The sequence below is a fragment of the Clupea harengus genome, chromosome 9 (genome assembly GCF_900700415.2).
Source record: "Clupea harengus chromosome 9, Ch_v2.0.2, whole genome shotgun sequence".
In the NCBI taxonomy this organism is placed as follows: domain Eukaryota; kingdom Metazoa; phylum Chordata; class Actinopteri; order Clupeiformes; family Clupeidae; genus Clupea; species Clupea harengus.
Window position 1 is genome coordinate 9,685,580 of NC_045160.1, and position 72,089 is coordinate 9,757,668.

Here is a 72,089-nt window from a genome sequence, read left to right on the forward strand (position 1 = left end):
AAAAAGTTTTGGTTCTGATTTGAAGATGCAAACTTTGTATCATGTAATAGTTGTTCCAGAATGACTGTTTTTTACAGCTGTATCAGTGTTAATGTAATTTGCAGTGGAACTTGTTTATGAATTGATAGATAGATAGATAGATGGAGACTTTATTAATCCCGAGGGAAATTTAGGTCATCCAGAAGCTTATACACATACACAAATACACTTATACACCTCACCGACATACATACATAAATCACATATACATACACATAGGGAGAACATATTCACACAGAGTGTTTCCAGGTACAGGAAAGGGTCTGACCCTATTGTACAGAGTGCAATGATTTTGACAGTGTCGGTGTCCAGGAGGAAAGTGAAAAGTGAAAAGTGATCTTGTGCTGCTGGTGTGGAGAGTGCAAAAAAATATATAATGTTCTTGTGCTTGTGAGGATGGGTAGTGCAAGATAGTGGTCTTGTGCTTGTGTGTGTGTGTGTGTGTGTTTGGAAAGTGCAAAGAGCAAAGTGATAGTGCAGAATATGTAGGTGGTAAAGTCTGTGCATGGGGCTGAGATGAGATGAGATGAGCAGGGGAGGGCAGACTGAGGTAGACTCATGCAGAGAAGTCCATCTCCCTCCCTCCCCTTCTGCACGGCGTTGAAAAGCTGAATGGCCCTGGGGACAAAGGACTTCCTCAGCCTGTCTGATGAGCATGACAGTGACAGGAGTCTGCCACTGAATATGCTCTTCTGTCTGTTGACAGTACTGTGTAGTGGGTGGTGGACATTGTCCAAGATAGTCAGCAACCTACTCAGGGTCCTTCTCTCCGCCACCGTTGTGAGGCAGTCCAGTTCGGTGCCCACAACAGCTCCCGCCTTCCTCACCAGCCTGTCCAGTCGCCCCGCATCCCTCTTCTTAATGCTGCCTCCCCAGCACACCACAGCATAAAAAAGGACGCTGGCAACCACCGACTGGTAAAACATGCGCAGGAGTTTGTTGCAGACATTGAAGGACCTCAGCCTCCTCAGGAAGTAGAGACGGCTCTGACCCTTCTTGTAGATTGCATCAATGTTGGCTGACCAGTCCAGTTTATTGTCCAGATGCACTCCTAGGTATTTGTAAGTGTTGACCACCTCCACACTGACCCCCTCGATGGAGACTGGTAGCAGAGGAGGCTGAGACCTCCTAAAGTCCACCACCATCTCCTTGGTCTTAGAGGTGTTCAACTGCAGGTGGTTGTGTCTGCACCACTGCACAAAGTTGTCCACCAGGATTATTCAAATGATGTATTTCAAGCATCAACTAATCATTTTAAGTTATCTCCAATTATCTATTTAAACATTTCCATGAAAGACTTAGCCATTAATGAGCTCAAACGTTTTCAGACACCTTGAGGTAGTTCCTTCAGAAAGCGCTAGGGGGCAGCATGACCACACACATGGAGACACTACTGGAGTGAACATGTAGGATATTCTTTTTGATTTAGAATACAAACACCCACTTACAAATATAGTGAATGACATGGAATTCACAGTCAGATATAAAATAGACAAGCCAGGAAACTTTGCCCCTAATATACATTAATAATCATAAGTTAAAAAACACTCTTTTGTCTGACATTCCCTAGATGACGCATTAGCGCCATCTATAAATGGTTCCTTGTTACTACAACCAGGCTAATACTCTGTATTCCAGTCAAGCAGACCGGACTGGCCATGCTGCCATGGCAACTCACAAAGGCGTTGGAGGGTGCTAGCACACAGGAGACCTTTGCACACTGCCTATGTGGCAGCGGTTGGAACAAGAGCCTATTTTCTCCAAAATCTTTGTCGTCTGACAAATTACAGTCTCTCTTTTTTTTGCCCCTCACATCTGAGGATGCAACTGACACACTGGATTTTTCAGACTTTTTTGTCAGCACCTAAGTCTGTATTCATATGTTGAGAATTTGACATCAGCAGTGTAACAATGCAGGATAGAAGTGTAATGTTTAAAATGTTTAAAATGTGCTGGCCACACATTCAAAGTAAAGTTCACGATGTTATCATAAACATTTTTTGATGGATGAGAGAGAACGATGTGCTTTGTGTGCAAAACACCCAGCAGGCCCAGAAATGTCAGGTTAGACGTCAGCAGGTCGGAGAGGCCAGGAGGAACAGGGCGGTTATTTTACAGCCTGCAAATCAAAGTGCTCTTTGTGCTGGCCAGGTTGGGAGTTAGGGGCCCCATTTGCAGGTTTGGAGCAGGTTGACTGAGTTCAGAGATCGTCCTCTGTGTGTGTGTGTGTGTGTGTGTGTGTGTGTGTGTTAGTGTGTGTGTGTGTGTGTGTGTGTGTGAGAGTGTGTGTTAGTGTGTGAGTGTGTGTGTGTGTGTGTGTGTGTGTGTGTGTGTGTGTGTGTGTGTGTGTGTGTGTGTGTGTGTGTGTCAGTAATACATTCCATATTTCCAGGAGTCAACAACTCCTTAAAGTTAAAAGTATTTCCTAGATATAGAGTAGCATAAAATACATTCTTGAGCTCTTTTGGAACTGTAGCTAAGAGAGTGTTCCTCCATGCTCTTATTAGTGTGAGGATCAAGCATAAGAGGGTAGATGGAGGATCTTCACCCCTCTATGGCATGGCAGAGGATGTGTGCTGCATGACCTGGGAGTCTGTTCAGATGGGAGTCTCCCCTGGCCTGGAAGTGAAACACGGCCACAGCCGTCTTGCCCACTGGTCCAGAGAGTGGAATGCGTGGAGGTTTGTGTGGGCGAGTGACGCTCCTGAAACACCTGGAGGTCATGAGGCACCCACCCACCCACTCCATCCAGCTGTGAGTCCTGCTCCTTCAACACCTCAACGGAGCTGACGGTATCTGTGTCATACTCACAGTTATTTCATTACAACCTCATGTCACCAAATGTCTGTTGTTTGAAAGTGATGTGCAGATTCTTTTATTTTAAGAATATATGTCCCCTTTGCTTTAATCGGTGTTAAAATAATGTTATTTCATCACAGGATTAATTGTCCTGAAAACCCACCAAGTCTGGAGGGATCACCCTACACACATACTATAATCATAGAGTACCGCGTCAGATCAGATTGTTTTCCAGTGAGTTATGAAATAGCATGTCACTCATTCATTGAAATATATAAGTTTGCTCTGCTCTAAGCTGTATGAGAAGCTTTCATTGAGATATCTCATTCACTTCCATCAACTCCTGAGTTCTACATGTGATGGACCCTTGGTACCCTGGGACTAGACAGCTGCCTCGGCCCCATTTAGACAGGTCTGTGAGAAAACAAAGCAGCCAAATGGAAACTGTTGATTGCCCAACACTGGACAAGAGGGGATTGGATGCCTGTTGGCGTCTGGGGCCAGGGGGTGGTGCCATGCTCTTTGGTCCTCGCTTCTGAATCCAGGGAATTTTGGAGGGTTATCCAAACACAAAACCTGACCTGGCACTTACAGAGGACACGGTGAAACTGGAGCACAAAAACAAATTAAACACACACATATACACACACACACACACACACACACACACACACACACACACACACAGCTGCCAGCTGCAGAACGCTTCGTCTGCATTCCAAACCATTTTGTTTTTGGATCTGGTGGTGCGTGATTATGTACTTGATTTAATGTTGGTCGGTGTATTGTAAATAAATGCATTACACCCTAATGAAGATCTACTCTCATGGCAAGGTCAGCCTGGTGCTGAGGGAGTGGGTATGGGGCTGCGGGCTGCCTGGTGAGAAAGGTATAAATCTCGCTAATAGGTATCTTCGCTGCAGGTAAGAATGGCGCTTTTGTTATGGTGTCTGGGCTCTGTCTGGCTGCCCTCCCCTCTCTCCTCCTTCCTCTCAGTCCCCTGTGGTTCAGGGAAAGGTGGGGGTTGGGGATTTGTGAGTATGTGTGTTGGGGGGAGTCGATGGTGGCAGGGTGGAGTGACCCGTTGCAGCACATTAGAATTCAGCTCTCGTTGTCTCCTTCCGATGCCTGGCTCTGGAGCAGGGTTCGTCGGGACGGACGGAGGCACGGGGGGAGGGGTGGGGGTTCGGGTGGGGGTGGGGGTGGGGGTTGTGACAGTGAGATGGATGATCATCTCCCCGGAGGACAACGCGACGAGGCAAAGCGCTGTCCGCATGCTGTTGGCCGCCTGCTCAAACTGCTGCATGTGTCGCAGCATGCACACACACACACAACATACACCTAGAGATATATACACAAACACACACTCACACACACACACACACACACACACACACACTCAACAACGTACACTTAGAGATATATACACACACACACACACACACACACACACAACAACATACACTTAGAGATATACACACACACACACACACACACACACACACTCAACAACATACACCTAGAGATATACACACACACACACACACACACACACACACACTCAACAACACACACCTAGAGACATATACACAAACACACACTCACACACACACACACACACACACACACACACATCAACAACATACACCTAGAGATATATACACAAACACACACTCACACAGACACACACACACAAGCCTATGTCCACACACAAACACAAGCACCTATTATGCATGCACACACAAGCACCATACAACACATACTGACAAGCTCACATCAATAAAACACACAGAAGCCTTCCACAGTAGACATCTGGACCGTTGCATTTTTCATAATCTCTTAAAAGAAAACACTTAGAAGTAAGGCCGGTTCAGTATCCAGGGTCTTTATTAAGAGAACAAAATACACAATTAGACAATCATTTTCAGTTGCCTGTGAGTGTGTGTAAACATGTGGTTGAATGAAAACATATTTAAACTTGGCTCAAAATAGAGGTGTACCTTTGCCACTTTCTGTGGATTCTATGAAATGGATATGGCAACAGCATATTCCGAGTCATTCCTATTGGACGATACCTGGCACGCTTCAGTTTTAACAACCAATAGGGCAGCGTGTCCTTCCCTGTTCACGGTGGAGACCAGTTTAACAGAGATGAAACACCACCAGTCTGGAAAGGAAACAGACAACTTTATGACAAGTCTAATCCATTGCAAAAGCATTACGGAGCTCGAGCATGCTCCCTTAAGTGTAAGTGTAATGGCATTACTGTTAAGAACAAAACGTTAAATGAGACACCTTGAGGATGAGCTACGTTTAACTAACTATGCTTGGATGAGACTAAGGTAGATGTGTGAGCAACACACAGTAGGGTGTACGTAAATGGCAGGACCTCATGATCTTGTCCTAGGTCCTGCTGGTGGCAAAGATGGGATATTTAAGAGGCCTATCCACGTCAGTTACCATGAAAATAAATCTGCAACACTCCTTCAAATGATCTGTTAAGGGTGGGTACTGGGAGGGGAACAATCCTAGACGTAGCTCAATGTCATGTAGAAAAAAAAGAAGCAGTTGCCATGGAGATTGGTTGGCAGCCATGCGGCAGGGCGAGGGGGCGCAGGGGGCGGGCGTCTACCTGGCCGGGGGGGGGGACACACACACACACACATTAGCAGGGGCAGGCGCTAGCACCCCTCAGCTTGGTTAGACCTCTCCTCTATCTCTATCACATGAAAGTCCATACATAGGTACAAACATACAGACAGTATATACATACATCCACATATACAGTACATACACACATACATACAGTACACACACACACACACACACACACACACACACACACACACACACACACACACACACACACACACACACACACACACACACACACACTTACAGATTATATAGATACATTACATATATCCACTTGGTTCAACTTATTAGCCATATCATTGGTCACAGTTTTCAGATGGTGCATATATCATATTCCTCATTTGTAATTGCTTGTAATCACACAAATGGAAAATAAAGAGCTCAAACCAAGTGTCCCACCTATTCTTAACAAAGTGTTTCGCCTACTGCAATCACCAGAGGAAACAATTGGACTTGAGTTGGAGGAAAGAGAGGGGAGAGGGGAGACAGAGAAAGGAAGAAGGGAAACATAGAAAGGAAGAAGGCAAACAGAGAAAGAAAGAAGGGAAACAGAAAGAAAGAAGGGAGACAGAGAAAGAAAGGGAGACAGAGAAAGAAAGAAGGGAGACAGAGAAAGGAAGAAGGGAGACAGATGCAAATTGAAAAGGGGAGAAAGTGCTCAGGTGACTGTCTGGTCCCCTGCCGCAGTGTCTGAAAACCCAGACATCAGCCACTTCTCTTCCCCCCTGTGTGTGTGTGTGTGTGTGTGTGTGTGTGTGTGTGTGTGTGTGTGTGTGTGTTCACGCGCATGTGCATACGTTTTCTATTAGCAAGCCTCAATCTGTTCCCTTATCTTTCTCAATGAGAGAGCTGCCAAATCCCTTATTGACAGCACATTCAATTACACATTTGAGATAATGAGCTCTTTTCTTCTGCACTGCATCAGACTTGCTGGCAGAGTCATCTGTCTAGATATTAAACAGATAGGCACCTTTTGTTACATTTGCCTTGATGGTTAAACACATGAAAGCATGCTGCCACAGATTAAACCCAAAATGTTGAAATGGAAACAGCTCTGTTAATTGGCCATGTTAGCATCCCTGTGCCGTTGTTTGAGAATGGTGCATTATATTACATGAATGGTGCATTATATTACATAAATCGCTATGGCAGGCTTTGCTTCATTTTACAGCTTATTATCAGATGATGTGAACAAGATGTGACAACATTGCCCACAAGTTCAACTTCTACATTGATGTATTGCAGGAAGAGAAATATGGAATTCTCCCCATTTTACTACTTAAACAAGTGCAGTTCTCTTATTGTGCTAACAAGACAAGAAGAGGGATCCAAGTGTAATTGGGACCGTTTTAGAACTTGATTTAAAACACTAGTCCTGCTTGTAATAATAAAATATATTCTTTGCAGTCGCAGGTCACCTAAAGTCGGTGAATGAGATTGGAGTGCAGCTCTGGATTAGCTGCTATCCTGATTGGCTTACGGGAGACGGCTCCAAGGCAGACCTGATACGTTTGTCATGTGTATCCCGCCTGGATCATCGTCTCATCACTCGCTCTGTTATGCCTGGATCATCGTCTCATCACTCGCTCTGTTATGCTTGACTCTTTTGCATTCATGGAGGATGGCTATTGCTTAACTGTTGCTGGGGGCTGTGGGAAACAACCCACTATTACCTGAAAACAGCCACCACTGAGAGTGAAGATTCAAAAGAAAGAAAGAGAGAAACTATGTGCAATGCATAAATACACAGTGTGAGCCAATGGGGCAAAAAAATCTATTTTGTTTAAGACTGCATTTTCTGTCACAGTTCCCTCTTTAGCACGGGTGAAAGTACCGAATCAGTTTGGGACAGGAAAAAGAATCAGGAACAATCATATTCATTTGGCTCATCTATTCTGACATTGAGATGAATTCTGTTCACTAAATGAATCCAAAATCAAAAATGCTTGAGAAAAATACAGTCAGAAATATACCGCCAGAAATGAAAGTCAGAACAGGAAATCAGGAAATATTCCAGCTTTATAATAGATGGAACATGGACTTCAAAGTTGTTTAATTTCAAAAAAGCAATATGACGTTTAGAAAGCTCTGTCTAAAATGTTTGGACTCTTTTGATTAGCAAACCTTTAGGCAAACATCTGGCTGGCAGACCTGTTTCATGTTAGAGTATCTCGATCATCTAGAACTTTTGCTCATTTTAGAGCATTCCAATACAAGCACTTTCTATTGTTTAAATAAGGGTTGTCTAAATATGAGGATTTTGATTCATTAATTGTAGAAAAATATGGCACCTCTCAGCGGCAGCCATATTGGGTGGATATAGTGGCCAGTCTGTGTTGCAGTAATAGTTTTGCATTTCTCCCACTGCAGGCGTTTGATGTGGAGCTAGCATCAATGTTTGGGCTGTATTGGTAGTTGGATGTTAGGTCTACAGCCTCATCTTGGATGATTCCAGAACTTCAGAATCGCTCTGAAAATCCCCCAAAGGTAATTTGTAAAATATTTGTAGCCATAATTGTAAGAACAAACTTTGCAAGTCAGCTAGATTGGATCAGTGCTTTAGTTGTCGGTGTAGCCTGAGGTTAATTAGCTCCCTAGGTTTAGACCAACTATGAGATGGGTTAATCAGGAATAAAGTAAATGTGTTCTTCACTAAATAAATTTCATAGAAGTAATGTTGTTTGCCATTAATGTGTGATGAACATCACACTGCCAAGGCCTGTTTATTTGGTCCACTTTACATCAATGGCAAGTCTGACAGCTTCTCACAGCAAATAACATGTTTTAATAGTTTTGACAGTCCTAGTTTAAATATATATTGTTGTTTGTTTTATTAGTTTGACAGTCCTAGTTTAAATACATATTGTTCTTTGTTTTCCACACAGGATACATCTTTTAAATGGCCGTGTTTCTTTCAGTACAAAAAATATAAATACAATGTGGAAAAAAGTTGATTTGCAAAAAAGAAAGGGAATACTTAAGGGATACAGTAACATCTAATTGGCTGCATCCAAACAAGCAGCAGGCGGCTTTGAAAGAAAACACAGATCTAACAAAACTGTTGAATCAGTTAACCATGGTCTAATAAGGGTTATGGCAACAGTGAAGCAGCTAAGGCTTTGCTGTTTCCAAAATACATCACTAAAATAGGAAAATAAACATCACCTTATGAAGTGATATAAGGACAGAATTTGAATGTAAACATCCCTTCAACACTGAGAAGTGTAAGGGTAGACATTGATTTGAATGTAAACATCCTTCAACACTGAGAAGTGTAAGGGTAGACATTGATTAGAATGTAAACATCCCTTCAACACTGAGAAGTGTAAGGGTAGACATTGATTTGAATGTAAACATCCCTTCAACACTGAGAAGTGTAAGGGTAGACATTGATTAGAATGTAAACATCCCTTCAACACTGAGAAGTGTAAGGGTAGACATTGATTTGAATGTAAACATCCCTTCAACACTGAGAAGTGTAAGGGTAGACATTGATTTCAGAGGGGATACGAGTGCTCTTAGTACAGAATACAGACATGTACTAATGTGCCTGGGCATGGCTTTTCATTCATATGAAAATGAAACATCAGACGTGAACGTGATAATTTGGAGAAGAAATGCTAATTGCATATAGGTTAACATTTAAATATTGATTAGGCGCTCCCCACAATTGACTAATTGAGTGCTAAAGATAAAGGTCTCCAACACTACTTTAATTACTGTACTGCTGACACGTTCTACACAAGTATCTGTGCTGTATTCTCTGTCTAACCCTGGCAATACAACACTAATGGCAACCAGATGCCTGGCAGCTAGCGAAGTGAATGTATTACATTCATATTACATTTGCTATAAATTCTTCTGGTGATACACTTTATAATGCATTCACCACGCATGTGAAACGCCTCGAGGAACACTTTTCAATTGAAAAAAGGTGTAGTATTTTATAAACATGTTCATTAGGTTTGTGTGTGTGTGTGTGTGTGTGTGTGTGTGTGTGTGTGTGTGTGTGTGTGTGTGTGTGTGTGTGTGTGTGTGTGTGTGTGTGTGTGTGTGTGTCAGAGACAGAAAGGGTGTGCGTGACTTTTAGAATGGGATATCTTACAGTATAATCAGATTTAATGTCTAATGGACTGACTGACTGATCTTTCAAAGTCAGAATGTTGTTTCTTTGTTCTTCTGAATACTATAATATAATTCTGATTGTCCTCTGTAGGCTAGAGACCATTCTTCATCCAAACTTTTAGTCCAGTAAAGAGTCAAATGCATCTTAAATGTCTCCTCTGAATAACTCCGTGATGGACTCCATATTTGCAGAATAAAGAGCGAACCTCTGTAGGTCATGAAGCCAATCTGCCAGGCCAAAACACAAGGAACGCAAAACCACATGAGCCAAGCCACACACGCACGGCGTGTTGTTGATCTGACGAGCTGCCGACTCTTCTCTGGTCAGGGGGGCTGGATGTGTCCAGAGCTGCTCATGCCCTCCACCCAGGTCCCAAGAGCCTGACCCGTGATCTTTTGTAGCCAACAACCTCACGAGTTAGGGTCTCAGGGAACGGAGGAGGGCGACCGCCGGCAGACGTCCAGACCCACACACACAAACACACACGCATACACCCACACACACACAGACATACATACTCACTACCCAGCTCCCGCAGAACTGAACGTGCGAGACAATGAGACAAGACTAACTTGGTCTGCCCCGTAGAAACACCACAGTGGAGATCAGCGGCTCTCGCTCTCGCTCTTTCTCTCGGAACCCGCAGCAGTGCGGCTTGCTCTGGGAGCCTGTGGCTGTGGCTGTGGCTGCCTGGTCGGTTGACATGGGCCACTCGCTGGCTCCGTCTCTGTCCCGGTCCTACCTCTCGCCCTGTGCACAGAGCGAGGGAGGGAGGAGAGGGAGGAGAGGGAGGAGAGGGAGGGAGGAGAGCGAGAGCGAGAGCGAGAGCGAGAGCGAGAGCGAGAAGCAGAAGAACAGCAAGTCTCTTGTCTCATTTCCCTCCTTTTATTTTCGAACGGCAAGGTAACTTCCCGACTGATCGTCGCCAGACTGGGGCCAGATGTGGGCCAGATGTGGGCCAGATGTGGGCCAGATGTGGGCCAGATGTGGTCCAGCGTCACCAGCTCTGTGGTGAGGCTCAGTCCCAGTCACACCCTGCGCTGCACGTGCTCAGACAGACAGCACACATCGCAGACGCAGCGCAGACACAGCGCAGCACAGCGCAGCACAGCACAGCACAGCGCAGCACAGCACAGCGCAGCACAGCACAGCACAGCGCCGCTTCAAATCACTGCGGACAATGATGCAAAAAAAGAGAAAGGAACCCGGAAAAAAATGGCAGGAGGGAGGAAAAGGACAAAGGGAAACGGAATGGTGATGATGAGGCTTAATAGCGGAGTCTTTCCAGACTTGTGATTTCTCCTCCTTTAAAGCGGCGCTGGAGAGGATGGAGCCTGGAGGAGAGACTGCATCGTGCTCGGCTGTATTACGGCTTTGTGTGCCTGGAGGAACAATCCAGCCCTCCCCACCACACCCTCTTCCACAAGCCAGACAGTCATTCCTTCCTCTTTGTCCGCACCGCAACATGCAGGTCATCAGTCCACATCTCTCACACACTCTCTGACCCTCACCTCCCCCAATACCCCACTGACCCCCCACCCCCCACCCTCACACCACACAAGATAAATAATGCCTTGCCAGTAGTTACAAGTTTCTATTTAATAATCCACCACAGCACTAACTAGTTCCCGGTTTTCTAACACAAGCAAACAGTGCTGACAATGAAAAAAAAGAGCCAACTTGGACAATCATTCAGCCAGACACGTTTTGACTTCATCTTGGAAGAATGCACTACCACCATGACTCCACCCCCTACAAACCAAACTCCCCATCTCCCTCCTCCTGCCAACACAGAAACACTGACCCGCATACTCCTCACAAAACACTGACATCCGCCCAAAAGTGAGTTGTCAATTGGAGGTGGATGAGACTGCTAGTATAGAGAGTACCATCTGCATGTAGATGTCATGCTAATACAGATATGTACATGTACAGACATGTGAAAACTCCTGAGGAATTTTCCTGAAAGTGGTATCCAGAGTGTATTATTATTCTTTAGGAAATGATAAGCCCCCTATGATGGAGAGCAAGTCCCTCTCCCCTCACTCCCATCCCCCCAGCATTAGCATGTCCAGACCTCCCAAGGCCCTCTGTGCTCCCCTGAGGGTTCAAGGTGGACTGAGGGGGTGGAGGGAGAGAAGAGGGACACAAATGAGTGGATACAATCCCAGACATGAGTAGACGATAGTCAGTGCGCTATCATATACCTCGGACTATTCCAAAAGCCCATATTAGTGCCATCACCACTGCCACCGCCATCTTGGTATCCATCTTAGAGAGAAAGGAAGTGGTGGGAGCTGAATCAAAGGGAGAGGTGGAGGAGGAGGAGGAACAGGGTGGAGGGGTATTAAAGGAATGAGGGGGCAGGTGGGATGAATGCAGGTAGTCCCCATTGGCTCTCCTTCCATGATTGGATCATCAACTGATCTCCATGGTAGCCACACATGGGCGTCTGGGGCGGGGCGGGGAGGGGAGGGGTTGACGACACTGCGTCACACCAGAAACGGAAAGTGCTGCCCCTCTGACACAAACAATGACGGTAAACAGAAATGAGTGGAATAGACAAACAAATGATTAATGAGAGAAAGAGAAGAAAGAATGCTCCTACCACGGAGGAGGGGGGAGTTCTTGTTAGTCAGTGTGAGCGCCCCAGTGAATGCTGCTGTAGTGAACGGAGGTTCAGACGGAGGAAGACAGCACTGCGGCACCCGCCCTCCACTCTTCACTCCTCCCTAACCTCACCTCACTTCGCTGCCCTCTTTCTCACTCTCTCCCCACCTCTCTTTTCCTTTCTCGCTCTCTCTCTCTCCGTGTCCACACAGCTCCCACTGACCCTTCGACAATCAATGGTTTCGTCTCACGAGGAGAACAAAGCTCCTTTGCCTCACTTGACGGAAGGCAGGGATAGTCACATGTCACAGGAGCACAGCTTGACTGTATATCCTTTGTTTACTTCCATCCCCGGCATTCTGCACAAACAATGCAAAAGATTTAGCAAAGCTGGGTCTAAGAGTTTTCAGCCTGATATCCCTGCCCATGAACACGAATAGAAGGAGAAAGAAAGAGAAGAGAGGGAAAGATGTGGTGCACATCTCAACATTTAATGTTGATATGACAGAGTGCTGATTTGGATGTATTTAGCTGTGTAATTACAATGTAACAAAACTCATTGTTACTAACAACTACTCATTGTTAGCCATACTAACTGTTTAATGATTGTCTCTGCAATGCTGTGTGATTAACCAATCATACTATTGCTCTTCTTAAATTGTATATTCCTTCCACCCATTTTTTTATGCTGATTCTGCCCCTAGCACTTTTGAGATATGGACACCGCTCCAACTCTGACACGTCTGATCCTGATCCAGTGTAGTGCTCTTGTCAAATTGGTTGCAACTGTTATTCTTTTGTTATTGTTGTTTTTCACCCATTGAAAAGAATGGGGTAATGTCCGCCTGGTGTGATGTCACTTGCTCTGCCAGCTGTAGTCTACAGTAGGTAGACCAATAGTAGCTGCCATAGCTGGCCAACAAAGATTATTAAGTGTACTTATCTAGCTATTATTATCAGAGATTTTCTAGGATGTGACATATCATGGTAATATGGTCATGATGCATAGTGTCTCTGCAAAATACCTGACCTTTACCTTTTTAACGGGACATCTTATTTATGGCGAGCATTATATGCAAACGATATGCTCATCTGCTGTCATTTTTAAATAAATGAAGATACCGCCACCAATGCGGATTAATAACAGTCTATATCTCAGCTGATGTTTTGCTCGTCTTAACTCAAAGTCACAAGATAGCTTAGTATCTACGATAACTGAGTTAACCACTCAACTAGCTCCAGCCGACAAGTAACGGGATAGCATAACTTGTGCCAGTAGCAACATAGGGCAGGTCATTTGATGTTTAAGGCTTACATTGCGCATTTGAACATTTAAACCCACTCCATGGACACTCATGTGCTTTTTTTTTTAAATAAATGAAGAATCCACCAATACTGGATTATTTACAGCCTACATTCCAGCTGATTGTTGGCTTGTGTAACATTCAATTCAAAGTGATGAGGTAATGTCTGCGATAACAAACCTCTCCCCAACTAGAAATGCATCTCTAAGTTTACAAATGCAATATCGTTTTAAGCATTACCAAATAAGCTAAACAAACTCAGCTGGCAGTAAGTCGATACATACAATTCTCTTGGATGCATTTTCATATCTACCTGAAATATACCTGAATCCTATCAGAGACATTTCTTTTTTCGATGCCAAATAAGGAGGAGTGATTTCTGCATGAGCTTGTGTTTCAAGTCCAAGTCCATTTGTGCTTGGGCGGCGAGCGAGCGAGAGGCTCGGGGAGCAGAGGAATATTAAAGCACATGAAATCAATAGAGGCCTTAAACTGGCGGCTGTAATCAATCAACTCTATTACCACCATGGCAGAGTCTGGGCTCTAGCTGCGATCCCCCTTCACCTCCAGACATTTGTATGCTGCTGCTTTCTTTTATTATATGTGTGGGTCCTCGTTCACCTTATGTGTCATCAGTGCACTTGTGTTCTATTAGAGAGTCTGTTGCACAGCTGCTGTTCACCAGAAGAAAAGTGGATAGGGATGCCACAGGACAATATAAATGTTTCCTCATTTTTGCATGACTATGATCTGAATGTTAGAAGAATCCATTTGCCAAACATATTGTGGCAGACAAAGCTGAGTAGGTAAAGCTACTTTTGACTAGCTGCTTTGATGAAAGATCATCATAAAAACAGTACAGATACCCACCATAGCTTCATATTCATGTTGAAATGAAGAGAAAAGAACTGAACAGATCTGAAACTAAACGAATATGTCATTTCCTCTGAATCTCACCGAACCCCAAAATGAGGTCTACATATGAGCACAGAAACAGTCTTCTAGGTCATCAGCAGCCTATCCAGACAGTGTCTGTGTGTAAGAGTATTAATAACCATCATCTTTTGTCACCCCAGACAACGGTCAAGGGCCATTTTGTTGATGCCGACCCCCCGTTCAATGTCATTGATTTCTCCAGCGGGGTCAGAGGTCGCGGCTGCATTGATTGGAGAAAGTGCCTGACACAGTGCAGGGATGACCAGATCCAGACCAATCAATGGCACCTCAGACCAGCACGTATATATTATCCTTATTTATTGGGCATAAAACAGCCTGCTGTTCGGCATTTAGTTACTTTCTCCCCCCACAGCAAAGGTAAAGCCTGAGGAGGTTGAAGATATGCACTGCTAGCAGGTCATGTGTGCATCCAAGTTGGTCCACTGGCCTGAGCTCCCAACCCAGTATTTACCTCCCTCCTAGGGAGCTGTCAGGTGGCAAGAGAGATGTGTCTGTGATGGGTGAAGGTCAATGACGCCCACACGGCTTTAAAAAGAGAAATGAGCTGATAAGGAACTGAATGCATTCTTTGGACCTTGCAGACAAATCCAGCAACATTTCCAAAACCAACAGCACTAGTAAAGACTTGAATGTATCTCCTAGGTAAGAGGTACGATTAGGTAGAGGGCCTCTGATCCACCCAGGCATGGTGGTGGATAAAGGGAAATAAAGTGAAAAATAAAGACTTTTATCCTATCAGTGAGATGCTAAAATATCAACCACATCTATGAATACAATTGAAAGAGCGATTTATATTTAAACATTTACAAATGTAAAAAAAAGAAACCTTTAGCTTTTGAGCCAGCCATAAAATAATGAAAACCTTTTATCATTAAAGGTTTTTACTTGGAAAACAATTTCCAAAAAAACAATTAGAAATGTGCACAGCACACCCCCAGCCCCAGGTTATACTACTGAGGTTGCATGGCCTCTTGAGCTAACAATGTCAACTGCAATTTAGAGTTAAGAAGTCTGCATAAAGGACAGAATCTATGTCTCTTATGCTTGTGTAGGATCATGACAGTTGGGCGAGGTGGCAAGACAGCTCCCATGGAGACTGAACTGGACACTGCATGTCTAGCTTCACAATACCAGAAGAGAAGAGAGCAAGAGATGGACATCCATGTCATGCTACATCATACTATCCCAGGTAAACTCAAAGGCGGGCTTTAAAAGTTCAGGACCGAGGCAGCCAGTGAGACTTCTAACACCTCCTCCTGAATCAGTACTCTGCTCCTCCTCCTCCTGAATCAGTACTCTGCTCCTCCTGAATCAGTACTCTGCTCCACCTCCTCCTGAATCAGTACTCTGCTCCTCCTGAATCAGTACTCTGCTCCACCTCCTCCTGAATCAGTACTCTGCTCCTCCTGAATCAGTACTCTACTCCTCCTGAATCAGTACTCTGCTCCACCTCCTCCTGAATCAGTACTCTGCTCCACCTCCTCCTGAATCAGTACTCTGCTCCTCCTCCTCCTGAATCAGTACTCTGCTCCCCCTCCTCCTGAATCAGTACTCTGCTCCTCCTGAATCAGTACTCTGCTCCACCTCCTCCTGAATCAGTACTCTGCTCCACCTCCTCCTGAATCAGTACTCTGCTCCTCCTGAATCAGTACTCTGCTCCACCTCCTCCTGAATCAGTACTCTGCTCCTCCTGAATCAGTACTCTGCTCCACCTCCTCCTGAATCAGTACTCTGCTCCTCCTGAATCAGTACTCTGCTCCTCCTCCTCCTGAATCAGTACTCTGCTCCTCCTGAATCAGTACTCTGCTCCACTTCTAACACCTGCTCCTGAATCCCACTAGAAGTAGCTGTACGTCAAAGTAGAAAACCATGCAAGTTGAAAAAGTCACCTCATGTGAAAATCAGTCAATCATCATTTGTATTTGAAATCTCCCTCATGTATACAACAGCTCCACCATGATGACAGCTGGTCCTGGACCAGATTTGACCCTGAGTCAGCTGTCATCATGGATACTGGTAACATAATCTTCTACAACAGACTAAAACAAAGACAGAGTCTTATATGTGGATTCAGTTGCTGAAATCACTCTCATACCGACTCCACTGAAGGAGGTGCATTAAAGTGAAATCACTCTCATACCCACTCTCCTGAAGGAGGAGCATTCAAGTGAAATCACTCTCATACCGACTCCACTGAAGGAGGTGCATTCAAGTGAAATCACTCTCATACCGACTCCACTGAAGGAGGTGCATTCAAGTGAAATCACTCTCATACCGACTCCACTGAAGGAGGTGCATTCAAGTGAAATCACTCTCATACCGACTCCACTGAAGGAGGTGCATTCAAGTGAAATCACTCTCATACCGACTCCACTGAAGGAGGTGCATTCAAGTGAAATTGACTTTTCAAGCGGCCTTTTCTGTGCCAGTGATTTCCTGTTACGCCTCTGCATCGGGGTCAAGGCCAATGAGAGGCCAATGCCTGTAGGGTGTGCACTGGATTTAATTGATCTTTGGGGTTGATTCATTTAAGCCATTACTTGGGTTGAGGGTTGTGTGTTTTGTGGTGTGAATGAGGTGGTAATTGGACAGCACCTCAATCAGAAGCTGCCTCGTAACACGAGAATGCCCCTCGTCCTAATTAACAGCTTCAATGAATTGATTAGATGCAAAGGAAGTGGTAAATCAGTGGACAGTGTGACAGTGCCTTGAGGAAACTGGGGCCACAGTCTCCTCAAAGGCAGCTATGAAGAGGCCCTCTGTGGCCCTCACATATGGTTGGGCTCATGTCTGGAACCGACAAATGAAACAAGCCTTGAATATCTTGCTGTTATTATGCATTTAATTTGCTTCCGTATTTAAATAACAGTAATTCTTGGGACCAAATTGCATTGCTGAGGGTTTCGTGTTCATTTCAGTAAAAGAACACAAAAGAAAATTACGAACTTGACCAAAATGAACCCCCACGGCCAAAATCCTTTTGAATTCCCAGTTGTATTGTTTAGCTGAGATCTTATCCTTGTTTGAACGTTGCTGGATGAGTTAGGTGAGTTCCAAGGAAAGCTAGAAGGTTGTACAGTTAACTCCCAGGGTGTAATTCTAAACCATACAACCTACTACCTCAACCCGGATACACACAATTTCTCATTATGATTGTGGTTTGTCTTGCTGTTGAAATATAGTTCATAGAAATTAAATAATTCCATGAAAACCCTCTGTCCTGGGAACATTTTCATTCAATGTTTTTTTTTAGAGATTGAGATTATACCTGCTCTATGAACAGAAGAATTCCTTGACCCTTGACCAGTGAACTTCCCTTAAATGCCTCTGAAAACTGTGTTCCAGGAAGACTGTGGAAAATGCTCCCTAACACTCTAATAAAGATGCCAAAAACAGACCTCTCGTGACTCCATCTACCTTGATGATATCACATTACCTCAAACTGCAAAGGTTCAAATGAGTTAGCAGTGGCCTGACAGAATCCCAGGTAGAGGCCACTGTAAAAAAGAGCTGCTTTTAGAAGAAGGTTTTATTGCCATCAAGGATGTATGACACACCACAGAGCCAGAGACCCAGAGACACGAGCTTGTGCTGTTCAAATGACCACAAGTTCGGATCTACGGGTTTATGACAAGTGGCTCATCCATGACATACTACACCACAGTGCCTCTGCTTCTACTGGTCCAAGCCTTTTTCTTTGAATTAGAGAAAGAATATCTTACCTAGAAACATGCCTTCTCCCTTTGGGTTTCATGTTTCAACTTGATGGAACTGGAACGATAAAAAGAAGAAAAAAAAACAGTACCATCAATCAGGTGAACAATGTTAAACAGGTTGCAGAGTCAAAAACATGAAGATGTCATATGCAATACCAAATATCATTTCAGTTATTCTTTCTTCATTCATATACAATACAAGTCTCACATTCTCAATCATTTCCCCTGATAAACATCTAAGACACCTACTTCATGTTCACGGTTTTTTTTCTACATAAATGTAGCATGTTTCTGAGTTCATTTTATATTCAACAAATCATGCTTCATATTTTCGGAGGAATTTGGAAAAGGCACACCTGTGGAAATAGCACAACGGATTGCCATTGCTACATGCTTTCAATATCGCAATGCTTTCAAAAAAGACCCCACCCACTCACTCGAGGAAAGTACGTTTAAAGGAGGCATTGTATTGAGTAGTATGGTGTTGCAAAGCCAGACAAATGAAAAAAAAAAAAAATCCAGAGTTTAACTGGAAATGTGGGTCTCCCCTAGTCTTCCTAACATGACAGCCACGCGGTCACACGCATTCTCAACCAACAAGTGTTCTCAACAGACCCCAGGCCTGCCTGCCTTCAGCTCGCTCGGAGGGGAGAGAAGATGGAAGAAGCAAAATAATGAATGAAATCAAGCAAGCATGCCACCTCAGGCGACTGAGGGTTGGACACTCTGGGAGCCATGGAAACATCCCTCTGGCCACCCGCCTGTTTCCCCTGGCCATCAGGACAGATGAAATTGCACTGGCTAATGTGGTGATGATCAGGAATGCCCACTGTATCCAAAGTCAATACGACGCTCATGTTGCATGCCTCCTCTGGCCTTGGAGACAGAGCTCCCTTTCATGTAGGGGTCATCAGGGGCAGGCCAAGCACACACTCCCAGAGCAGCTGACCCTCACCCAGTATGGGTCTCATCCAGACCACGGGCCACTGGGCTGCTATCAGTGGAACTGCCTCTCTCTCTCTCTCTCTCTCTCTCTCTCTCTCTCTCTCTCTCTCTCTCACACAATGCAATCCCAATAATGTACTGCAGAACTTTGGGCGAGGACAGATTTGAATGCCTGCAAGGAGGGCCGCATGGGGAAGCATTGCTGACATATTTGTTGGGCTCTCTCTCTCTCACACTCTCTCTTTCTCTCTCTCTCTCTCTCACTCTCTCTCTTGCGCTCTCTCTCTCTCTCACACTCTCTCTCTCCGAGTGTTCCCACTTCCATTAACTCTAATGACCAGCAAATTGTGATTGAAGTCATGCCAGATTTCAAAGCATAGCCAGGCTAAGGTTAAATGTTGGCCCGAGGGAGCGTCAGACATTCCAGAAGGGAGTAGGCAGCGCACTGAGGTAAATCAGGAGATGGATCAGTGGGTTCGCTTGCAAGGATATCTCAGCGCCTCATCTCAGTGTATGTTTGTGCATGCTGCACATCTAAACATGAAGGTGAACAGGCGGTCCCCTCATTCAAAGCATCAATTACCAAACTAGGTTTGGGTGAGTAATCTTAACAAACATCGGCAGAAAAGATACACTCAAGAAACAAAATCAACATGTTTATGAAGGAATAAAAGCCGCTGCTGTCATGGTATTGCGGGTGTGCTAAATCATTTAATTAAAACCTGTGTCTGCCTGGGCAGAGTGAGTCAAACTTCATGAGTACAGGAATACAGGATATGAGCTTCAGTTTCAGAACGCTAATATGGGGCAAGATCACAAGGTATTCTATAGTTTACAGGACAACAGAGGCATCCCCTCTATTCTATTCTTTATTTGATGCAAATTAGTGTCTGTTGCAAGCCACCACAGTTCATCAGAGAACATTATGGATGGAGTCCAAACCAGTTCACAGAAATTTCCAGCTACAGACATTCTAAACAAGAGTCACCTGGAACTTTGCAACCAAGAAAAAGTCTTTGACTTAGTCTGCCTGTGTTTGTCTACAGTCAAGAAAACAACCTTCTTATGCATGCTTTGGATAGCCACTCTTTGACTCTCACCTCTGAAACCCTGATGCAGAATGCATGATGGGATATTTAAACACTGGCAGCCAGTAGACCACATCAGCAGCAGTGAGCCACACTCTTCATGCTGCGTCACCATTTGACACCAAGGGGATTTTGACAGACTGCAAAGCCGAGGTGAACCATGTAGACAGTCTGCTCACATTTCACACACATGTGATAGTCAATAGAAACTCGATCATACAGTAAATGTACACAGAGCTGTAGAAACCACAACACACAGAGCCAGTGAAGGAGAGAGGAAAAATCAGATTACAGTATGCGTATGGAAATGTATTGTTTCAGATTACAGTATGCGTATGGAAATGTATATAAATCAGATTACAGTATGTGTATAAATCAGATACAGTATGTGTATGTATATGTGTATAAATCAGATTACAGTATGTGTATGTGTATGTGTATGTGTATAAATCAGATACAGTATGTATATGTGTATAAATCAGATACAGTATGCGTATGTATATAAATCAGATACAGTATGTGTATGTGTATGTATATAAATCAGATACTGTATGCGTATGTGTATGTATATAAATCAGATACTGTATGCGTATGTATATAAATCAGATACAGTATGTGTATGTGTATAAATCAGATACAGTATGTGTATGAATCAGATACTGTATGCGTATGTATATAAATCAGATACAGTATGTGTATGTGTATAAATCAGATACAGTATGTGTATGTGTATAAATCAGATACAGTATGTGTATGTGTATGGATATAAATCAGATACAGTATGTGTAAATATATAAATCAGATACAGTATGCGTATGTATATAAATCAGATACAGTATGTGTATGGATATGTATATAAATCAGATACAGTATGTGTATGGATATGTATTGTTTCTATCAACTAAGCTGAGTGGACAAGAACAGACAACAGAGCTTGGTGGTGGGTGGGAATAATGAGTGTGGTGGTTAGTGTGTCTGTCTGCTTATTTATATATGTGTGTGCTTAAGAGGAATGTGTCTGTCTGCTTATGTATGTGGGTGTGCTTAAGAGGAATGTGTCTGTCTGCTTATGTATATATGTGTGTGCTTAAGAGGAGTGTGTCTGTCTGCTTATTTATATATGTGTGTGCTTAAGAGGTAAAAAGAGAAAAAGGGACATGGGGATGGAGTGAAAGTGAGGACAATAAAGGGAGAGAGAGAGAGAAAGAGAGAGAAAGAGAAAAGAGCAAGCGGCAAATAGAGAGAGATAAAGTGAAAGAGACAGAGAAAGACAGAGAAAGAGGGAGAAAGAGACAAATTGAGAGAAAGTGTGTGAGTGTGAGAGAGAGAAAGAGAGACAGAGAGAGAGAGAGAGAGACAGAGAGAGAGAAAGAGACAGAGAGAGAAAGAGAGAGACAGAGAGACACAGACAGAGAAAGAGAGAGAAAAACAGAGAGAAAGAGATAGAGAGAGAGAGAGAGAGAGAGAGAGACAGAGAGAGAGAGAGAGAGAGAAAGAGAGAGAGAGAGAAAGAGACAGAGAGAGACAGAGAGAGAGAGAGACAGAGAGAGAGAGAGAGAGAGAGAGAGAAAGAGAGAGAGAGAGAGAGACAGAGAGAGAGCAGCAGTGCTCACGTGCCACAAGGCAGCATTATATGCATGGAGGGAGTCAGTCGGTTCATAGCAATTACTCAAACATATGACAGAACTCATGACTCACGCACAGGGCTGCATTTTGCCCTGCCAAAATAAGACTCCCAGTCTGAATTCTATTAAAGGCACACACACACACACACACACACACACACACACACACACACACACACACACACACACACACACACACACACACACACACACACACACACACACACACACACACACACACACACGCACACAACCCTTCTCCTTCTGACAGATGTGTTCCCCTCCTCCCAGCGTTCAGAGCCATGTTTATGTAACCAAACCTGCAAAATTCTTCGCCTCAGATGGTTCCCCTCCAAGAATAATGAAACATTAAAACGTGATCAGAATAACAATAACAACAACAACAACAACAACAATGATACTGATTGCAGCCAAATGCATTCATGGCATCTTCCTTCTGGCTGTCATTGTCTTTGAGTCAGAGTCAGAGAACACATCACTACCCTGTTGATTGCTTTCACTCCAACATGCCATGAATGGAATAATGCTCATCACTTTATTCCATTATAGAGTATGTGTTATCATAACAACGCTTGTAATAACAGAACTAATAGAGATGAGTGAGCACATGGTTTCTCCTAGTTTCACCTAAATGTTATTCTCAAGCTAGATGACGCTTTTAAACCCAATATTGTGAACAGAGCATCAGCACGAGGGGGCTGAAGTTATGAGATCGATCACACTTGCCCTTCCATCCACTGAATCCCAGCCCCCTTTTCCCACTGGATTTCATATCTAAGAGGCCAGCAGACTGGGGTCAAAGTTCACTAGAGCTTGAGCGAGACTGACCAAATGGAAAGGGTCCATTTGGTTACTGATGGGGCTGAGGGACCAGCCATCTGTGAGGTAATGACAAGAACTTCAAACCCATTGCAGAATCTCTTTAACAACACATATGCTAAGAAGTCTTGAAAGACATTAGGGCGTGCATCACAAAACCTGTATCAGAAACTAACTAACCACTAACGTATACACGACTTTAGCCTCCGAAAGGCTTCAGACATTTTGACACAGCTGCGGTATAATTTAGAGCTGTTTTAGCAGTGTGACCCACCTGTGCAGGCCAGGCTGTGCAGATGGGGGTTCCTCTGCCATGCAGAGCACATACAGAACCACTTGGCTTCCCCTCACTTTTCCAGATGTAAAACTGTCAGAGCCCAAAGCCCCTCCGGCGCTTGATAAATAGCTACGTCTCTGCTTTCAACGTCACGCTCACAGCAACAGGAGGCTTCCACTTCCACGCTCTTATGGACACTCATATTCCATACTTCATAATTCAGTGCACTAGCTGTACATGTCTGTCTCTCTGCCGTCTCTCTCTCAGTTTATGTCCTGTGCTGAGTGTTAGTAGTTATTGCACTGATGAATGTGCCACTGGATTCCAGGGGGAAGAAACCCCTTACGCTGAGCTTGTGGAAGGGGCTGATCTGGGGTCAGGGTCTTGGTGGAGGAAGGGGGGCTTTGCTTGATACCACCAGTAAAATGCACACGGAGATTTTGCTGGGAAATGGGCCAATGAAATGACTTTGTTTGACCCATCTGCCAATCACTTGACTGCTCGCTGCCAGACTAAACACGGACACCATTTTAGTGGGACTCGTTGGCGGCAGCGGCAGGATCTGCAGCCGCAAACGGGAAGGTGGAGGCCAGAGACCAGGGGAGCTGCTGGAGACCACAGCTAAACCGCAGAAAGCCATCGCAAACAAGCCCTGAAAAATATCTCAGTTTAATCACACACACACTCTCTCTCTCTCTCTCTCTCTCTCTCACACACACACACACACACACATACACTGTATCTGTGTTTCCTGGTTCCCTCTAAAGGACATCTCCTCATTCTGTTGGTGGACACGAACAGAAAAAAATGATGTTTGGCGCCGAGGTCACTAAGAGTCAATCAGCACAAGCCGCTGAGCTCCAAAAACCTCACTATGATGGATATTTAGTAGGGCTCCAAACCACCCCATGCTTCAGGCTGAGAGGCTCCAGGACAAATAGTTAGTGCTGGCCCTTCTTTTATCAAAGCCTTCAAGTCCACATACAGATACATTTGCTATCTGAGAAGTGAAAAAGAAAATACTCTGATGATGAAAAAGAAAAGTGCACAAAAAATATTTCCCTTTGCCAAGATAAACCTCCTCTGACAGATAGAACTTAAACAAATGCGCAGCTGAACAAGAGCCGAACGAATACTAATTGCTAACGGCATGCCGACTGAGGCCAAGCCTCTCTTCAGTGGGGAAGAAACCTCCTCACGATCATCATACTAGGTCTGTGGCTTCAAGTCCCGCTGTTACTCTGGATGGGGGAGATGACCAGAGAGATGAACTACTTCAAGTTCACAAAGTGCATCTGAGAGGCAGAACATCTCACCCTGTGTGTGGGTCTTTGGATTGTGCAAATGAAGAAATCCAGAAAGTTGACACAAATGACTAACATACACATGTGAAAAAAACCTTACAGGGCAGACTGCACAAGAGAGCTAGCATGTGTATGACCTGGATACTCCACATATGGATGTAGAATGTAAGTAGTATGAACTTACATTCTCTTACATTCTAGAAACGGCACCTCTAGTTGATGCATTATGAACCAGTCACAGCACCTAGTGAGCCTCAGTGAGAAACAGGGAACAGGTTTCAGTGTCCTGCTGTTGATTCACAGGGCTGAATGTTGGTTAGGTCATATAACTGTCAAAATGGGGTTTATTTGATATTTCTTGTGAACTGAAAATTCCCTGTTGTAAACACATCAGCCAAATTGAGATGACTCCTTTCAGCTGTGTGGCGGCTATTTACTGACCAAAGTAACCAGAACCACAGTTTACCACCACACAAACCAAATCATTTACACAACTTTGACTGTTTGATACTAGACAAAACACAGCTATCCTGTCAACACAATAGGTTCCAGATTAGTAAACAGAGGACAACTGAGGAATCCAAATCACACTCACACAATCCCATTTGGTGTCCAACAACGTTCAGTTAGATTTTTTTCATTTTTTTTTCCCTTTGTTTCATTTTTTGTGTATATTTGAATTTTGTTTCTGTTTTGACGTGAAAATAAATAGATAGAAGAAGAACCCAGAAACAAGCCCAGGAAATAGAATAGATGTGAAATGCTGAGTCATGGGCTGGTACTTTTCCATTTTTTGCTCCACGCGCACGCACACACGCGCGCACACACACACACACACACACACACACACACACACACACACACACACACACACACACACGTTTGGCTAATATGCCAAGTGTTCCTCTGAGACTCAAAGTTCTTGTGTTCTTACGTCTCATAACCTGTGAAAAGGCAATGCAATATACTATTCTAAAGATTGAATTAATAGAAAGCTTCATCAAAACATTGAAAATAGATCCATCCGGCTTTGGAAGATGATGGTTATTACTATCAGTACTTGTTGTATTGATGTGTTAATAATTCATATAATCCTAATTTATTTGGTGGGGAACAGACTATGGAATTTCATTTGAAGTCAGACGAAGAACCAGTCTTTCTAGAGCACACTGTAAGAAATGAAGTGAGAAAATATGGAATAGGTTAAAGTAGATCTGCTAAGCACCCAGGTGCTCTATCGCTAGTTTGAAAGTGATTCCCTTCATTCAGGCTTTGGTTGTAAAACCGCTTCAGTGAGCTTCACAAGAGCAAACTACCATCCTGTGTCTACAGTAGCATCGTATCCCATTTTCTTGAGTAAAAAATGAGGTACAGTCCAATCATAATGGCAGATGTGGATGGAAGCAGAAGTGCAGCAGCAATGCAGCGATCTTTGAAGGGCATGTATTGATGAAGTGCCATAACATCCAAAGGAAAGAGCGCTACCCAGCGCGCTAGTTTGGATTTAGAGAGAAAGAGAAAAAAATCAATATTTTATGAATTTCAAATTATCAAGTCTAGAAAATAAACATAACCCTCCATGTGACTAAATAAGGCATTATGCCAGGATCGATGCTTATGGCATTTCACAAGGCGAGTGAACACATTCTCTTGATTGGCTTTCTGAAAGCATTCCACATGAATTCAAATGACATTTTAGCTTAATTACTTTTCTTGTTTCTGACCATGCAGCCAATATTGTAGAGAATGACTAATCATTCCCAAAGGTCTTTCTGTATTTGGGTATGTAATGAATTTGAGCTGGGTGTTGTGTCATAGCATTGGAGATGGTCAACACGCTCAGGGTTTCATCTCCATACATCCACCCACTGTGTGGCCATGTGTCTAGCCATTGGGCAACATTTGGCATGACCCCTGTGAACTGAAGCCGAATCCTTTGTAAACACAAAAATGAGAAAAACTCGACCAACATTCATCTAAAAAAAGAGAAAAAAGGAAAAGAAAAACAGCATGCCAAGTCTTAAGTACCACAATTCACATGGCTGCACAATCAAAGCAACAATTAAACTTACACTACACCAATTCATTCTTAATATCCTAGATAGACTATCAACCTGTGCATAAACGCTGCTATCAAACGTCTGTCTGCCTCACAATCACACAGGTTACAAACACACGCTCAGAGTCTGTTCAAACAATACGACAGAACTGCAGGCATGACTTTTACTGTTACCCGATGAAACTGTATACAGAAGACAATGGTTGGGTATCGGGTTTAGTTCACTCTGAGCTTCCACAGGTATTCTATTACAATGTCTGAGGTTTTTCGCACAGACTAGATTTTTCCCCAAAATATGCAAAAGGAAAGATACAGAGATATAACTCTGCTAACAGATAGTGTTCATATATTTAGTACGTTATTTCGATTTTAAATGTTGCATTGTGGTCTTTTCCACATAAAGCTTAAGGCTCTATGGTGTTTGCTGATTAACAGTTGTTTCCTGTCCTGATTGTCAGTTCAAACTGTGCCAGCCTGAGAAGCACTGCTATACGGCAACAGACCCAAGCACAGAGGTCATGGGACAATTTCACCAAGAATTGTCAGATAATAAACAGAATGGCAAAGGGGCGGTGCTCCAACGACACAACAAAACCAGTGAAAGAAAAGGGAACGCTGCTCCCAGGAGCAGCAGATGCCAGACGAGTTGACTGACTCCCCGAGGGCAGACCCACACAAAAGACAGCATGAAACTGATAACCCAATCTTGATGGCTGAGGCCACCATTCACTGCCATTACCACAAGTCCTATTAACGGCCAAGGCGATGTTTTTTAAATGGGAAAACCAAGAGAGAGTGAATACCATTATCACATTCTACACGGGACACAATCTCACTTGGTGAGCACACCAGAATATGCACACATTCTCTGTAAAATGGACAAAGATCCAATTCACATGATTTGCTATTTATTTCATGTATTTTTTCTTCTTTTTTTAATTCTGACTTAAAGTGGTATGGACTCGACATGAAGCATATGTCATTCCAAGTTGCAACCAAATATACTTGCAAAAAAACATCATTCAGTATTGCTGAAAATTACCTTTGCACAATCAAATATAATGTTCTTTTTTCAATGATTTAAATGAATTTTATGTGTGAATTAAATGTAAGTGTGACCGCAATTAATAAAAAAACAATTGAATGCTTTCCAATACATCAGATGGTAGATCACCCCCAAACTCCAGACTGAATGACTCTCCCAAATAGATCTGTGTCCAAGACTAGACATTCTATCAAATAAAGCCCACAGAGGGGTACCCCCAACGCCAGTTAAAGAATACAAAGAGACTGTCTATGAGACAGAGTAGGGACAGACTCATTAACTGACACAATAATGTGCTAGATGGAGCTGTGACGAGGCATTTTCACAGGAGACTGAATACAACTGATCATAACAGCAGACTGTACATAAAACTGATCATAACAGCAGACTCTACATAAAACTGATCATAACAGCAGACTCTACATAAAACTGATCATAAACAGCAGACTGTTCATAAAACTGATCATAACAAAAATGCAGCTTAGAAAAGGAGGACATGGCCCAACAAGAATACAAACAAAAAGGAAAAACTGCTAAGAAAGAGCTGGCTTCAGTCTATGGCTGAAGTTCAAATAATGTTTTATGTTCTGGTTAAAATACGATTCACTAATCTCTGTTCTGCAGACAGTATAAAGTTCTAATTTAGCATACTAAAATAATTGTTCTAAAAATATACATTGTCTGAAGGCCTATTCTGGCCCATACAATTACCTCTCACCTTGAATCATTTTAACCCATTTCACGAAATATGAAAAATCCTGAAATGTTTGGGTTCAAAAACCCATTTAATTTAACGTTGGTATGAAAATAAATAAAGACAGACAGACAGATATAGATAGATAGATACTTGCATAACTGTGACCCAAACAAAATGTAGTCTCTACGTACTGCCGTTAATTTATCTGTGTAATTCCTTATGTGAAACAACATTTGGCATGACCCCTGTGAACTGAAGCCGAATCCTTTGTAAACACAAAAATGAGAAAAACTCGACCAACATTCATCTATAAAAAGAGAAAAAAGGAAAAGAAACACAGATATAGCTAGATTTATATTTTGAAAACACTGAGAAAAGTCTATCGGATCTGCCTGTACTTGTATGATGAGGTTCATGAATCATCCCCTCCTGTCCTTGGAGAGGCCACTGCTATTCTTTGGTAAACTGTTGTGACACGCTTGGCTATGAAATCACTGGAGCAAAAGCAGTGCTGTATAAAATCACTGCACAGATTTCCATCATCTCCAGATCATTCGCAAAATACAGCTATTCTGCAGAATTGGGAGATAATTGGTAATATGCTAATGGTTTCATGTCTGTTGTCTGCTAAACTGACAATATAAGGTATCTTATAAAGGTGCCAATCATTCACCATGCAATAACACTGATAATGTTCATTTATATGAAAACATCACAAATATATAATATATAAATATCTGAATAATAAAGCAACAGCATTAATAGAGTGGTAGTTTGACAGGAGGGCAAACTACAAAGTGTGTTTTAATTTGATCACAAAATAATTCTAAGCATTATTTCTGTGAAAGTCTAATGATACTGTATACATGCTTTCTTTTGTTCTAGCATAAACGCTTTAGTCCCTTCTTAGGGCTTCATTTGTCTTTTATAGGACTAACAAGCTGAACTTTCTTAACATCTGAAAATATGTTGGTAAGACAAGTATACTTGACAGAGGACTAGTCCCAAGCCTCCAACTGTCTCAGAGCAGGCAACACACATATCAAAATGAAAGTTATACATCATGAATAAAAACATAGACCAACAGGCTGCAATTCACTAGTGTTTGTTGGAAATGTTCAGAAAATATTGATGCAATATTAATGAATCCCCTTCCTTCTGTCAAACAATACTGCGTGTACTGCATCGTTCTGAATTTTGCCCAGGAGCATATCAAATAAGTCCTGGCATTATTCATTTTCTGGGTGGTGGCTAGAAGTAAAATGGACACATTTCAAGCGTGGCAATGTGTTAGCACAGCGCAGTTCAAGGCCAGAGCTCTGTCAAGGCCACCTCAGACAGCGACCGTTCAACCCTCCAATCTCCATCCCATTTAAGATCTTGGCTCTTCATTCCCCAGCCATGGCAATAACAGGATGGCATTAACAGTCCAACTGCATATCTTATATACAGCTACACAACTATTTAGGAATAAACACTTAGAAAATGATTGGTCTTGACAAAATGCAAATCCCCCAACAACTCCCACACTCCCACACATACTACTACGTATTTCAAAATCTATATGTAAAAGTGCGTTGGTAGGGCCAAGGGGAAGGCAGCAGTAGAGGGGTGAGTGCAGACGACAGCGAGGGCTTCCAGGGGGCTGCTCCTGCTGAGCTGCATCCCCACAGCTCCTTTTGTGTGCTGTTAACCCATTAAATCCCACCTAAGTGGCCATTCAGTGTAGTGTCATCTACCCCAGGGGGTATTGTGACTGCGCTTTGTTTGGAATAATAGTCCTAAAGGGGTTAGACATCAATAGCACTTCCCTGCCCCTCCAGGCTTCCTCTTGGGCTGCCCACTCTTGGCTGTGTGGATTGGAACAAAGAGGTGGAATTCTGTGCTCTGCACCACCACCTTGTAAAAGGTTCCAGAAACATCTTGTTGAGTCTATCATGCTTTGGGACAATGAATGCATTTCTGAGGAGAGGCACATGCAGCTGTGTCACACACATTTCCCTTCAGTGCTGACCTCATGCTGGACATGAATGGAGCTTGTTTGGACACACAGCCCACCACCACCCATCTGGATTCGAGTTGTTTAGACACACAGCCCACCACCCCCCATCTGGATTCGAGTTGCCCATTGGCAAATAGAGCTGGCTATGCACTGTCATTTCACCTCGTCAACACGTCATGACAAGGCAGCACCCCTTTGTTTTTTTAAAGGTGTCTTTTTGCAGTCCATCCAGACCTCTCTACATAGGATGAGCAACAAACACCGTATGCATCCAGTCCTCTCTACATAGGATGAGCCACAAACACGTATGCATCCAGACCTCTCTACATAGGATGAGCAACAAACACCGTATGCATCCAGTCCTCTCTACATAGGATGAGCCACAAACACGTATGCATCCAGACCTCTCTACATAGGATGAGCAACAAACACGTATGCATCCAGTCCTCTCTACATAGGATGAGCAACAAACACCGTATGCATCCAGACCTCTCTACATAGGATGAGCAACAAACACGTATGACACTTCAACTGATCATTTGTAAACAACCTCTCTTCATGCCTTTCCTCCAATACTACTAAAAAGGCAGTAATTGTTAAAAGAAAACATGTGAAAACATGTAAAATATGGTCGAGATCTTGAATTAAATATTAACAAATAAAGCTGTTAAATTAAGACGAAAAGGACAATTCTAGAACTAATTATAACATGCTCCTGTTCCAGTGTCCCTGTGTTGTTTTATTATTCCTCTTTGAAGCTTTGGAGAGAGGCACTGAATCTACAGGTGATTTGAAATGGAAATAAAAGATGACACAACATGCTGCATGCCATTGAAAAGGGAAAAGCTACTCTTTTAAAATCCCATTCACAACGTCAACAAAATAAGTAAGTAAGTTCTATTTTGTATAGAGGTCCACAAACCAAGATCAAATGTATAAAGTGCGTATATGGTGCTAGAACAAATGAAGTATCCTGTCACATTCAAATCTCTGCACTGGCATCGTATCAAGACATAAAACTGTGGATAAGTGAGAGGTCCTGTATAAATACAAACGTAACTAAAACACAATTGTTGTCTGACCAAACCAAGTTACTGAGTGAGTAACCACATATTGACTGGCACAGCAAAAACACATTTAGAGCTACATTTACAATATTTTGTGGTCTCATGCAAATAAATGTTGCCAAATGTTAGCTGTGCTCTGGGATGGTAATTTCTCTTCAGAAGCGATCGCTCCTACTGAGAGGCCGATTTGTTCCCATTTTCTTTCATTTCTTCTTTCAGCTCTCTGCACGGCTCTGGTCATTCTAAACTTCTCATTCAGCACGGGTCACTGCTTGTCAAACGCTGCCTCAATTCTGGCCTTTCTGGTAGCAGGTGAACTGAGCTGAAGACTTTCCCACGCTCCTAAGCTAAACCTCCAACACTGACCCTTCCTGCGTGACAGCCATCTGTCTGGGAGGGAGAGACAGAGGGGAGTGTGTGTGTGTGTGTGTTGGGAGACAGCGTCAGCTGCGCCACACACACACACACACACACACACACCAGCTTAGCATTCCTAAACAGCACTTCTCAAAAATTCTCTATTTTCTTGACACTCTCTCTAATATACAAACAATTAGAATAATACTGTAAATCTCTTTGATGTTCTATTTTCTACCCTGAAGATATCCCTACTGAGGTACTTTGGTAATATTTTCTGTTTAATATGGAGTGTATTTTAAACTTGAAATAGTTGGGCTACATCAAATGCAAGTCCTAGTTCTCCATAAGTTTAATATACTTAACAAAAAAAGTACATTTTCTAAAAAAAATTGTGGATTGTAAAATGTGATGAAAAAAATGACAAAGTTTGCAATAAAGAAAGATTTTTTGAGTAAATCAAACAAAGACACCACAGAGGCAACATTAGCTTTACTGAACCTCAATACAAAATGAAAAACAATAGCTGAACTGAACCTCTGAATGAGGACAGGAGGGTACAGACTGAAAAACAGCCAAAAGCCACTACGTGTGCCCGAGGAGGGGCAAAAATAATATTTGCAGTTTGGAAACAACTGCGTTGAGATTTGTGATCATGTGACACATGGACACACAGACACACACACACACACACACACACACACACACACACACACACTCTCCTCCCTCATTTTTCTTTCCCTTCTTGAGAACAGTCATGAGCTGTAAGGTGTCATTTTGCTCTCAAAGAATGCCGAAGTCTAAACCGCTAGGGGTTGTAACACCTGAGCCCGCTGCCTTCTTACTTCAAAAACAAAAACAAAAACATTTTTGAGAAAGCACTCCACGAGATTATTGCTCGCCTGACGGCGTTGTTTTCCGAGCCTGAGAACCAACCCTCTTAAATGGTGAGCTCCTCATACTTGGCTGGTAACCATGGAAGCAGATGCCGGTTCGCGCCGGAGCTCCTTACCTCCCGGTGGCAGTGGGCTGCTCCCTCGCTGAAAAGAGAGGAGGGCACGCCTCACCTTTCTCCTCCTCCTGACCCAGCTCGCCTCGCCCTGAAAGGCAGCGCTTCTGCAGGGTCACCGGTCTAGACTTGTGTGCGTGGTCCACGGAGCAGCCTTGAGGTAACCCTTGCTCTCTGCATGCTCTCCGTACTACCGCAGACTGCAGGGGGGTAGGGACTAGGGGGGACAGGGGGACGTGGTTGGGGTGGACGGGAGGGGTGGGGGGCGCTGGAAGTGGGGAGGAGGGGGGGGGGGGGGACAGCAGAGATGTGGATTTGAAAAGGAGCTCCCATCCGATTTTGCCATTGTGCCTTTTCAACTCATCGATCGAATGAGTATCGAACCTTCTGTCAGTGCATATGTGTGAAACTGATAGCTTAGCAAGCATTTTTCTGTTCAAACCTGTGCTGTGGGCCAAATCTCTCTCGCTCTCGCTCTCGCTCTCGCTCTCCTCTCTCTCACTCTCGCTCTCGCTCTCGCTCTCTCTCTCCGTCTCAGACTCTGTCTCACGCTCTGTCTCTGCACTCACGCTGACTTTTCTTCTTAATCTTCTTTTCTGTTTGAAGTTGAAAAGCATGGATTCTTCATAGTGCTTTTTTGTTCTTTGAATTAATGACAATTAGATTTAGTCCTTTTCTTCTCACTGTCGCAATCATCGTGAGATTTTGGAGGGAACTTTCTTATTCAGGATAAATGTTCAATGAAAGACTATTGAATTACAAAATGTTAAGACAGAAGGAGATGACTGGTTCTTGTAGTTAAAAAAAGATTCTGATTTACCTTAAAATTATATAATGTTTTTCTGGCTGTATGATTTTATTTCCTTTTTTGAGGCACTTTACAAATGCCACCACTAAGACGGCCAGTTTCTTCAGACACTGTGTGTCACTCTTTAGAGCTGTATTTACTGTTAGTGCTATTTAAAGCTATGGACAAAATATATACATTTTATCAGGTCATGCTGTGTCCAAGAAAATCAGCCCAGATTTCACATATTCATTCCCTATATTAATAAAAGTCAGAACATGCATTTTAACTGCCCCTGGCAAATGTGATGCAATTGAACTGCATGAACAAAAAAAAGCGTTTTGAACCTGTCGTTAAAACTATGAAATGATGTGAAGAGTATAAAGTGGAAATTAATTAAACTGATATACAATCTATTAAACTGTATATTAGGGACTCATAGATTGTATATCAGTTTAATTCATTTCTACGTTTCAACTGTATATTAGGGACATTCACATGATTGTATAAAAGTGGATTTTGCCCACACATTGCCCCTGTTTAGTGCTTTTTAGGAGAGGGAAACCGTGTTTTTTTCCAGGTAGAAAAGACTAAACAGACTGAATCATTTTGGAACAATTTTTTTGTATTAGCTCCAGTACTTTTGATGATCCTTGATCTGATTCTAAACTATAAAAGGAGGAAGATACAAGGAAAAACAGAAAAAATGTTTTTGCAATTACCAATTTTTTCTCTGGAGAATCAAGGGACTAAGAAACATATAACAAGACTGAATAACCTAACATAATAATAACAGAACTGAATTATTTCACCCAAAATATTGTGGCGAATATTATTAATAAATATTCTGTTAAATCTATTTTCCATTCAGTATTATGCCAAAGAAACATAATGAAAGTGTATTACATTTTGTTTGAATACACAATTACAAGACAGCTTGTTAGACTTGAAATAGCTTTAATGGCTTTTCAATTAGAATGAATGAGATACTTCTAACTGTATAATAAAATACAAGTGATGATCCTCCAAGACCTAATTGTGCAGTAATTAACCAACCAACCACAGATGTGCACAACCCCAACATTTGAAGCCTGAACACGGCTCTTTGGAGCTAATTGCCAGGGCAGAGAGAGAAAAACAAACAATTGAATGGGACACGCAAAAGAGCAACGAGCCCACAGCAAACCTCTCAACTCTCGAAGGTCAACAGAATAATAAAACTTTATGTCCCACTTTTGTCAACTTATTTAGGGGTTGGTACAGTGATCACACAAATGAAATTGAGCACCAAGCACCATGACTGATGTCCTGTGTGTGTGTGTGTGTGTGTGTGTGTGTGTGTGTGTGTGTGTGTCCTAATCTGAAACAAGGAGGGGTAGCCTCTTCAGTATTTTAGCTCACGTCTTGTGGAGTTTGATGTGAGACTTAGACTTAAAAAAGTATTTGAGTAATTCTTATTTTCCTGATGACGTCCAAACCTCATGCATGAGGCGTCATCATGAGAATCTGAATATACAGTATCATCTAAATGTACAACAGGTGCACAGAACAGGCTTACAAATCTAAATCTTTTTCTTTTTTTTTATATTATGAAACCAGAACTCTTTCTCTCAAAAATCGTTTTTTTTTTGTTCTTCTGTGTGCGGGATGAGAGGAGCTGGGCCGTTAGAGTGTGTGAGGGGAGGAGAGGAGAGGGGGGGAGGAGAGGGGAGTGGAGGGAGGGGAGGGAGCATATGGGGGTTCACAGAGGCACCACCCGCAGTGTACCACCCAAGAGCAGGAGCAGGAGCAGGAGGAGGGGAGGAAACACAGCCAGCCCGGCCGGAGGGAGCCGACGACCCTGCAGCCTCTCTACACCATCATTCCAGTACACACAGGCAATAACATGTCTGATCTCAACAAGGACAAGGAAAAGACACACAGGATATATTTCTAGATTTAAAAAAAATAATCACAAATGGGATTGGTATTGAACTGAAGCAAATTATTCAAAATTATAAATTATTCAAATCATCTCAAATATGTAGGATGTATGGTTAATTCTTCAACCATATTCAAATAATCCTTACCAAAGACCTTATCAAAATGAAAACAAATTTATTTGACTATTTAACTAATTAAATTATTATACATAATAATTAAATGCAAAATGCACTGAAAATAGTTAAAGATACAAAAGGCAGCAATTTGCCTAAGGGAAAATGTAAGGGCAGGATTTTCACAACTGTGGCATTGAAAAGTACACACCCAGAAATTGTCCTGAAAATCGTCTAAAATGTATTTTGAAACATACAATGGCAGGATCGTTTGTTACGTCACACTTTTGCAAGAGCTCAGTTAATCTAAATAGTTGATTTAAGTGGTTTATTATTTATTTAATATCCGGGATTGTGTGAATGTACTGAGTATTACTTCGAGAGAAGGACAAGAACAACTCTCTAAAGTACTTCTGTTTGTGTCGTTTTTACAGTGCAAAACAGATAATAAAATCCCCACCTTAAAAAAAAAACATTTTGAAAGTGCCTTATTTGACCAAAGTTAGTTATTCTATACTACTCTATGTCCCAGCAGACAACAACTTGAAGCCAGCCATTCCAATGTCTATGTTGCCGAACTTGTCCAGCAGACACAGCCATGTTGCAGGCTCCACACACACCCAGAGGAGTGACTCACCATGACCGATCCAGCCAGGGCCAGCTGGGATTCTCTTTCTCTTTTTTTGTGTATTGTTGGAGCGGCGGGTTGAGATTGCTCAATGCATTATTAATAGCCCCCATCAGTAGCTTAGCCGACCCTGGGCTGCCCACTCTCAGGCCCACCAGTGTCTGCCAGGCAAGCCCACAGCCGCCACTGTCTCCACATGTCCTGTGCCAACTCTGTGCCTGTGCCTGTGCCTCTCTCACACACACACACACACACACATGCATGCAGGAAGGCACGCACACGCTCACAGACATAGAAATAGAAACTGACACACACACGCACAGTACACATGTCTCCTCTCACCATACAGTGTGTGTATGTGTGTGTGTGTGTGTGTGTGTGTGTGTGTGTGTGTGTGTGTGTGTGTGTGTGTGTGTGTGTGTGTGTGTGTGTGTGTGTGTGTGTGTGTGTGTGTGTGTGTATGTATGTATGTATGTATATATGTTTACTCTGGATGCTAAGAGGGGGTTGGTGAGCAGACAGTGCTGTGGTGGTTCATACAATGGCACACTGTAAGTCTTTCAATTCAGACACATAACAGACTTTTAGTGCATGCCCATAGACACACACACACACACACACACACACACACACACAATGGAGTTCTGAGACAGTGAATTCCAAGATATTTTCATTAAGATTGAGTGTAAAAAAAGGAAAACAGTTTTTAATATTTCAGCAACATTTTAATGACTTGATTTCAATTTTTTAAACATTAGTTCTTTCATTACCCTGCCTTTCTATTTACTTGGAGTTATATATAAAATTACATTTCCGTCTTATTCTTTAAATGGCCATGCCATTTTATAATCAACCACTATTGTATTACAGTTCGACACTCAAACCAATCACTGAATTTAAATCTTTGAAAAGCGTATAAAGGAGGTATTCTGTTTCTTTTTCTATAACGACATACAAGTAAATACTGTGGGTAGAAAGAGGGCTTTAGGATATTCATGTCTCATATTAAGACTGTGTCATGCCTGGTGTCTCTTTAGGATATTCATGTCTCATATTAAGACTGTGTCATGCCTGGTGTCTCTTTAGGATATTCATGTCTCATATTAAGACTGTGTCATGCCTGGTGTCTCTTTAGGATATTCATGTCTCATATTAAGACTGTGTCATGCCTGGTGTCTCTTTAGGATATTCATGTCTCATATTAAGACTGTGTCATGCCTGGTGTCTCTTTAGGATATTCATGTCTCATATTAAGACTGTGTCATGCCTGGTGTCTCTTTAGGATATTCATGTCTCATATTAAGACTGTGTCATGCCTGGTGTCTTTTCTCAGAGAGAGGAGGGAACGAGCCCTTCTTCCACCACCGTACCTTACTGGTGGAGACAAACAAACAAACAAACAAACAAACAAACGAACACACACAGACCCCATCCTGAGGGCTTAACCAACACACAGGGAATCTGCCTAGTCACTGTCGCACATTAAGCTACGTGATTAACAGTGTGAAAAGCAGTTAGAGGCCCACCATTTACATGACAAGATGCTGCTCCTTGTGAAGTGTGCCATGGACTAGAGATCAGACAAAAGCTGACGGGCTCGCAGTCTGAGTGTCGTCATGAGCACCGAATACACACCCCTCCTCCTCCACACACACACACACCCACACACACAGACAGAGAGAGAGAGAGAGAGAGAACTCGTTCCATAAATGGCAGATCTGTCCATCTGCTTTGTCCTTTAACACTACTGAGTCCGAGCCTGTTTTTCACTCTCTTAGGTAGTCTGCCATGCCTTGATATTTTAGTTTATTTCACCTAACTAAAAACATTGAGGCAAAAGTGGCATGTATGATTATATTCTAGAATACCTCAGCAATAATAACATGGGAATGAAAGGAATGTAGTAAAAAAAGATTGAATTTAAATCAAATCTAAACAAACCCTTCCAAAAACATACTTTCAGAGGTGCTCAGACTTTGTACAAAAAATACATTGTAAAGATTTTGGAGCAAGGCTTTTGAACTCTGAACTTTGTAAACATAAGTGTTAGTTTTACAAAGGTGAGTTTAGCATTTAGAAAGTGTGTGTGGTTTCACTACTATATATTTATAATTTTAGAGTGACCTGTACCTTTTCAAAACTAGTGTCCCTACTAATGCATATTGATGAGTTAGGTGTAAACACACCTGGGACACCTCAGACAAGAACAATGGCCCTTACCTAATGGCCCTGGAATGTCTTTGTGGCCCGTACCCCCCACAGGATTTCTTGACACACCATGGCCCAATAGAGATCACTGAATTACCATACTCTTATCATATGAATAGCTGTCATTTGCTAATGGGCGGGTCGTTAGGAGCTGAAACCTCACTCAGAGACTGAAAAGTGCAAGAGACTAGTCCTATTCTCCTTACAAAGTGCTTATTTATATATTTGTTTCAAACTGTGTAAATTTGAAAAGAAAAGGGTTCAAGGTTTCTGGGGGTGTAATTTCTATGTCTCTCCGACAAAAACTGGCTGAGCTTTAAAAGCAATTCCCCATAAAAACCACCATATCCCTGCACAGGGATATCGGACTTCAGAGGGTTTTAGGGGATCCAAGACATCACTGAATGAAAAATGTCTAAACCAAACTATTAAACTCCAGAGATGGAAAAGGATCTCATTCAAATCCAGAGACAACCATGACCTCATGCTGACTTCTTGTCATGGTTCCTTAGAATTATGTTTAGCCTTTTTTTGCCTCTCTAACCCCTGACACTGCAATCCACTGTAGTCTCCTTGTGAACAGCAGCCAGTACCGTGCACCAAACCCTTGATCAGGGCTGTGGACTGGCAAGAACCTGGCGATACCATAAGGATCATGATACAGGGTTTACAATTCAATACACTGCAATATATTGCGGTGCTATAAGCAAGTTTGAGGGTTTGAGTATAAAGAAGACACCACCACATGCATAAAATCTTTGTACATTTTTCAAAACTTTTTGATGCAATCAGAGCAGTGGGAATTGCAATTGCAGATCTGCCTGTAACCAACATCATAGCACTACTTATTGTGCAATCTAAGCACATTTGCCTATATCAGTATACAAATAAAATAAAGGTATTTGCAGGATTTTTCAGTAAATAAATAAGTAAGTGCATAAAAAGAAGTAAATAAAAATAGTAAGTAAATAAAAAGATGTTAACATATATATATATATATTTATATATTATATATATAATTAATTACAAAATGTATACAGTGATTTTGAGAATCAATACAGTATCATAAAAAATTATATTGCGATACTGAAGTGGATCAATATTTGCTTCCACCCGATTATGATGCTTTCATAGCCTCAAACACTGACTGTTTCTCTCTCCTCTCCCAGAAGGTCTGAGGAACCTCAGCTTGTATTGGCCTTTATCTCTTTTTAAGCTCCCCTTCCTTGTTTATGGGGCCTAACGAGTGGCCATCTTGTATTTTCAGGCACAGTAAGATAGATGTGCATAATGGTACAGAGGCAAAGACATACTGCTGCCTTACTGTTAGCTAGCCTTTGCTTCTGAAGAGTTCAAATGCGTAAGATGCAGTCCTCAATTGTTGATATTTCAACTGAAAAAACAATCATACACTCATCCCTTCAGTGCCCCTGAGGCAACGTTGTTGATTGTGTGGAAATGTCCATCGCTTGGTCCGAGTCTCTCTGTTTCCTATTTACAGAGTTAGGACTGAGTATGAGTATTTTTGAACGCGCACACACAACACAACACACAACTAAAGCACCGTGAGGGAAAGTGAGCTGAATTTGCCAAAAGAGTATTGGATAATCGAGGACGACAGCTTTAGGATTTCTCTCTCTCGCTCTCAAATACTCTGATGTCATCAGCAACCACTAAAATCTTGAAAAGTTTCCAAAGCTTTCATGCCTCGTTCAAATCCCATCTTCTATGTTTCTACGTCCTCTCTCTCTTCAGACCTCCAACAGTCATGGCAGGCAATCAAAGGCACTCGAGTCAAGCAAAATAAACAAACAAAGTTCTTGCCTCTTTCCAAGAAAAACAATACTAAAGAGTCTTCAGCCATGCAGAATGGACCAGCATCCATCCTATCCAATAGCTCCTCTCATCTCTGTTCATGTGAGGTACCAGTCCCTAGACCACACAACTCTTAAAATATCGAATGCAAGGGCAGTTAAGCAGTCATCAACCTTGTCTTCACCGTGGCCTTTTCCAGAATTCTTTTGGAGACTAATCCCGCCCTGGGGAGGAGCACCTCGGCAGCTGTGGGCTCGGAATAGGGGCTCTATTAGAAGTCCATTTGGGTCGGTGCCAGCCAACAGCACTAGGGATTACTGCCAATGGGACAAGTGGCTGCTCCTGCTCAATTATGATCCACCTCTTGGAAAAGCAGCATTGTTTTTGTCCATGGGTTGAAGCACCAGGGATACCACCGGCCAGTGGGTCAGAATGTCTGTGCTTCAGTCTGCATACCTATATTAAACCTCACTCCAAATAGTGTCTCAGCCCTTCTGGTGCCTGCAATTACTGAGCTCCAATGGAACTGAAATACCATGGCTGCTAGCACGCACCTTTATAGTTGTTCCCTAATTACTGAGAAATACCTCTGTAATACGGCGGTTGTGAATGGTCATAAAATAGCAATAGAGATGCTTGTATTCACTGGAGTTAAGGAGTGGGTTATTCTATTCGTCTCCTAAGCCTAGGTGGGATAACATTCGACACATCAAGGGCTAAGCAGCAACTAAGCAGCTGAAACAAAGTAATTGTAATTGAATTTACTGTGCAATTTGCTGCAGTTAATCTTGACCGAGTGATTTTGTTGTGATAGCATCCATATTATTATTGGATTATTAAACATCAAGGCACTGTATGAATTGAGTGTTTTTGAGCGTTTTGGCGTTTCATCACACTCACACCAAAGGTGCCCTATGTAAGTATATTTTAGTTTAAAACATTCTAAATGAACAAAAGGTGACGAAATAACCATATTGACGATCTGTCAAACTGTCATACACAGTGTTGCCCAGATATACCCCAAAGTTAGCATGCTAACCAGCTAGCGCCGCATCGTCCTCTTTTGTAATACCACTTTGTACCACAAGAGGTGCTAGTGAGTAGTTGTTTGCCAAAGCAGCCAGGTAAAGCAATGGGCTGTCACGGGCATAAACCCACGCTGTCAGGAAAAGGTGTTCGCTAATCTAATTTCAGAGACTAATAATTAACAAAAATAAAAGTCTTTGTTAATCTGTGTGGAAATGGAACACTCAGATTTTTCCAACTACAAAGCATCTATCCATTTTCAGAGTAAATTGAATTGAGGGAAAATCCCCCTGTTAGCATGGCTATGTTGTAGCTCAGTAGCATGCCCATTACTCTAACATTAATGGTTAGACTATCAGCTAGCTCAAAAGCTTGACTGCTTAAATGAAGACCTACTGGGATCTGTTTCCTTAACTAAGTTAATGTAACATATAAATATCAGTCAGTGTTGATAGAGACGCTAATGGTAGCCTAAATATCTTTCAATCATATAAATGCTTACATGCTACATGTAGCCTTTAGCCTCCGCTATCTTGGAGAAACGTTTTGGTTACTTCTACGAATGGAGAAGAGGGAGGGGTGCACACATGTAGTAATACACTGCCCCCAATAGGCTTCGGATTGGCAGTATGAAATCATTCAGTTCACTAGCCCGAGCTAGCGGCATAAATGTCCACGGCATAAATCACTGCAAATCAAATTCTCTCTCTTTTCGTGGGGAGACAGATTGCAGGATTGAACCGTGGTAGCAATTCACCTCAACAGTCAGATTCATTTTACAATGCCGTCAGAGCACATGCCCTCAGTTGCCCACAACAACCTTTTTCCTTGACTAAAAAAAGAAAAATATTTTTTTTCCAGATGAATCATTTTCATCAGCTAAGTTCATGTTCTCTTCTATCTTTATTTATGGGAGTTGGGGAGCAGCTACTGACACTGAGAGGCCCGATCTGGCCTCCCAGATGTTATTGTTGAAAGGCAGCTGGCCAGTTTGCCTGTGTGAATGATAGCCTGAGCAGGCGGCGTGCCAGCGAAAGGCCTGGGACCCTCAGCGTTGGAGGCAGCCTGACTCTGGTGAGGCTGCCCTTGAGGGTTCAGATATCATTACACATTATTCAAATTACAATTTGAACGGCAGAAAGGAGAAAACCCTGTGTTAAATCAGCCCTGAGTCTCACAAATTTGAGATGACACGAGGAAACTAAGAGTTGTCTTTCTTGCCTTTTGGGCCCTTTTCTTCAGAAGGGTTGAAGAGTGACGTGGAGTGCCAAGGGCAGAGGTTGACTTGTTTTCTACAGTCTCATTTCAATGAACAACTTCTGGCTTGGACTAAACAGGTGAAGCACTGAGGAGACTGAAAGAGACCAAGCAGGCTTCTAGAACTGACTGAGGTGTTCATGTGTTCTACTTCAACGGCAATCTTCATGTTACTTTTCTTATATGTGATGGGAAATAAATATATGAATTATCTTCTTTCAACAAGAGAGGCAAGTTGGTTGATTTCCCCATCTTACCCGAGGTATATTCAGAAGAACTCACAGATAAAATAAAAACAATGATGAACATATAAATACGTATTTGAATGACTGGAGTGAAAAGAGAAAGGTGGAAAGGACTAGTAAGAATTCACACAAACAATGGCTGCTGTTTCCATAAGATAATAATGATTTTAATTTCTGCATGATTTAAAGATATCATCTAGTCCTTAAGAACCCAAATGTACTGTATGAGGAAGGGGAGGTATGCTGCTCTCTAATCTGTATCATAATGATGTCATCTATTCTGATGACTTGATATTGGAAGGCATCTACATAAAACCAGGCAGAAAAGTAATGGGTTCCAATCCCAACATGGCGATTGAGTGAGAGACACTGCGTGAACATGAGGGGGGAGAGCAGAGAAACCCAAACAAAGGTAAGGAGAGGGATTGGATGAAGAAATAGGTAAGGACAAAGAAAATGTGCAGTCACCTGCAATCATGTTTCAGCAGCTAACAATAACAGAATGCAAACACTCTTTCTCTCTTTCACTCTTTCTCTTCTCTCTCTCACACACACACACACACACACACACACACACACACAATTCATTAAGCACATGGGACTGAAATTAGTTTCTCACCATTGTTGTCTGTGATTGGCTGGGAAGTGGAGTTGTGCCCAATGGATGCTCAGTGTGGGGACACTGGATTGGCTGCCTGGGCTCCTAGTAACCATGTAGCCTGGACAGAGGCAGAGTGTGGTGTGTGCTCCGTGCCTGGTGAGAGAAAGTAAATGTGTCTCCCCACCGATGAGCTGCAGCCTCTCCATGGAATGGCCACCTTACCAGAGTTCCCCTCTGATCTCCCAGCAGCCTTTGCAAGAGGAAGTAGCTGCTGTGAAACACCAGACGCTGGCATCATGCCCAGAAAGCTCTTCAACCCCTACACCCCACCCACCAACTTCCATCTCACTATAAAATACTATCAAGCTGCGGAGGGCACCAATGACCAATAAATCACAGACAATACCCATGCACGCCTACATCCCACAAAACAACAATAATACAAATAAACAAACAATCAGCCTCTTTGAGCCTTTCTACATCTGTTTGGCATGCACTGACATATTTCCCTATGATAATTCACTCTCCAATTCTGTTGCAATGTGGTTTGTATTTCAACCATAAATTGTTAAGTGGCAGTAAATGCCATTCTGGTAAATCCAATGTCTTGACTGTTTTACAGCCTCATCTCTATTCCCTACAGTGTCAGACAGTAAGACAGTCGGATCCCAGATCAAAACATGTTCAGGTCTGTGAAAATGATGACAACACTCCTGGGACTTCAAATGTTTCAAAATCAAACTAAACTGTAAATATGCAACCATATCAGACATAAACTCAGTTTAGTAGTTACTTTGGGTTTCAGAATAAATCATGCAGTTATCTATAAAATCTCTTCCTCATCCTCATCCTATATTCATATTTATGACACAAACTCTTGTGCTAATACTTCATTTAGAAGTTAATTTAATATTTGTATCGTCTATACAGAGGACTATTTGGACCTCTGCTGGCACTTCAGTTATTAGTTTTTTTTTGTCCTGGGCTTATCTGTAAACCTGAAAGGAGCTCGAAATGTTCTTGATTTAGAGTGGACTTGTCTTCAAACAGATGAACAAACCAACTAACTCTTACTTTCTAGTATAGCAATTGCATCAAGGGTCTGTAAACTGGTTGATTCATTTGTCCATATCTACCTTTGCTGTTCACATGACACTGGACACATTTTTATGGAACAGGTGAAATTCAAACATATCTCTGTATTTCATTCAGTCAAGGATGCAAACATTTACTAGCCCAAATGCTCAACGATTCAGAGGGAGAAAAAGAGCCAATCTCATCCAGTGGGAAAGTGCCATGCCTGCTAGAACAGGATGTCTAGACAGACAATGAAAGATTACAAATGTTGGCCTGTTATCAGTGAAGTGTGGCAGTTGACAATTGGGAGCATCCATGTTTAACAAATATATTCTGTCTGCCGGGGTTCAGACTGATGCCACAGAGAATGCCACAAAGACCATAAATAACAAAAAAGGCAAGTCATCACATTTCAAATATCAAGCTAGCTTTTCACCAATCATTACTTGAAATGTAATCCACCAAAATGTTGCCTGTCTTTCATATGTTGGGCTAAATAAAAGTTTCATTACCGAGGCCTGGTGCTGGACCAAATGTCAACCCTTCCTTCACCATATTTGATTTGGTGCCTGCTTTTGAACAGAACTACCAATATTTGTTTCTGAAAACACTGCACTAAATCTGTCAGGGGGAACAGAGGGAGTAAATAGGTTTTATTCTGAGGCTCTGACCAAAAAAAAAAAAAACAACCAATATCGTTTATTTGTCGTTGAGAGATCAAAGACAGGATTTTCTTTTCCTTTGCTTTACCACGGATAAGCCTTTGGACAAACAGCCATTCTGGACATCCAGATCACTCCCCTGCACCAACAAAAGGTCTCAGGGATCCGTTGGCTGATATTCTGATGCCTATTGTTCCCTGTGAACCTGATCAACATGGTGAGACTCAGGAGAATGGTGATTCCACAAAGCTACCCCCTCCCCCCTTTTCAACAGCCATGGAGCTAATCTTCTTGCCTGATACCATATTAAAGAGCTTTTAATTAAAACCATGAGCAACACTGGACAAAGGCTGAATTGGTCCACAACGGGCTCTACCAGCACAATCTATAGAGACCATTACAAAAAAAAAACCTGGAGTTAAGATGAAGAGGAGGTAGGATGGGATGAAAGCTCAAGTCTTCCCCCCAGATGGCCACAGCGTACATTAAGGTAATAACTGCACCAATGTACACAATGCTATGTACCCAGCACTTATCCACTGAGACTGAGGCCACTGTAGGACCCTAATGGACTCAAGTTTGCTTGAGTGATTGCTTTTTTCTCTCTTGTCTGCAAACATGAACTACTGCAGGGTCAATCTGGGTACTGGGCTATGCAATGCAGTTCAAATCTTTAGTTTTTGGACTCATTTATATAGACTATGTGTATATAGACTTTATCTATGAAGACATGGGTAACTGTGTTAAATATGGGAGGTGTGTGGGTGTGTGTGTGTGTGTGTGTGTGTGTGTGTGTGTGTGTGTGTGTGTGTGTGTGTGTGTGTGTGTGTGTGAAATGGAATGTACCTCTACTACAAAAATGATGATCATTATTATTATGGAAGCACCAAACAACCACGCTCAAAAACACAAACATCAAAAAGACATAAACATAGTACACAGACTGGCACAAGTGTAAAACACAAATCATAAATGTTTGAATTTCTTAAAAAAGAAGACGATGACGAACAAGACCAGAGTAAACCTGTGATCTGAATCTGTGCCACCCCCTAGACAGGACAGATGACGGTGAAGCCAGACAAGCACCTGCGTCTGCTCGGTCACCAGCTCCATATATTCATTTGTTTTGTGCTCGGGGCCCCTGGCCTGGGGGGAGGGGGGAGGGGGCCAGACCGTGGCGAGCTGCTCATCTCTCATCAGCCATGACCTGGCAACACAGGGGTCATGCATCGCTCCAGTCAAAGCTCAGCTGGTGGTGGTGGTGGTGGGGACTCGGAGAGGCTTTTGATCTTGCACGGGCAGCCAAGCACGCTCGCTGTGGAGCGGATCTGTCAGTGTCTGCCCTCCCCTCCACTTCCCTCCCCTCCCCTCGCTCAGCTGGCTATCTTGGGCCAACGGGTGGGAGAGAGAGAAGGGGGAGGGGCTGCTGAAGGTCAAAGGGCAGGTCAAGAGCACTGCTTGCTTAACTCCTCTGGCCAGTTTCCCTCGCCCTTCCCTCCCCGCTCTCTCCGTCCCTGATTGCCTCTGGGACACGTGGGGTGGAGCTGCATTGTTAAGGGTGGAGGGGGGCCACTGGGCCACAGTTAAGGTTCTTCACACACCTGCCAAGCCCCTCACCCCTCACCCCTCCAGCTGGCCTCTGATTATCTCTCATTATATCCATCCTGGAATATGAAGAGAGTTTTTTATAATAATAATAATAATAATAATAATAAGAGCCAAAATATTTGTCTGCCTTCTGCTTTAAACTGTAAACCACAATTTGAATGAAAGCAACAGAATGCATAGAATGTTCTAGATGCCTCACAGCTCATCAGCTCCACCCAAGTAGGTCTACAAGTTCAGACTCCACTGCTATCGCTCCTCCTGCCTCCATCAAACACGGAATCAGACTCCATCTTGGAGCAGCTCGATACAATGGCAATAACACAGAGGTCCGATTCTGTCTCCAATCCAAACAGTCACCATCAGAGGGTGTGTGAGCTCAGGACTAAGAAAGCACACACACCCCGCCGCCTTCACAGAGACCCCCTGCTTGAAGGGAACCAATCTGCCTTTCAGCCGTAAGCTAACACCCTGAAGCTTAGCGAGAGGGGTGGAGGGGCAGAGACGTTCCTTGATGTTATGCACTGCTTGCCCAAAAGATACACAGAGCAAATGGGGCAGTTCAGGGGGGAAATGGGATCCATTCTGGGCAGGCTTTCTGAGGGTGAGGCGAGGACAACGCTGAGCCATTCATACACCCCTATGCTCTGTTTATTTCCCTACCACACCTGCTTCCTGTACAAGCTCTGCCAATCATTTGGCACCGCACCAGCCACCAGACAAGGAGGGGAAAACACAGGAAGTTCCTGCACATCTTGAAAAGATCTGGAGTTGTGCAATTGGATAGTGTATGTGATAGCTTATTTTGTCTTAGCTTGTCATGCCTAGCCCTGAACCTCAAACTCAATTACATCGCTGAACTTTAAGAAGACAGTATGTTTGGACAAATCAGTACAGCAGCTTTACAATGGAATGCAACATTTCTAAACTCTATAAGTGTTAATAAACATGAGACACGAGACCTGAGACAAGGCTCGAATGGACGATGTCTTCACACACCACAGTATTGATCCTCTGCAAAACTCAAACAACATTATCTAGCTTATTGATATGACAGACCATATTGATTTTAGCTCATTTATAACGCAACAATTTGCAATGCCTCAAAAAAAATATTATTTATATATTAAGTAATCAATCAGTGGAATGCCACACCATGTTTACTGTGTGCCAGTATTTTTAACTTAACTAACGTTATAATTTATATATCTACTAAGGCACCATTTTCAATTACATTTGTTGTTCTACAATGTTGGTTCGGTCAGCATTGTTGCTGTCTGTATTGACTCTCGTACAACATATTACCAACATATAGAGTAACTCCTGAATAAAGCCATTATTTTCAAACCCCTACAAAACACCAAAGTATCTTTTGAACTTTGCTGCCATCTTGTGGCAAACATGGTATATAATGTGGGTATCAGTTTTGGTATAATTTATATACACCTAGTTATGAGCATATGACATCCACACAGTGCCTTAAACTGCCTTAAAAAAGCGTTACCGGACTGTCAATGGAGACATCATCATCTTCACTCCATGAAAAGTCTTCCTGAGCTGAGAAGATATCCATTACGGAGCAGGGCAAACATTAAAGCGCCTCTGAAATGTCACCCACCTCACCTCTACACCTTCTCCGCCAGAACACTACTTACACACTACCAGAAGCAAATGTTGGGTTGCATACTGTATACGCTCATCTACGGTTGGAAAAGTTTGAAAGCTAACCAGCTAAAAGCCTTCAGACGTGCCTTTTCAGAAGCCCAAATCAACACAGCCTGCTGTTCTCTAAGCTAGATAGCCTGTTGGGTGACGTATCCCAGTTGTATTTGGCAGTGTTGTGCTGTAAATGCGGTTCTTACTTTATTTATTCTTTCTACTTCACAGGGCTTCCAAGCCAGAGTACAAAAATAAATAGTGAACAGTAGAAAAGTCAGGTGTGTTTATCTTACCATCACATGACCATGTACCATCAAAATGAATGGAGGATGTTACAAAAACGAGTTACTATGGTTTACCAAATGGTAAAAAACCTGCATACTCTTAATTTAAGGGAAAGTTTGCCCATCTATACTCTCACTGATTGTGACGCCCACCTGTGCCCCCCTTCAGGCTTCGCCCTGCCAGTGCACGGGAAGGACGAACCTGAGCCTAAATGCTTTATTGTCTGCACCTGTATTTAGGGTGGGGCTATAAAAGGGTTTTTCTCGCTCTCTCTCAGGAGGCACTTCTGTTCGGTACTTGTAGGCACTTTATTGATATTCTCTCTCACACGGGCTCTTTGACTTCTTTCTCAATCTGTCCCCCTTTCTATTTCTTTAGCTCTCACTTTCTTATTAATTTACCTAACAAATTGATACATTCATTCACCCATTCATGCACGACATTGAACATTACCTTTTTCATACCCCTATTTGGTTGATTGTTGACATTGGTATAAATAAATTCGTATTATTGAATTTAAACTGTCTTGTGTCTTGTCCCTCATTATGTGACGGTAACCTAACGAGTCTGCCGTTACATAATTTGGGTTGCTCGTCCGCGTAACCTGTTCAAAAATCCGGATCATAGACTTTCGTGAGTTCAGGTGAGAACGTCTGTTTTGCATTGGCTATTCGTAATTTCGTGCAGTCTCTGGCTAAGGAAGAGTGCTCCAGCTGGGCCTTGCCTCTCCTTCGGAGTACTGGTTATTGTTTTCTCTTTATTGTTTTAGTTTGTTATTTTGAGACAATCCTGGTCCGAAGTTGTTGTTAAATAACTCTGTCAGGGGCACGCTTCGTGCAGCTTGTCTGTAGCGAGTTCAGCGTTATCCAGTCGCCTCAAGGCCAGCACGTCTCAGAAGAGCTAGCTAGGACAGTTAGCTTATTTGGTTAGATATTTAGGACGCCAGTTGACTGCCTTATTAGACACACCTTTTCAGTGGGAATTAGCGCCGGCAATCAATGGACGATTTCACCTGGATGCATGAGAGTATTTTGGTTCGTGCTTGCGGATGTGGTGAGTTCTTTTCTTTTGTTAGATCGTAAATTAGTACTGCTGTCTGCGTTTGCAGTGCAAGTTGGTTAACTTGTAGCTGAAAAATGCTTAGTTTGAAAGTTACTGTGCTTTGTTTGGAGGTGTCTCCGTTGGCTCGTTTGTTCTCAGTAACTTTGCCCTTTGAGAAGCAGTAAACTGAGCTAGTGAGTGCTTGTTTGAACTTTAACGTTCTTGATGTTTAGCGAAGCTAAATATTGGTAAACTGTTATCTGTTTGTAGATTTGTGTCTACTTGGTTCTGGTTATTAGTTACCAGTTCATTGGTACTGGTGCACTGCTTGTGTATCACAGTCTGTTTGCCATTGTGTGTAGCTTACATGTGTGAAAGAGAACTAGTGGCCTAGTCTGTAATTTTCTTTGTGCCTCAAATTTTGATTTTGTTTTTGTATCCGCTTGGTAGCACGTTGCTGTGCATGGTAGCATAGCTTGTGTTTCTTTAAATTCCTATTGTGGCAGAATAGGTAGCACATAGCTATACTTCAGAGTGAACTGGGCTTAAGGTTGTACTGGTTTGGGAGTTTGACTGAGTTAAAATGGCAACCCCTGAAGATTTTATTGCCCAGCCGTCTGAGGAGGGATTGTCTAATTTAACTAAGGTGCAACTCTGTGCAGTGGCTGAACATTATGAACTGACCTTAACTACTTTAGAGAAAAGCTTGAAAGAAACATTGTTTAAGTCTATAAAAAGCCAGCTTGTACTTAAAGGAGTTTTGGAATCTGATTCAGATCAGTTACAATTTGAGAAACTGAAGGCTGAGAGGGAGGCTAGGTTTCTTAGGAAAAAAGAGATTGAATCAGAAAGGGCTTTAGAGGTTCGCAAACTCGAGCATGAGCTCCAGCTAAAGCGTATGGAGATGGAGGAGCGTGAGCATGAGCGAGAACATGCTTTGACATTAAAGAAGCTTGATCTTGAACTTAAACAACTGCCATCTCAGCCCCCCTCTCCTGCCCATCAACAACCTGGTTTTGATGTCACTAAGAATATCCGCCTTGTACCACCCTTCATAGAGAAAGATGTGGAGAAATATTTTTCTCACTTTGAGAGAGTGGCGACCACTCTTAAATGGCCCGAGAATGTGTGGCCTCTGTTGCTTCAGTGTGTTTTTACAGGGAAGGCGCAGGAAGTGTTTTCTGCTCTAGGTTTGGAACAAGCTATGAACTATGAGGATTTGAAAACGGCCATCCTTCAAGCTTATGAGCTTGTCCCTGAGGCTTATCGCCAAAAGTTTAGGAAGACCAGGAAGTCAGAACAGCAAACTTTTGTTGAATTTGCACGTGAGAAAGAGCGTCTGTTTGATAGGTGGTGCTGTTCACAGGAAGCAGATTCCAGGGAAGACCTACGACAACTTGTCCTCATAGAGGATTTCATGAACTGTCTCCCTGAGGCTGTGGCTGTCCATCTGTGTGAACAGGAAGTGCAAAAGTTGCACGAGGCTGCTGTTCTTGCTGATAAGTTTGTGCTTACGCATAAGCGTGTACCTGGTAGCGGCTGGGTAAGCCATCAGAGCAGAACACGACCACTTGTTAACAGTCAGCAACAGTATGGAGGTGGAAATGATGCTCCGCGCTCATCTCCCCCTGCTGATGCTAGCCGTCCTCCTTATAACAACACAGAAATCATTTGCAACTATTGCAAGAAGGTAGGCCATATGAAGTATGACTGTGTAGAACTTCGTAAGAGGAAAGAGAAAGATAAAGGGAAGTCCAAGAGTTTTGGCCTAGTGGCTTCCTGTGGAAGCACCCTGTCTTCTTTAAATGATACCTTGAGTGTTGGACCTGTGGTTGCTTCTAAGCAAGATAAAGGTGAAGTTGATGCAGATTACACTCCCTTTGTCACCAAAGGCTCTGTGTCTTTGCCTGATGGGCATTGTAGTGTGCCAGTTCGCATACTAAGAGATACTGGGGCAGCTCAGTCTTTTATGCTGTCTGGTGTTTTGCCTTTGTCTGACAGCACTTACACCGGAACACATGTTCTAGTCAGGGGTTTTGAAATGACTCCTGTCCAGGTGCCGTTGCATCGAGTTTGTCTCTCTTCAAAACTGGTCAAAGGTGATGTGGTGGTAGGAGTTCGTCAAGGTCTCCCTGTACCAGGTATTTCATTTATCTTAGGCAATGATTTAGCTGGGGGGAAGGTTTGGGGTAACACCGAGGCCGTCTCGCCACCTGTTGTCTCTGATTCGGTGCCTGAGGTACCACCAAAGCCTGATCAGTGCGCACGGCGGCATCCTGATGTGTTTCCTAGCTGTGCCGTCACTCGTGCCATGGTAAAACGTGGTCTTGATTCTGATTTGGTGTCTCTAAACGACACTTTCCTTACTAAGCCTGATGTTTCATCTATTGATTCCTCACAATCACCTGTAGGGGAGCTAGAGACTACCAATACTAACTTGGATGACTCCACTGGAGGTGGTGATGACGCAGATGGTGAGAGTAAGTCTGTGAAAGTAGCGCCTCCTTTGGGAGTGATTAATGGTGATTCAGAAGTCACAATTTTGAGTTCAAATGAGCTTGAGCGCTGTTCTTTGCCTGACTTGTTTAAGGTTTCACGTGAAGAATTGATTAAAGAGCAATTGGTTGACTCTTCTCTTAAACCTTTATTTGTTTTAGCATCTCAAGAAAATGCTGAGGATGAGTCCTCCTACTTTGTACAAGATGGCTTGTTGTGTAGAAGGTATGTGTTCCAGAAAGAGAATTTTACCAATTCTTTTGTACAAGTAGTAGTTCCTTGTAAGTTCAGGAAAGCGGTGCTAGACCTAGCTCACAACGAAGTAGCGGGACACACTGGGGTGCGGAAGACCTATGACAGGATTGTGCGTCGGTTTTGTTGGCCTAGGTTAAGGAGAGATGTTTCCTCCTATCTGAAAACATGTCATGTGTGCCAGTTAACCGGCAAACCTAACCAACAGATTCCTGTTGCGCCATTGCAGCCCATTCCTGCAGTGTCCAATCCTTTTGAATACCTCATAGTGGATTGTGTGGGTCCATTGCCTCGCTCTAAGGCTGGACATTTGTATCTACTAACGGTGATGTGTCAATCTACGCGCTATCCTATAGCATATCCACTTAGGTCCATTACGACTAAGTCGGTGTTGAAGGCTCTTACCAATTTCATGTCAACTTTTGGTATTCCAAAAGTTCTTCAAAGTGACCGAGGGTCTAATTTCATGTCAAAACAGTTTGCTAGGGCATTACGTCAGCTTAAAGCCAAACATAACATCTCAAGTGCTTACCATCCCCAAAGTCAGGGTGCCCTCGAACGTTTCCATCAGACGCTCAAGTCTCTGTTACGGTCCTACTGTGTAGAACTTGGGTCTGATTGGGAGGAGGGTCTCCCTTGGCTTCTCTTAGCAATTAGGGAGGTTGTTCAGGAGAGCACGGGCTTTAGCCCTAATGAACTGGTATTTGGACATGCTGTGAGAGGGCCAACCGCTGTCTTAGCTGATGAGTGGTGTACTGCTGAGACACCTGTTAATGTGTTGGATTATGTTAGCGGATTTCGCTACCGTTTGTACGAAGCTAGAGCTGCTGCTAGACGTAAGCTGGGTAAAGCTCAGTCTAAGATGCAACGTCTTTACAACCGCAGGGCGACGCAACGTAGTTTTAAACTTGGGGATAGTTTTAGCTTTGTTGCCTATTCTGAATAGTCCCTTTCAGGCTAAATTCGGTGGCCCGTACGAAATTGTGAAATGTTTCAATGATCACAATTATGTCATTAGTACGCCAGATCGGCGGAAAAAGGTGCAGGTCTGTCATATTAATCTTTTGAAACCTTATTTTTCTCCTTTACCAGCTGCACCTGTTGGATTAATTGCCACCATGCCTCTAGGGGGCTCTAGTGATCCAGACTATGTGGTCTCTTCGGTGGGTAACGGTTCTGAAAGTCTTGATTTTGTCAGTGAGGAGTCCAGTGAGGGCGTGAGAGGTCCATCACAGGCGATCGTGGAAGGTCGTCTGCGAAATTCTGAGTTCCTAGCAGAGTTACCTTTACATCTTTCCCATTTGAATGATATGGAGAAAACAGATATCATTGGTTTGATTGAGTTTTTTCCTGCTCTGTTTCCTGATGTTCCTACACGTACATCTGTGATTGAACATGATATTGACGTTGGTGGAGCTTCACTTTATTTTATTGATATCTCTCAGGAGGCACTTCTGTTCGGTACTTGTAGGCACTTTATTGATATTCTCTCTCACACGGGCTCTTTGACTTCTTTCTCAATCTGTCCCCCTTTCTATTTCTTTAGCTCTCACTTTCTTATTAATTTACCTAACAAATTGATACATTCATTCACCCATTCATGCACGACATTGAACATTACCTTTTTCATACCCCTATTTGGTTGATTGTTGACATTGGTATAAATAAATTCGTATTATTGAATTTAAACTGTCTTGTGTCTTGTCCCTCATTATGTGACGGTAACCTAACGAGTCTGCCGTTACACTGATACAACACCATAGTTCTCACACATGACCGTCTGTCTCCTGTCTACTAAATACCAAGTTCACAATCAAATCAAACTTCTCATTCCCCCAACAAATGGATTTCAGGAATGGTGCCTGACTTTTCTGCCATGGCTCTACTCTTAAGTTTTCAAAGGACAGCCTGCACAGGAGGGCACCTGAAAAGTGCCGTGTCATTTCCCCATCTTCAGCTGAGACAGAGAGACAGAATGCCATCAAAGTTAATAGGCACTAATGCAGCGCTGTCAAGATTCTTCCAGAGCCTTCTGGAACTCCTGCAGAGTGATGTGTATTTACCCCAGTGTCTGGGAAGGGAGGGGGTCAGCGTTGGCAGAGCTGTTTGCGTTGCCCATGCCAGCACTCTTAAAGTAGCCGGGGCGGCCAGAGAGGGCCCTTTAATGAGCCCTGACAGGTCCAGGATCTGTGGAAGGTCTCAGCCACTCACCCACCGGCCAAAAGCAAAACACACACTCGTCAAAGTAGCTCCTCCTCAGCTTCCATCGGATTCTTTGCAAACTGCTGAGAGCAGAATTTGCTGGGTTTTGAATGAATGATACTTTTGTGTGTTCTGTTGTCTTTTTTTGGCCATCCTGTTCCAAACAACCTTGAGTTTAAAATCTATTCATTGGAAGCCATGCTACTGGTAAGACACAACTGGACTTGTAGTATTTCATTTTGACAGACAATGGCCAGCAGTTTGAAAATGAAAACAGAGATATGTTTAAAAGTTGAACTTAGCGGTGTATCTGACCAGGGGAGCTGTTAAAGGGCCTGAATGCCGAATACAGCTAACACTGCAGCTAGTATCAGCAGAAGCTTCATCCATTTGTACAATATTTCAGTTACCCGCCTTTCTGACCAATAATGGTTTCCTCAGTTTAAGTCCCGGTAAAGTATATTTCCCTGTTAGATTCTGCTAAAGTGGGAGCTAGTGACCTGTGGTTTGATTTTATTTACATTCAAGTTCTTTTGGGGGAAATATTACTTACGCATCCATATCAGGAAAACACCCTCAGTGGAGATTGTAAGGTCCTTGTGTCAAACAGAATCAGCCAAAGCAATGATGGCCATTTGAGACGCCAGACTACATGAAGATGACGATAGTGAAATACATCTCCATAGGAAACATACCTGACCAGCTCGCTTACTACTACATAAAGATGGCGATAGTGAAATACATCTCCATAGAAAACATACCCAGGGCCGGCCCTAGCACATTTGGCGCCCTAGGCAAGCTTCCTCCTTCACTCCATTTATTTCTGTTAAAGCACACCAACAGAAACAGTTTGGTAAGTCTCCACTGTTAATGCTAGCCCCCACATGTAGCAAAACGAAAAACATATAAAGAATAGGTCAGAGGGATATTTCATGAAAATAGGTCAGATCAGGGGCGGTTTTTCCTATAGGCGGTATAGGCGGTCGCCTAGGGCGCCACTCAGAGGGGGGCGCAAAAAACTGCGCCCAGCAAAAAAAAAAGAATTGTGTTTTTTTCTGCTGGACAGAGTTTTTTTTGCGCCCCCTTCTATATCTCCAACCAAACTTTTGACATAAAAAAAAATAATCTAACATTAGGGTAAAATGAGCCAAAAATCGAAAACGGAAGAGGTACGTACGTCCTTGGTGTTGTCAGAACATGCGAGCACAGTGAGGCGTTTGGTTAGAGTGTGTGTGTGTTCAAGAAACTTTGAAGAACAAAATAATGAAGAGGCAAAAGCCATCCGGGGCGCAATTTATGAAGAAAAGAAAGGAAGAAAAAGAGAAACGTGCCAAGGAGAACGGTAAATCCTTAAATCCTGTTCTAGCCTAGAATGAATTCCAGATAAGAAAACGTTCACGAATGCGTGAATTGCCCCCGGCACTTTAGTGGAGTTAAGAAGAAAAGATGTACCTTATCATTGAAAGTTGTCCTACTCCCTGTCACATAGTTCTTTAAGGATTTTACAGAGGCGCTATATAAAAAATGATATGTCCATTTATTCTACATTATACAAAAAAGACATGATTAAAATAGGGGCGCACATATAAAGCCAATGGCCAATGCAACAACACTACACATATCTTACTCGTTGCATAGCACACCCATTAAGGAAGCCAAACACGGCAACTTCAGTGAGGAATACTGGTAAAAATCCAAGTGTTGTATTGTCAACTTTAGCGAATGGATGTAATCTTGCTAGTTAGCTAACGCTAGCTAGCCAGTGACTTGTGACGTTCCTTGTTATTGCCATTCAGTCGAAACATCAGTTCAAGTTCAGCTGTACCGCAATTTGCGTCATTTTGCGTCATAAAAGTTTGAGTAATCAAATTTGGACAGCTTTAGTTTAGGTGGAGCGAGCTAGCCAGTTTAATTTGACATGATTCAACTAATCAAGAGCTATGCATCTTGGAATAAAAAAATGCCAGGCTGTCCAAATATACCAAAATGCTTAATAGCTACATTTAACAAATGATGATAATACATACTTTTGTTATATAATTTTAGATTCACTTTTAGAAGACTAAGAAAACATTATTTGCAGGCGATTGGGATGTCGTGGAGGTGTGTGTGTGTGTCCATAAACATTTGAACAGGGGGCGTGGCCGGAGCGTAGTTCAGCACAGGCGTGACATTTTCTCAGTGATTTGTTCTTGAATTAATGTTTGTTCATCGTCGCGATCGTTGTTGTGTTTATGTAAAAGAAATTCAGTCTTACAGGGCAAAATAGCGTTTGAAAGTTGCAATTCCGTTTTCCAAATGTGCTAGGGCCGCCCCTGGGTCAGATATATTATACAAATAATAATAACAACTTGTAAGATGATAGATAATAACATTGATGACTATTTTTAAAGGCAATATTTATTAGATGATCTATCCCACTAAAACTCAACCACCTACCCAGGGCCGGATTAAGACAATGGGCTTTAGGGGCTGCAGCCCTGGGCCTCGCCACCAGGGGGCCTCAGGTTGCCCGATGTCGAGTGAGTCAACAGCACCGCGCATAACGTTAGAAAAATTCAGCGTGAAAACAAAAATAATGCGCGAAAATGTCCGGTCAAAGAAAGCACGAGAGTGGGACCAAAAAAGAAAATTACAAGCTCTAAAACATGAGAGCGTGTCAGAATTACTAAAGAACACAACAAATCCACATCACATGATGTGCGGCCCACTCCCCCTGAACCTTGTTGGGGTGTGTAGTGTGGATTGTTGCAATGACGCCACTTATTGTTTTAGACTAATTCGATCCATTTTCAACTTTTTCTCAGCCTCGCCTGGCCGCTGGGAAATATTAATGAATGGGCTTGAGTCTAACGAGAATAAAGGTATTGAGACAGTGAAGGTACTTTCATCCACGAGATGGTCGGCACATGCACGGGCTACAAAAGCTCTTCGTTTAAATTTCAGAAATAATCACGGTACTTTAACGCAGATAGCCGGAGATGCCAGTCAGAAATCTGGCGCGCGCGACGAGGTGAGATCCCTGGCCAAAAACATTGATCGATTTGAGACAGCATTCCTAACCATCATATGGGATACTATACTGCAAAGATTTCAAACCACAAGCATGGCCAATCATACAGTAGATTTGGACCTAGTTACTGCTGTGGAATTGCTTCACTCGCTAATAGACTTTGCAATCCAAAGCCAGATAACTGTCATTATCGCAAGAGTACGACTCGACCTGTTAAGCGCACCACCCGAGCCGATGACTCCAACGAACCTGACCATGTCATTGCGGGCGAGGACAAATTTAGTGTGGAGACATTCTTTGTGATAATAGACCAAATGCATTACAACAGAGGCATGCAGTCTATAAAGAAACAAATACTTTGAATTTCTTTCTCGACTTGAAAAACTCTCCCTCAGTGAAATACGTGAACAAAGTGTCAGATTGCAGACCAAATACAACGCAGATCTAGCGGGTGACTTTCCCGACGAACTAATGCAGTTTGTGAATTTCTCCCGAGTTGCTCTCACTGACCCAACTTTTAATATCACTGATGTGATGATGGTGAGTCACATGTTTGTTCTATGTTAGGCCGTGGCTGCCAACACTCAACATGGCTCCATTATTGCAAAATAGTTTTTTAAATAGCTTGTTTGTATGTAAGCTAATTCAAATGCTTTCCACCCTGGAGATGTTGTATATCTGACTGTCTGCCTTCTTGTGTTTGGGTTTTTGAGTAACCTATAAGGGTCATTCCATGGCTATTTAGCCTTGTTTTTGCTTTTGAATAAATGGAAATATGTATACATTTACATTTTTGGTTTATTATTGTCTACAGTGTAGCCTACTACACACATACATTTTGTCCTTGGCTTTAAACTGATCATATTTATAGAGTGGTTCTGTGGACTTTAAAGCACTGATGTGTCAGTTCACCTGGCGTGGTTTTGAGTGCGTGTCATGATGTGCGTCAGGGCGATATAGGGGCCTCATCCTGGTAATTAGCCCCAGGCCTCAAAATGTCTTAATCCGGCCCTGCACCTACCTCATTCCCAGCATATGTCAAACAGGAAAGAGGAAGGGGGGAGAGAGGAACAAAACAAGGGGAGACAGGGGGGGGGGGGCTACCAGAGACCCCCAATACCAGTGTGCTTGTGATATCAAAATAAAAGATAAAAAATAAACTGAAATACAGGTAACAGACTATCTTGTGCAATTATTTCAAACTGCTTTTCTAACCTGTTACATATGCAAAGATATTTGTAGGGTTGTTGTAGGGATGCACGATAATATCGGCACGACATCGGTATCTGCAGATAAAAGCTTCAAAACTTAATTATCGGCATCTGCAGATATGAACATTTCTGCCGATGTACCTGGCCGATAAGGTGACGTTCAAATTATGCGCACGCGAAGTTACTATGGTTACTATGAGCGCCAACAACGTAATTCAACACGTCGGCTGTGTGGCAGTACTTCACAGTATCAGAGGATGTTGACATGTTATTTGTCAGGAAACTTTTCAGGAGATTGCAGAGGAGACTACAGCTTGGCCGTAACGTAGGTTGCATAGATGCATAGATGCAGACCATCTGCGTGCAACGCTTTGCAACATTACCTATCGCGCGCTAATAGAAGTTAATAAGTTGCTAGTTAGCTAGAAAACACTAGCTAGTTAGCTTGCATGCTACGTGACACCAGCGAAGTTTATGATCTCATTTGACGGGATGTGAAACGTTATGTCACGAGCCCACGCTTTCTGTACATGGCTTACTTTTGCATATATGGAATTTATATAGCTAACTTGGCAATAACGTTACATAGATTAGTCTAGAAATCCTATAAGTAAGGGATAATGTATTGTCCGGAGGTCATTATCCAAAAATAAATCCCGACGGGGCGCGGAGGGGTGTTATTTCGTCCGGAAGGGATTTATGTAAGGGATAATGTATTGTCCGGAGGTCATTATCCAAAAATAAATCCCGACGGGGCGAACAGCACCCCGACGCGCAGCGGAGGGGTGTTGTTTCGTACTGAAGGGATTTATTTTTGGATAATGACTGACGGACAATACATTATCCCGCTTATTATACGGTTTCTTGCCAAAAACGATAGAAGACATTCCGCCAAAATACCTCTCTTTAATGATTTAGTTGCCGTTTCATGATTTACGCTAAGAAATAAATAGTTCTTCAAGCAAATAGAACTTTTAAGTTTCAGGTGTTGCGTAGCAACCCATTACTTGCTGACTTCAAATTACAATGAGTCTGTTACGTTAAATGACCGGACTACTTGCGGAATGATATGAAAGATGTGAATTAGAAGCACAAAACCCGTTGCCAACGACAGCGGTCAATATCTTTTCGCAGCGGTGAATATCAGGAAATATTCACCGGCGAACGTTGGGATGGCCCATTCAAATCAACTGAACTTTTTGGAACATTCTGAAGAGCCATATAATAATTTTGGATAATGACCGACGGACAATACATTATCCCACTTATTATACGGTTACTTGCCAAAAACTATAGAAGACATTCCTCCAAAATACCTCTTTTTAATGATTTAGTTGCCGTTTCGTGATTTCCGCTAAGAAATAGATAGTTCTTCAAGCAAATAGAACTTTTAAGTTTCAGGTGTTGCGTAGCAACCCATTACTTGCTGACTTCAAATTACAATGAGTCTGTTACGTTAAATGACCGGACTACTTGCGGAATGATATGAAAGATGTGAATTAGAAGCACAAAACCCGTTGCCAACGACAGCGGTCAATATCTTTTCGCAGCGGTGAATATCAGGAAATATTCACCGGCGAACGTTGGGATGGCCCATTCAAATCAACGGAACTTTTTGGAACATTCTGTAGAGCCATATAATAATTTTGGATAATGACCGACGGACAATACATTATCCCGCTTATTATACGGTTACTTGCCAAAAACTATAGAAGACATTCCTCCAAAATACCTGTTTTTAATGATTTAGTTGCCGTTTCGTGATTTCCGCTAAGAAATAGATAGTTCTTCAAGCAAATAGAACTTTTAAGTTTCAGGTGTTGCGTAGCAACCCATTACTTGCTGACTTCAAATTACAATGAGTCTGTTACGTTAAATGACCGGACTACTTGCGGAATGATATGAAAGATGTGAATTAGAAGCAAAAAAACCCGTTGCCAATGACAGCGGTCAATATCTTTTCGCAGCGGTGAATATCAGGAAATATTCACCGGCGAACGTTGGGATGGCCCATTCAAATCAACGGAACTTTTTGGAACATTCTGAAGAGCCGTATAATAACGGCTGTTATTAAACTGTAAGTCAGTTAACCAACGTTAGCTTGCCAAGTTAGCCAAGTTGCATTTCCAGAGTGTAGTAGTTCAAGTTCAAGGAGGTACTGTTCAAGTATGAAAATTGTGACGTGAAAATATAAATAAATCTGCTATATTTGAAATCATTTCAATAGTTTTCATGAGTGAATGTCTATTTCTAAAATGATACAAATCAAGTTTTTAATGTCCCGTTTCTACAGCAATACCCTATCATAATAACAGATTATTTCTAGTACAGGAGAGACTTTTCAATAATTAAAAAGCAAAGGTGTATATATCGGCATTGGCAATCGGCCAAAATGAGCTTGTAAATATCGGCATATCAGATATAGGCTAAAATTCAATATCGTGCATCCCTAGGTTGTTGCACTAGCTATTGGCTTTATCTCTGCACACCTAGTGTAATTTATGACTGGCTGGCCCTCAATATTTTAATCATGTCTTTATTGTATAATGTATAATAAATGGACATATTATTTTTGATATACCCGCCTCTGTAAAATCCTAAAAGAATTATGTGACAGGGAGTAGGAAGGCTTTCAATGATAAGGTACATCTTTTCTTCTTAACTCCACTAAAGTGCCCGGGGCAATTCTGGCATTTATGAAAGTTTTCTTATCTGGGATTCATTCTTGGCTAAGAACAGGATGTAAGGATTTACCTTTCTCCTTGGCACGTTTCTCTTCTTCCACACACCCAAACCATACCCCTCAATGTGCTAACATGTTCTGACAACACCAAGGAGGTACATACCCCTTCCTCTTTCGATTTTTGGCTCATTTTTACCCTTATGTTAGTATCTTTTAATATCAAAATATTGGTTGGAGGTATAGAAGTGGGAGCAAAAAACTTTATTTAAATTTTTTTTGCTGGCCGCAGTTTTGAGGGGCGCCCTAGTCAACCTGACCATCTCACTACTACATGAAGATGACGATAGTAAAATACATCTCCATAGAAAACATACATGACCAGCTCGCTTACTACTACATGAAGATGACGATAGTGAAATGCATCTCCATAGGAAACCTACCTGACCAGCTCGCTCACTACTTTGCTCAATGTGAATTAAGACAATTCGCTTCTATCCAGATTTATTTCGGAAGCAGTAGCAATCATGTCAACATGCTGCAGCAAGAAAGACCTAACTATTACACATTATAGGCAACTAGAGATTTGCTCAGAGTTAAATTCAATTTACAAAAAGACAGCATTAGTTTAAAAAGACAGCTCTTCAATGAAATATACTGGTGTTTGACATCACAAAACCCAACTGGACAGATTTAGGGCTTTGGGGTAACTGATATGACAGTCATACCTGACTGGATCATGGTGATTTTCAGCTACTCAATATGCCCCACTATAACCAAATTCTGACATTTACATTTAATAGCTCAATTAATTACATATAATTACAATGAATAGCACAGCAACTGCATTTGTAATCATACCAGAAGTGTTTCTTCTGTTTAACACATCTTTGTATTACAACTTTGTGAGTTCAACAAAAGGCCATGTGATTTCTAGCATGTTCTACCACTGAGTCCTAGGCGTTCAGGTGGTCCTGCTTATCAGTATGGCATCGTCAGTGTTCCTCCTCACTGTCCACACCCCCCAGCCGTCCCACTCCCGTCACATGCTCCGCTGGGTGTCCCATCCGAGCCTCCCACGCCTCCTGTCTTAGAACACTGCTTTACGGAGGCCCCCAGTCTGTCAGCCAGTCGGAAAGGGCTGAGGTGGCAGTACTGCACACATACACACAGACAGACACACACACAGACACACACACACACACACACACACACACAGAGACAGACAGACACACACACACACGTCCAACAAGCACACACACACAGTTAATTAACTATTCAGCACCACAGAAACTGCATACCTGACCTTCCTGGTAGCAAGCCCATAATTAGAGACTTAAAGTCACCCATTTCACAGATGCTTAGTTAAATGCTTGTTCTTGAAAACATGGACAGAACATTACAGCTGAAAAGGTCTCTCTACCTTTGAGGGCTTCTGATGAGGAGTGTCCAACATCTGGATGCTGAAGTCTGTAGAGAAGCGAGAACACTGCAGTACAGCAGCCGTCTCTCCATCCACCTCCACTGCATCATTCGTCTAACGCATCATCAGAAGAACATTAACATTGACGTTAATAACACAAAACCCCATTTCTTTTTATCATTTGTATTATTGTTTTTTGTGTGACAGAGTTTACTTATCACGTTCAATTAGTCACTAGTTCAATTGTTAATTCATTTCCTCATTCTTGCTGTTGCTGTTTGTGTTCCACTGTTTGTATGAAGTGAAATGATAGATTCATGTCATTGGAATTTGAGGTATTAATAGTCACAGCAGCGTAGAGAATGGCATGACAACAGATCAATGCTCCCCCCCCCTAGTCTGAGCCATGCTGACGGACCACGCTCAGGGTACTATACTTTAAAGGAGTGGGAGGCATCAAAATCCAGCTGCTCCGCACAATCCAACACCGTTCCTTTGTATGTCACCAGGGCTTTCTTCTCCAAGGTGGTCTTGGGTAATTTAAAGAGACGGTATGTTCCAGATGCATATTTAACACCACCTATGGAAAATCACTGAAAATGAATGACAGTTTGAACATTTCACTCTAAGAGAGTTGTAAACACGTTATTTAAGATTATAATCACTGTCAATAACACCTTAATTCAATTAGAAAGTTCTACATCTGACAATAATAGTCACAAAGTTTGTAGATGTAACAACTAACTGATATGAAGTGAAATGAAATAAACAACCTGTATCGACCACAGACATAAAGGTCTCAGCAGCGAGTGCAGTTTATTAGTGAAAATAAGGGATTTTGTGGAATAAGGGTGTATGAGTGAATGGTTCTTTAACCTTCAACCGGTTAGTAGAGAAGGAGGGGGGAAAAGAGTATTACAGAGTAGCACCTGTTGGTAAAGAAAAACAAAATTACCAGCTTTTTTTAGAAGTTGGCAGTTGTGAACGACAATGTGACTAGCAGCCACAAGATAGGGAGTGCTGAAGCCAATCTCCTTCACCAGCGAAATGAAGTCCTGCCAGTAGAGGGAGCCAGCCATTCCTTCACCTACCATCCATTCATAATACAATGATTAGATACATCCAGACATGATATTCATCCATTCATAATACAATGATTAGATACATCCAAACATGATATTCATCCATTCATAATACAATGATTAGATACATCCAAACATGATATTCATCCATTCATAATACAATGATTAGATACATCCACACATGATATTCATCCGTTTTGGTGCTTTCCCATGATCTCATTGATTTCTGGTGAGAAATGAACCACTCTACCCAGCCTGGCACCACGCTATCCTGTATCCTGTGGCCTTGATCTAGAATTGGGATCTGTAGCGAAGGGACAGCGTGGTTACCCCACCAGGACTCGAACCCGGGTCTACAGCAGCGCCTAAGAGCCAGGCTCGATGGCATGGCAGTCAGAGCACACACTCATCTGTAGTGACGATCACATCACACAGGATCACTGAGCAAATCTCCACTTATCTTTTCTCTTATCAGTGCTAATGCTAGTACTTAAAAAAGCATGAAGTATTTACCCCACAAAACAGGGTCTTCCTTGAAGGAGTCGGGCACAACTTCACTGGCGTACATATCACTGAAGTGGAATTCCCCTCCTTCCTAAAAGATAAATAATGTCATGACAAAAATTATACAGCATGTAAATGAAGTATATACTAAACTGTATATATCTAAATATGTAACTGGGATTTGTTTTCCTTTGGGCTTCTGTAATAATCATCATGGTGACTTCCACACAGCAGGATGGCTGGCACTAGGCTGGTCCACTCTTTATGGTACATAGGGTCCCCATGCAAGCAGGGTGCGCTTCGGAACATGTCCAATCAGCGGATACCCCTTTAAGGTTTTATGGTTTTACATGGCTGATTTTTGATTTATTTAATCATGACAAAATATATGTGTATATGATATTCCTCACACATGGCTAGATATACTTATGGCTTGGCAGCCTTGCTGAAGGTCAAACACGACTGAGGGTAATGTATGCAAGGCTGTAAAATTTGAAAGGGACACTTTTTCTCTTTACTGTGTGTCCTCAGGTGGGAGCTGAAGTCCCATCTCCATATTTCCCCTTGACACATAGTGGAGGGAGGGAGGGAGGCGAACGGCTCACCTTGAGCACTCTGTAGGCTTCCATTAGCACGGTCCGCTTGTCAGGGCACAAGCATATCACACAGTTAGACCTGCACAAAGCATATCACACAGTTAGACCTGCACAAAGCATATCACACAGTTAGACCTGCACAAAGCATATCACACAGTTAGACCTGCACAAAGCATATCACACAGTTAGACCTGCACAAAGCATATCACACAGTTAGACCTGCACAAAGCATATCACACAGTTAGACCTGCACAAAGCATATCACACAGTTAGACCTGCACAAAGCATATCACACAGTTAGACCTGCACAAAGCCAGGAGACCACAGGAGTCTGCATCACCACAAGCCACAGACAGTTCACATCTAATCTTTTTGTGTGACTAAGCAGTGGATCACTCTTCTGTTCATGCACCACACTGAGACATAAAGGGAGAGTGAAGATAGTCCAACCTACACCAGCACATCCAAAGAGTTACTTTGTATCCCAGCTTCATCAAGCTTCTCCAGATAGCCTTGAACAAAAACAGTGTTGGGTTTTTCGTAACCAAACTTCTCCTGGTGATACTGAATAAACTTCTGCGAGGCAGAGATCTATTGGTGGAGAGAGACAGGAAGGTCACAGACACACATTTGACCATAGGGCCCATCCAAGTGCTTAGAAGCTTATTTTCTATACGCACCAGTGATTCTGTCATGTCAATGCCAGTCACATGACCGTGTTCCCCAACAAGTTTGCTGAGGGTGTAGCAGTCCCGTCCCGAACCACTGCCCAAATCCAACACCTGACAGCCCTCCAGTTTGTCTGGGAAGATCAGACCACAGCCAAAGAACCTGCAGCAACCCCAACAGCATATTCATGAATGTGTGTCCAGTCTATGCCACAGGTAAAGAGTGACCTTCATTTTCAAATGATCTTGGGGTCATTTAGTGTCAATTCATGCTCAATGACCATATATTCGTTTCCTTTTTAAAACAGTACAAGAGCATGTTACTGCACATTAGTGTGCCTTCACCACAGAGGTCTGTGAACATGCCAACTGCTGAACCAAAGAAGAAGCACAGCTTTGAAAGTTAGTTGTGTGAGACTGTGGTCACCCCACCCGACCTTGAACCCGCCCTTGGACCCGGGTCTACAGCGGATCAAACCTGCACCCTGAGTCAGGCTCATTGGTATGGCAGTCAGGGCACATACTCAACCGTAGTGACGGTACTCTGCTACTCCGTCACATAGGCCCACAAATAAGCTTAAATATACAATTCATGTGCAGGTCAATCTATATGTGCATAGCAATAATAAATATACAGGTACCTATAATGCAATGTCTGAATTTTACTCACATGTGTAATGTTTGTGTCATATTTCAGAGTACCGTATTTTCCGGACTATAAGCCGCTACTTTTTTCCCACGCTTTGAACCTCGCGGCTTAAACAACGATGCGGCTAATTTATGGATTATGATACCTGTGACTGTATACGGTGGCTTTGTGTTTACGGTGGCTTTGTGGAGCTAGGATGCTAGCATGGATGCAGCCGCATGGATGCTTAGCTCCACGCGATTTCTCAGTATCTCTCAATAACTTAACTAATGTCAAAATAACCACAGTCTACCAGCGTAGACAGAACACAACTCAAAACACTTTAGAAAATAAAATAAAAGTTTACAACAATACAAATCCAGTCTTCAAGTTCTTTAGCTCACTGGTTTCAAACTAGCGTCTGTCTTCAATCTAACGTTCTAGCTTCTGATTGACTCTTGCGACTGTGCGCTCTTAAAGCAACAGTGCACTTATCTAACTGGCAAAACTAACTATTGTATTAGTTTTGATATTCATTTTAGCCTGTGTAAAGTTAATTTGTTTCAATGTTGCGGTAGGCACCTGCGGCTTATAGACATGTGCGGCTTATTTATGTTAAAAATAATTATTTTTAAAAAATTCAGTGCGTGAGGCTTATATTCAGGTGCGCTCAATAGTCCGGAAATTACGGTATGTTTAAAAACTATTGACCCGAAATTTTCAAGGTACGACAAACTGAACTACTTAAATCCTGGCTTTCCAAGACCACAAATATTTTATTTTTTAAATGACTAGGCTACATCATACATACATCAAGTGTTCTTTGAGTTTATCTTACCACTCATAACATCTGACACATTTTCTGGATGATTAGTGTTTTGTACAATTGCTTTATTACTGTATTTCATGTTTACCCTAAATAATGGCCCTTTTCAGTGATGCACTATGACATATGTGAGGGTCATTATTCTTTAAATATTTCATTGGTCTGAAGGTGGATAGGCCTCGTCAATCCTGTAGTTCCTGTAGTTCTCCAACAAACTTTTGAGTAAAGAAAGATGAATATTTGTTTTTAAAATTAATTTGATCTTCCTGTTACGTGATTTTTAAATGTACAAGTCCCCAGATTCTGACAACAGCAAATGATTCTGCATGATCAGTCATCACTAATATTACTACATAACTACAACAACTACTACTGCTATCATAATACCTGTATTATATTGCATCATTTTATGAGGTATTTATTGTTATTCAATTACATACATCTTAAAATAAGGTAAATATATATATATACAGTATATGCCATGATTTGCAATTTCATAAATTACAACTACAAATGAGCTAATATGTGGCATGTATTAAACATTTATTACTATAATGAAGTAACTCTACAAAACACTAGTCGGATGATGTCAGCTATAAATGTGCCATACAGTATATATATATATAACAAATCTCACCCTAACAGTAGTACTACCTAGTAGGCTAATAGCAGCTTCCCCCAAATGTAAGGGGTGAGGGTAGGGTTACCTTTTGCACACCTCGGGGTGAACTAGTTTTAAGGCCTCACACGCGCTCTTCAGCATTGGTCGGGAAGGCATGGAGCAGGACGCAGCATTCGTCTGGAGATCTGCAGACGTTTCCAAGCGCGAGCCATAATAGTTCTGTGGGAAGTCGGTGGGGTGCATAAGCTTCATATGAACTTCAAAGTTTTGCGGTAGTTTGCGTGGTATGGCTCCATGTCTTTGTGGCCTGCAATAGTATACAGCAATATATGTAACAGACGTGCACTGTAGCCTACCTTGACACTTTCGTGCACTTGCGACGCCATATTCCGCTCTTTGAGTGTATAACTTTGTTGGCCTTTGTTGATTACTGCTGCAGAGAAAACAAATGAGAAATCTAAGCATTGCATCTTCCAAAAACGGGCACAAAACAAACACAATTACCAGTATAATGTTAGCTTCCGTCAAAAGGATATTATACTATTTCAAGATATTTCAGTTCGGTAGAAATGTGGGTAAGTCAGCTAACAAGGACAGTCGTTTGATAATCGTTCCGCTCATTTTACAATAGCATTACAATAACTTGACTAAGAGTGTGACGTCGACGTCTGCGCGATTTAAATGTTATAAACGAAGATATAATCAATGATTGGTTTGATCCTTACTTCTTGAAAGACCGGGGTAGGCTATATCAAGTTCACTCGCTTCACCCAACGGATAATTTCCGGTGTTGTGGTGTCATTTGTGGGATATTTTTTAACCAGACGGGCTCCAGTCTAGTGATTTACGAGTGAGTGTAACAGGGTTTACCAACTTCTCTACAGATGCGTCAGCTGATTCCTGGGAAATTATTTAAACAATTGAGATTTAAAGGCGTAATTCTTGATAATTTCAGCGAAATTCTCCTCACGTTCCACTAACTGTCCGTCCACTGTGTATGATCTAAAAGCTGCTGTTCGTGTACTGCTGCACAGTCAATGGCAAACAAAAGTGCCTGGGACCGAACCGTACACTATTCCAGCCAATCAGCAACGTTGCTTTAGGACCTCGGAAGGGATTTGATTGGCTGTTGAGCTTAGATATCAACAACCTTCCATCAGGAATTAGGACCTCTCTGACAAATGTTGCTTGAACATGACATGTAAAATTAAATGAACGAACTTAAAAAAGAGAGAAGTTATCCTAGGCTACTTTGTAACATTATGGAGAGGTGCAACTAAGAGCTGACTCATATAATTGCACTGCACTACACACATCCCATTTGTTAAATTTGTCTTAGTGCACTACGTCTACGAGGTCGAGATGACATTCGCCAATATTAAGTACAATCTTCTAGTCTAGTGTCCTCCATTGTTGTTTGAAAACAAATTGCATGAGATTAAATTCAATTCAGTTTTATTTATATAGAAGCAAAACAATATACCGTAACTGTTTCACGGTTCTGTACGCTCTCGGGGCCTGAACCTGAGATGATTTCCATCCAACTATTTTATGTGAATTTTGAGCATTTGAATAGTAAATCATGAGTGGAAATGCTTGAAATTCGCTCCTCAAGGCCCTGCAGCTGTCTGACCTGTGTGTGCACTCAGTCCTGGCACTGTACATCAAGTGGCTCGGACCAAGCCATACAGTAGCCATAAGTAGTCATTGGTCGTATTGGTTGTATTTTTAATCTGGAGAGCGAATGGGTAAGTGACTAGTCGTGTTTTCATTATCGGGCCAAATCCGGGCGAGCTAGAGCATGCCGAGGCCAGTTGTCACTCTACTGTCATGTCCGGGGCTTGATCGCGCCTTCTCAGGCGGTCCGCTGATTACCCTTGGGCCAAAATTCACACACTCACAGACACAGAAAATACAAAAACGAAACAGAAGGCAAACTGGTCGACTGTACTACTCTTTTAAGTGTCTGTAAAAAAAAATGAAGCGGTGGCAAGGTGAAAGGCAGGGTTAACGGAGTCAGCTAAGAAAGGTTCAGCGCCAAAAGACATTAAGTACTCAATATTAAATACCTTACATGCTGCCAAATAACCTTAATATAAAATGGAGAATCGTTGGAGCTGGTCAGCAAACAAAATCAGGTCTCTGCTTAATATTTGGGCTAATAAAATGTATACAAAACACAGTAGTGACTTCAATTTCCATTGTATTCATTTTCCTAACTTCCCCCTCGCTTCTGACATTCACACCAAGGCGGGTTTTATGGCAATACTGCGTGGCTATCGGGTCGCTAGTAGACATGCAAATAGATTTTGTTCTGGCGGCTTGAGGCCTCAGGCCATTAGCCCTGGTTGGCCTGAAGATAGCCCTAGCTCACACTGGCCCGATAGGGGAATCACAGCTACTGAGTATTCTGCATTGTGGCCACTGGCAAGAGTGGCTATGGCATTGCCATGACAGCCTGGGGGTCTTCCCCATCGTCATGCCAACCAGAGGGGTCTTCAGCATCATTTCTTTGACCAAACAGGTCAACGCATCATTTGGCCTGAGACCAAAGACAGTCTTTGCGTCGTCCTGCAGACCAGAGGGGTCTTGGCTTGTGGTTTGAGTGCGGTGCAGAGTTCAGCAGTGTGTTCCATATGGGAGCTTCCAGACAGTCATTGGATGTTTGGCGCACAAACTAATGTTATAGTTTATAGTAGAGCCTTAATTGTGAGAGAGGAGACACAGGACTCTTAACTGGGTCAAGAGGTTGGGGAGTGTACAGCAGAAGTGTGGACTTGGGTCGAGTCACTGACAAAATGGAAAATGACTTGCAATTGGACTTTGACTTTAATAGCAGTGACTTGTGACTTCACTCGGACTTAAGCCCTGTGACTGGGAATTACTTGAATCTTTGACAGGCTAAAATATTTAAATAATCTCTTCAAAAAAGTTTGCAGCTATTTATTAGAGCTTTCCTGATACGACAATATAATGTTGGAATGTGATACTTCATTTCACAATAGTATATCCTCGTGTATATTTTGACCTGATTATATAATTATTCACTGTGAGTTTTCTGTTTTTTGCAAACTTGAAGTAGTTCATCACTTTCAGCAGTACTGTTGTGATACATTTGTGGTATTGTGATGCATCATGATTTAGTGTATCATGACACAGACATATCACAATATGTAGTGTATCGTGGGGTAGGTGGCAATAGCCAGCCCTGCTATTTCTGTCCTGGAGTTCCTGAGAATGAATACAGGCTAGTCCAAACAGGACTTAATCCTAACCTACAATGAACACTTAAGGTAGCAGAGCAAAGGCAGGAACATTTGCTTGACCTACTAATTGTGGTGAAGGAAACGATTTGGTTTTGATTATTTATTTCTTCTTTAGTGAATGTAAGCCTTTGGTTGAGTTTCATTGAACAAACCATCTCATTCAAAATATAGATAGATAGATAGATAGATGGATACTTTATTAATCCCGAGGGAAATTTAGGATATGTGTGTATTGCGACTGAACAGACATTTCACAGTGGACGAAATCTCCCCTTTTTTCTCATATATGATTTCACATCATTACTACATTTGATTGATCCCCATCATTACCAAAATGGCCTGTTTGTCAAATAATCTAAGGAATTGTGGCTGATGAAACTGGCATGTCCACCAGACCAGTTACCAACTGCTCAAGGACTGCAGCACTTTTCTTTGTGGACCCTTCATCATGACCCATTAAAGAGACATTTGATTCCATTTCCCTTTTTAATCAGCTTGCAATATTGTATATGTTTGTTGTTGATGTACTTGTAACAATTTAAACTGACATGGCACCGCTGATTAGAAAATGAGAGATCAAAGTAAAGTTCAAATAATAAACATTTACTCAAAATACAAGGACATACAATTTTTTGAAGAGTGCACAATGACCTTTTTAAGACGTCAAATATAAGGCTTAGCATTAAGACATTTTGCACCAAGGACCAACTTTGGTTTCACAAATACATTTTAAAAGCAAACTTCACAAATGACATTTAATGTGTTCTTGCTGCTATATATGGTTATATTCTCACTTGGTAGTCCATCAACTCTACAGGTCTCACACTATCCAAGCTGACTTGTGAAAGTCTAGATTCACCCGTTTCAGACCCATACTGATTTGTTAAAAGTTGAACTAATTGACTGCCTGAAGTGCTATCCACCCGTCTATCTGTCCTTCTTGGTTGACATTTCTGCATGTCTTCTCTAGAATGATATAAACGGGGACAAAGAGCAGACAGTTTCAGTTTTGAAGGACAAACTAAATCAAGGATTTTGGTAAGCCTAATACTTTGTTTAGGACAAAGGGGTTTATTAAGTAGCATATTGAAGGCAGTAGTGAACTTGAAGCGGAATCCTGCGTTTTATCCTGATGAAAATTGTTCATTGCAGCTAACTGCACCAGTT

At 42.3% G+C, this 72,089-nt stretch overlaps 1 protein-coding gene and 1 long non-coding RNA gene across 4 annotated transcripts; both read right to left on the minus strand.

Annotated features, from left to right (window-relative positions):
- Positions 1-4,702: 4,702 nt before the first annotated feature.
- LOC116221815 lies at positions 4,703-43,277 on the minus strand. Of its 2 annotated transcripts, none has more exons than XR_004164284.2 (3): positions 43,143-43,277; positions 18,213-18,261; positions 4,703-5,005 (listed from the first exon to the last, which is right to left on the minus strand). It is a non-coding gene; the product is annotated as an uncharacterized LOC116221815 (long non-coding RNA). The 2 variants fall into 2 exon arrangements; XR_004164283.2 differs by lacking the exon at positions 43,143-43,277 and adding an exon at positions 32,525-32,727.
- Positions 43,278-61,799: 18,522 nt separating this feature from the next.
- Positions 61,800-68,623, minus strand: zgc:153372 (uncharacterized protein LOC767695 homolog). Of its 2 annotated transcripts, none has more exons than XM_012828820.3 (11): positions 68,382-68,623; positions 68,013-68,089; positions 67,742-67,875; positions 65,593-65,743; positions 65,367-65,503; positions 64,922-64,991; positions 64,326-64,407; positions 63,686-63,817; positions 63,168-63,310; positions 62,731-62,844; positions 61,800-62,462 (listed from the first exon to the last, which is right to left on the minus strand). In XM_012828820.3, exons 2-11 carry the CDS (start codon positions 68,040-68,042, stop codon positions 62,316-62,318), a joined length of 1,140 nt encoding a protein of 379 aa, XP_012684274.2. In that variant the 5' UTR covers positions 68,043-68,089; positions 68,382-68,623; the 3' UTR covers positions 61,800-62,315. The 2 variants fall into 2 exon arrangements, with proteins under 2 accessions (XP_012684274.2, XP_031429155.1); XM_031573295.2 differs by lacking the exon at positions 68,382-68,623 and adding an exon at positions 68,161-68,255 and having other exon boundaries at positions 68,013-68,086.
- Between the last annotated feature and the right edge of the window lie 3,466 nt (positions 68,624-72,089).

Coding starts and splice junctions, on each gene's coding strand:
- zgc:153372 (XM_012828820.3), bottom strand. CDS start 68,042: ATGGCGTCGCAAGTGCACGAAAGTGTCAAG. Junction 64,992..65,366: donor AACTCTTTGGATGTGCTGGT/GTAGGTTGGACT, acceptor TGCTTTGTGCAG/GTCTAACTGTGTGATATGCT. Junction 63,818..64,325: donor GGAAGACCCTGTTTTGTGGG/GTAAATACTTCA, acceptor AATGGATGGTAG/GTGAAGGAATGGCTGGCTCC.